The 68,892-nt window shown below is 60.5% G+C and overlaps 3 protein-coding genes across 3 annotated transcripts; 2 read left to right on the top strand and 1 right to left on the bottom strand.

Annotated features, from left to right (window-relative positions):
* Positions 1 to 16,639: 16,639 nt before the first annotated feature.
* On the top strand, positions 16,640 to 22,548 carry TEKT4 (tektin 4). Its single transcript, XM_061209400.1, has 6 exons — positions 16,640 to 17,173; positions 19,203 to 19,273; positions 19,599 to 19,742; positions 20,367 to 20,589; positions 21,349 to 21,503; positions 22,332 to 22,548. Exons 1-6 carry the CDS (start codon positions 16,640 to 16,642, stop codon positions 22,546 to 22,548), a joined length of 1,344 nt encoding a protein of 447 aa, XP_061065383.1.
* A 4,580-nt stretch (positions 22,549 to 27,128) lies between these two features.
* Positions 27,129 to 28,593, top strand: C1QTNF8 (C1q and TNF related 8). The gene is made up of 2 exons (XM_061209699.1): positions 27,129 to 27,333; positions 28,043 to 28,593. The coding sequence occupies exons 1-2, from the start codon at positions 27,129 to 27,131 to the stop codon at positions 28,591 to 28,593; spliced, it is 756 nt and encodes a 251-aa protein (XP_061065682.1).
* A 10,894-nt stretch (positions 28,594 to 39,487) lies between these two features.
* Positions 39,488 to 40,585, bottom strand: SSTR5 (somatostatin receptor 5). Its single transcript, XM_061209099.1, has one exon. It carries the CDS (start codon positions 40,583 to 40,585, stop codon positions 39,488 to 39,490), a length of 1,098 nt encoding a protein of 365 aa, XP_061065082.1.
* Between the last annotated feature and the right edge of the window lie 28,307 nt (positions 40,586 to 68,892).

The following is a 68,892-nucleotide window of genomic DNA, read 5'->3' as shown; positions in this document are numbered from 1 at the left end:
GGTACTCTCCAACATGGACAGTTAATGTCTCATGTAAAATATGAACAATGCATCTTTACATCTTTTGGTGTTCTTCTTGGTTTGTAATATACAAAGGAAACCTTGTATACTCAAGACAGCGCCCCCGGTTCCCCCAGGACTGCAATGCCAGCTCTCGGCGAAGCAGTGATGCTCAGGTGCCTCCAGCCAGGGTCTCCCTCTATCTGTGACGCCGTGCTGGCCTGTCAGCTGGCCACGGGGTGGCCGGGGCTCGGCCAGCTGGGCCAGGCTGGGCTGGTGGCTCGTCCAACCCACTCCAGGGCGCAGCTCGTGCTGGCCAGTGTCCGTCCAGCCAGCGGTGGCCCCTCTGGCAGTGGTCACGATGTCACCTGGAGGAGGGACACCGGCTCAGCCTGGTGGGGTCCCTCCACTTAGTCAGCCCGTATACTCATGGGGCCACTCGCTGTTGGAGGCAGAGGTGTGGGCAGACGCGGAGGCCCAGCTGGAGGCCCAGCTGGATGCCCAGGAGGAGCTGGGGCTGCCTGAGAGCTTCCTGGAGGAGGGGTCCCAAGGCCGGTCCTGAGGATGGAGAGAGATGGGAGGAAGAGCAGCCTGGGGGAGGCCTGGGGGCAGAATGACCTGGGCTCTGAGGACCCACGAGGTCGGCCTGACCAGCAGAGGGGCTGGGGCTGGGGACTGGCAGGGGCCATTGTGGCGGGGGTGCGGGACAGGGACACAAAACCCACCAGGAAGGAACTTTCTGTAAATCAGGAGTAAATGGTGTTTGTGAGGACGAGGCGCCAGCTCCCTTACAGAGGCAGGGTCCCCAGAGCACCCTTCCCGCTCTTCTCAGGAAAGCAAGATTTACAATAATGCAAAGTGCATTAGTGCGGTGGGAGCGGGAGGGGGTCTGGTCCCACCGGCTCGCGGCTGGGCTTCCTCACTGGCCTTTGTGTTGGCAGCGGGGCTGCGGTCGGTCGATGCCTTGGCTGATGGCTCTTTAGAGCTGCCCAGGGTTGTGAGGGAGGGGCGGCGCTAATGGGGTGCTGGGAGCGGGCAGAGGCTGCCCACCACACCCCGTGCCAGTGCGCCCTCCCTCCGTGGGCCTGCCTGGTTGGGGGGGAGGTCTTCCCCCCTCCCCAGAGGCCACATCTGACCTTACCTTACCCACAAAGAAGACCCCAAGTCCCAGGAACCTCCTTACCCTTCTTGGGGGACCCAGAGGGTGGACGTTAGCTGGGTCCATGTTCATCAGGTGCCAAGGTGCAAGGCAGGCAGATATTGGGTCTCTGACGGGCTGGTGGGGTCAGGCCCGTCCAATCCCTCGCTAACTCCCAGAGCTCCAGGCACACCCCGGGTGCTCACAGGGTCTTAGAAAACCAGCATGACACACTGCCATTGGCGGGTGAGCGTCACCAAGTGCAGGGGGAGCCCTACCTGGATTCCATTGCCCACGTACCTCCCAGAGGTGCCCAGGCTGAGCAGACTCGGGCCTGTGGGGAGACCAGAGACGGAGGGCTCCGGCCTTGGCCAGGCCCACTTCAGGGCCTCCCCTTGGCCTCCGACGGGCTCAGGGCCTGGGACGGGGGCCTCCATGTGACCCCCATGGCCCCTGCACTGTGGCCTTCCAGGGTGGTCTCCAGGATGGAGGCCTGAACGGTCACCCCCATCTCTGGGAGCACCTAGAGTTCAGAGGGCAGCAACTGAGCCCCTGCCTCCTGGGGTCCCTGTCACTGTTGGGACACTGTGTCTGCACTGACCTCTGGAGCTCCAGCTGGCCGGCCCAGGCCGGAGATCCGTGTCCCAGCTTGCCTCGGCCTGCCTGCCTGGGAAGGGACAACACCCAGGAGCTAAGTTTACACCTGAGGCCGCTTCCCACAGCCACAGAGATCAGGAATCGAGGAGCTGAAGCAGGGGGTTGCAAATTACCTGGGGACCGTGCCTCCCACCCTGGCCCCCGAGCTTGGAAAATCAGGCAGGGCTGGGGGCCGTCGGTGGAGGGTGCACATGAGCCCAGAGCAGGGCAGCGGGTGCAGCTGTGGGGCTTTGTGGGAAGGATGGGGGTGCCAGTGCGGGGGGGCCAGGGAGGGAGAGGTCGGCGGGATGGGAAGGGCTGCAGCTGACCCCTTGGCCAGGCCCTGTGGTGACCTTGCCCTTCTCCTCCAAGCACTTAACCGGCTGCTTGCTCCCTCTTGGAGACTCTGAGTGGCCCTGGTTCTCAGCTAAGTGGCGCCACACCATGTCCACCGCTCCCGCGAGGGCCTTCGGAGCTTGGTGTGCCGTCCAGCCGATGTCCTCTGTCTATTTTCAAGGCCTCTTTGGGCTAAGTGCTGGGTGGAGCCGGGCCTCCCGCCGCGGCCCTGGAGGGGCTACACTGGGGCTGTTTGCATCCTCTCTGGGGCCGCTGGGCTCCTGGTGCCGCCTCGGGCCTGACATCCCTTCAGATGCACTTGGGATGCCCTTGGCCAAGGACGCTGGGCTGGGGTGGGGGGTGGGGGGCGGGCGCCAGCTCCCCTTTCTTGCTGTAAAGGTGTTGTCTTGGAGAGAAGAGAACCCTTTCTCTCAGGATCTCCCACAGGAAAAGCAATGCCCCTTCCAGGGTAGGGTCTCCCCGCCTCTGTGCAGTGGGGCCCAGGACTGGCTTCTACCCACCGGATGCCAGCGGCACCCCTTCCCCTGGCGTGTGACAACCAAAAATGCTTCTAGACGTTGCCAAGGGTCCCCCGGGGCAGAGTCACCCCCAGCTGAGAGCTGCTGCTTCAGGGGGAGCATGAGGTGGTCCCATGGGGCTTGAACACAGAAAGGTGATGTGAGGGTCCCTTGGGGTCCCCTGTGTGGGGATGTTTGGGGCCTGGGGACCCCCAGTCACACTGTATGTGGGACCCTGACTCCTCTTGTCTGAGGGGGGCATAGTGCAGCCCAGCCCAATAGGCATCGGGCCCAGACCCCACTGCTAGCGCCTGGGGGTTACGGGAGGAGTGTCAGACTTCACCCACCTCCCTAATGGTTCCCAGAATCCCCCAGCACCAAGCCCTGGCCACCGTGGCCTGCAGCCTACCAGGCAGAGGGCTGGACACCTCATTGTAGTCACCCCACACCCAGAGAAGCAGACCATGGCTCCATTTTGCAGACAAGGCACAGAGAACTTAGGAGTTTGCCAGCAGTCACACAGCACTCAGGCGGGATGAGGGCTCACCCGGGAGGCCTGACTTCAGGGCAGCTCCGTGCCCTTGACCGGAGCCTCCAGAGGGGCCGGAGGAGAGGGAGGGGTGGGCGGGAGGCAGGGGTTGGGTGGAGAGTATGCATTCTGCACAGGTCCTCTGTGTCTGCCCTCCAAATGACCCCTGGGCTCTTATCTGGAGCCTGCACACCCCTAATCGGCTCGATTGCCGACAGAGGCATTTGCAGATGATGCTGCTAGAGACTCTTAACATCAGAAGCGGCTCACTCGCCGACACTCCACTGGGACGGCCCAAGGTCGCTGGGGCCACAACTTGAGGGGGTGCGGAGAACTGGGGGTGGGGAGTGTGGCTGCCTCAGGGGGCTGGCCAGGAGGGGCGGGGGGGCCAGGGGCAGGCCAGCCGAGGTCAGAGTCGGGGGGCAGGCATCCCTGCTGCAGCCCGGGCTCCCCCATGCAGTGGGGGAAAGGGGACCCCCCTGACGCCCCTTCCAGGCCCCAGTCCCCCGGATCTCAGGGTCTGCAGCTTAGGGCCGGCCCAGGATGTGTTACTGCTGTGTGGCCCCAGGCTGCCCCCAGGACCCCGTACATCTTTCTTCCTGGGCTGCAGAGGCATAAGATGGGGAGGGGGGTGTGAGCAGCCCCTGAGACCTGCAGAACGTCAGGGCGTCCAGGACAGCCAGCGCCGAGGCCCGAGACACAGGGCTCAGACGGGGTTCGGGCCCAAACACTAACAGTGTCAAAATGGCCCCTCTGTCCCCCAGATGGGGCCTGACCTCACCAATACCCCGAAAGACCTCAGCCCAGCCCCAAGCTGCCTAGACCCCTCCTCGGGCCAGCCCCACTCCCCATCGCCCCGTCCATCCTCGCTCCCAGGAAAAGGCCTGTGAGTCCCGTTATTCCTGTTACAGAGGCAGCAAGAGGCTCCCGCAAAGTCCCCCAGTTGATGGGGGGCTCGGCAGACCCTGAACCTGTACACGACCCAACGTCCAACACCCCCGTTGCCTCCACCATGACGCCGCATCTGCCATCCCAGGACCAGGGCCTCCAGGATGGGGATGTGACCATCGCTGGTCAGTCCAGTCACTTCCACGGGGGTCTGCTGGGCCCAGCCTGGCTAAGGGGTGACCGGGCGAAGGCGTCAGAGCCTGCAGTCCTTCTGAGGCCAGCAGAGCCCGCCGGTGGTGGACACCAGCCTGGGGTTGAGGTGCCTGGACACAGGGCAGACAGTGCAGGCGGTAGGTGGGCAGGCACCACCCCCCAGGCTCCCTGCCTGGCCCACCGGCTTCCACCTGTTCAGCCTGTAGGAGGCTACGAAGTTGGGGACCATCCTAAGACCCTCACTTCTGACCCCACTGCAAGCCCAGAGGTCCCCAAGACCACCCTGATGTTCCGTGATTCTCCAGAAGGGCGCACAGCCCCATGATGCTCACGAGCACGGTTTGCCTTGGGGACAGAGCACTGGTGGACATGGGCCAGGGTGCGGGCCGCGTGGGGCAGGGTCCAGGCAGCAGACACCAGACCCCTTGTTGTCCCCCTGACGGAGCCAGCACACCTTGCCCCCTGGCATGGACTGTGAGGGCACACAGGCAGTGCCAGCCGGGGGTGCTCCTCGAGCCGTGTCCAGGGATTTTACTGGGGATGCGGCGAGGTGGGGGAGCCCCGTGGGTGGGCAGGCAGGAGAGCCCTGCGGGAGTCTCTCCAAAACTGTGCAGCTTGAGTGCTGCATCTGAGGCCACGTCCCAGCACCCCAATGCTGCCTGGGGTCTGAGAGTCAGGAGATGCCCTGACCTCACTAAGCCTCAGTTTCCTCGCCCATAAAAGGGCTGGTTGGGAGGTAGGTTAAATCCTGCCCTGCCCATGGCAGGACCACACGTGTGTCCACTCCAGCTGGGCATTGGGGCCCAGGTGACAGAGCTTCTATGGGTTCTGAAAGGCTCACCAGTAATGATGGGGCAGGGGTGGTGAAGGGGAACGCGGATGCAGGGGGCCTGTGACCCCTGCATGTGCCTTGTGGCCACTGAGCTCCAGGGCCGGTGGGGGCTGGGCTGGGCACCCTCTGCCCACCCTCCCACCCTCAGCCCAGGCATAAGCGGCCTCGAGACGTCAGCCCATTCCTGGCCCTGCAAAATCTCTCCTAAATCCTGTATTTAATTTTGTTCTCTGGGAAATTGTAGGAGGTTTTGGAGATAAAGCTGAGCTGATAAATCAGGGATTTGGCCGTTCTTGCACAAACTCTTGGACTGGGAGGTGGGAGGCAGGCCCAGGATGCCTAAGTCGGCCGGGCCTGGCTTAGGAGTCCCCCCTCAGAGCACCCACAGGGCCCCCCTCACTAGGACTGAAGAGACTCTACAGCTGGGTCAGCAGTCTCCCCAGGGTGATGGGCATGAAGGACACCAGGGTGAGCATGACACACATGGGGGTCAGACCCCAAGGAACACCCCCAAGGCGCTGTTAGAAGGTGGGTCCACGCACTGCAAGAGCTTGAGGGGCTGAATTACGTGGGGGAGGGGGGTTGCTGATATTCAGCCATCCCTTGAGCCCTCTTCTCAAAGTTGTGCTTCCAGGACCTGTGTGGAAGGGGAGTGGCAGCACCTGGAAAGGAGGGCCTCTGGAGTGTGGAGTTCCGGAGTTTGGAGGAAATGTCCCATGTAATTGTGGAGGTCGGCAGGTCCAAAATCTGCAAGGTGACAAAATTCCTAGCTAGAGGATTACATTTGCCAGTATTCCTTATAGTCAGGAGTCAACATTGAAATGCAAGAAGTTATTGGATAGAGTTTCAAGTAAAGCTCCTTACAACTTTATCTGGGAGAGAATTGCTATTCATGATGGCAAAATGCCCTTAAGAATGAAAATATATATCATGGGATGACACATATGACAGTGTTTACGCAGTGTTGAATATCAAGAACAGTGAACATTACCCAAGGCCCTTGCATTCACTTCTGGGGAAAAGGCTGCTGACTTTCAGAGCTGAACTTAGATCATCAGCTCTCCTGGTTCTCAGGCCTCCAGACTCAGACTGAAACTACACATTAGTTCTCCTGGGTCTCCAGCTTGCCAGCTGCAGATCTTGGACTTGTCAGCCTCCATAGCTGCATGTTGAAGCCCTAACCTCCAAGGTGATGTGTTTGGAGGTGGAGGCTTTGGGAGGTGATTAAGTATCGATGAGGTCTTGAGGATGGAGCCTCTGTAATGGGATCAGTGTTTTTTAGAAGAAGAGGAAGAGACTAGAGCTTGCTCTCCATCTTTGCCATGTGAGATACCCAGTGAAAAGGCTGCTTTCTACAACCAGGAAGAGAGACCCCACCAGAAGCCCACTGTGCTGGCAATCTGATCTTGGAGAACTTTGAGAAATATATTTATATTGTGTAAGCCAAAAAAAAAAAAAAAAAGTTGTGCTTCCGAAGACCCTTCCCCCAGGGGGTGTGGTGTCAGTCCCTGCCCTCGCTGGCTGCTCTGCCCTGGGCATGCCCCACTTAGCCAACACTGCCACCCGTGAATAGTCTCTTCCAACCTCCCACACATGTTGTGGCCAATGTAGAGTGGAGTAGTAGGATGATAACCTCCCTCATTTGGGAATATATACCTCTTTTAATGTGACCCTGAATGACATTTGGTTTGTCAGCCTTGAAACCTATTGGCTGATGTCCACCAGGGGCCTCAGAAATCCTGGTGGGTAGGGCAGTTCTTGTCTGGTTTGCTCATTATTATTGGATTTGTCTTTTTAATGGGAGTGGTGTTCAGCCAGCGGGCAGGTGATGGCTCGAACCCAAGAGTGCTCTGTGTTGCGAGCTGCCCACTTGGCCCCCTTGTCCTTCCTTTGCCTCTCACCTCTCCCTTGCGTACACCTCAAGCTGGTTTCTTGCATTTCCTTAGCTGGGTCTGAGTTCCTTTTACTCCAACAAAGGTTTGTGAATGCTGGGATGTGTCCCTGTCTCTGGACTACTGAAGGCAGAGGAAGGAGGAGGCCCGAGCCAGTTCTGAGACTGCAGGAAGCAATCAGGGCAGACTTCCTGGGGGAGGGGTGAATTAGCAGGAAGGGGGTTGGAGAGCATTCCAAGGACAGGTGTGGATGTGGGGAGGGTGGGTGTGCTGAAGCCTGGGATGACCCAGGTCCTGGCTGGGCCAAGTTTTGCAGTAGCGACAGAGGTCTGGTCATCTTGGTGGCTTCCCACAGCAAAGGTATTTTAGGTCCCTGGTGGGCCATCCAGGGCCTGCCCCATGCCATCCTCACTCAGGGACACATCACCAGCCACCTAGCAGGGGCAGGGCAGGTGGAGAATCGGCGCCAGCTCTTTAATGCTCTGCCCATGAGTGACTCGGGTCACTTCTGCTCCCCTGTCATTGACCACAGTGGGGCCCAGGGCTTCACCTAGCTTCAGGGGGCTGCTGGGGGCCCCCTGTGCACAGATGCGGGGCCACAGGCTGCTGCTGAACAGAGGATGCCGGGCACTCGGGGTCTGTCTCCAGCCAGGAGAAGAAAACCCCTGCTGTCCAGGTGGGTGCACTGGGCCCACCCCTAACCTCAGAGCCTACAGGTTCCCCCACTGAGAAGCAGTGCCAGGGGGAGCATGCCCTGGAGGAACAGACATCTGGGGTGGAACCCAGCCTTTGCCCTGAAGTCAGAGAGTGCGAGAAGCCTGGCGGCCCCAGGAGGAAACCTTTCTGGAAAGAGACATGATTTAAAACCTGCCTTGAAATTCCTGCCGTGAACCTTCTCCTAACACTGCCTCTGGAGACAGAAGTGAAGTGACCCACGGCAGCCGAGCATGGACAGCGGCAAGTCTGCTGCCCAGGGGCTGTCCCTGGACCCTCTGCTCTTGAGCAGCTGCAGACGCCCATTCCCAGAAGGCTGAGGAATTAAAAGAAGGGCAGGGGCCGGCTGTCCAGAGAGGCCCCAGCACCTGCCCTGGGAGAAAGTTCCAGAGTTGTCCAGTCCAGATGGATGCCAGCTGCGCGGCCTTGCCAGAGCGACTGCTCCTCTCTGGGCCTTGGTCTCCTCATCTGTAAACGGAATCCGGCGGCAATCAGGGTGACTGTCCAGCAGATGCTGGGGCGGGCCACCGGAGGCCACAGAAGTGGGGGTCAGCAGGAACAGGCGGGCGTAAGCGAGAGTGGGGTGTGCGGCTCTGGACCCCATGGCTCCCCCAAAATTCCACCGGCCAGCATGCTCGAGGGATGTTCCTCAGAGCCCGAGGGTGGGAGTCCCGGGTCTCGGTGGGCCACGTGCTCCTGCAGAGGACGAGGTGGAGTGGACAGACAGGGACAGAGCCCAAGGACTGGGGACACCGGCTGTCCAGAGCCCCCGGGAGAGACACGGAGCCAGTGGGCCCGGCGCTGCTCCTTCCGGCAGCATCTGCCCCAAGGCCTCCCTCAACGGAGCGAGGCGCTGCATCCGAGGCTGGTCTCCTTCTCCCCAGGGGCAAGGCACACGTGCACAGGACAGGGTGCAAGCTGCCCGAGTGTCGCGTGTCGGGAGCGTTGGAAGGAGACACCTGGTGGGGATGGTGACTCTGTGAGCCGCTTGGCGTCCCCCAGCTGTCCCCGATCCCTCTGCCATTCTGCGGGGTGGGCAGACGGAGTCCAGGCCCACTGGACAGTGGATGGAGGACCCCAGGAGCTCATCTCTCGTGGGAGCCCATGGAGACCAGGGCAAGCCCTCCCTTTGTGCCGCCTCCTCCTCGGGATGGCCAGGGCCTTTCCCAGCTGCCTGGCCTCTGTCCAGCTCCTGTGGGCTGACTCCAGCTCCCGCTCCCTTGCCTGCTCTGTGCTGGCATCCTTGCAGTGGGCAGTGTGAACTTTCCCAGGCCTCATGGACAGCCTACCCATTCCGGTTCCAGGCTTCTCCCTTGCAACCTGACACATGGCTGCTTGAACTCCTCCACGGATGGGGAGCTCACTCTCTGTGGGAAGCACAGCCTTGCAGTACCATGCTATGATTAAAGCACCCCACGTCTCAGAGCCCTCTGTTTCATGGACACATCTCAGGCATTGCTCATCTGTGTCCAGATCCCAGACACTCGTGTCCTTGGAATTGAATCTTCCTTGTGGCTCCACGAGACCAATTGTTGGATACACTGCTTCTTTCCACTTTGTTCTGATCATAAATTTCACTGCTGTGCAGCTTGGTACAAGTGACTTTTTTCTTTTTTTTAAAGATTCCCCCTTATTTGCAATTCTTTCCTAGGACTGGATTTCAAGGGCTGAAATTGCCGTGTCGGGTGCAGGAGTGGCTCTCGACATCACCTGCCAAACTGCTCCCAGAAAAGCTGACCCAGCTGGCCGGGCCCACAGGACAGACAAGTATGGGTTTCTCCGCAGCCCAGCCTGCACTGGGTTTCGAACTGCTGCCGTTTCCCCTGGTTCTGGGTAATAAAAACAATAACACACTCCAAAGGATGGAAAGCAGTGTTCAAATAAAAACCTGATGCCCACGTACACAGCAGCACTGTTAACAAAAGCTGAAAGGTGGAAACAACCCAAAGGTCCACCAGCTGAAGATGATAAACACCATGAGATAGAGCCACGTGGTGGAGTATTACTCAGCCATGAAAAGAAGTGAAGCACTGACACAGGCTAAAACCTGGATGCACCTTGAGAACAGCTTGTGCAGCAAAAGGAGCCAGATGCCAAAGGACAAATATCTATGATTCCATTTACCGGAAACATCCAGAACAGGGAAATCCACAGAGACAGACGAAGACTGGGGGTTGCTGGGGGCTGGGGGAAGGGGGCGGGGAGTGAGTGCTAATGGGGACAGGGCTTCCATCTGGGGTGACAAAAAAGTTCTGGAACTGGATGAAGGTGGTGCTTGCACAGCCTTGTGAATGTACTAAATGCTGCCAACTTGTACACTTTAAAATGGTAAACATGGTAAATTTTCTGTTATGTGTGTTGTACACAATAAAGAAGCAGTGACAGTAGTAACAAACGCTCCTTCAGGGCTTGCTCTGTGCCAGGCACGGTTCTTACCTCCAGCGATGGCTCGTTACTGCAATTTACAGATGGGGACAGGCTCTCCCGGGTCACCTCACTGGCGGGCACCCATCCACACCTCGTTCCTTATGTCCCTGCAGCTCTGTCCCGCTCCACTTCCTTGGGCAGAAGTTTCTCTGTAAAGCCACTTCAATAAGTATACGCCTGTCTGTCCTGCGCCCAGTGATTCCTCCTCTTCCGTCAAGAGCCAGACATCCACATGCCTCCTGCAGTTGGGGTCTACACGCTATCTCATCCATTCTGGAGTTTTAAAGCTTCTTCAAAAACCTGTTTAGGAGAACAGGAGACAAGATGGCAGAGTAGAAGGACCTGAGCTCCTCTCATGAGCACACCAAAATCACAACTAACTGCTGAACAACCATCGATCAAAAAGGCTGGAACCTACCAAAAAAGACATTGTACATCCAAAGACAAAGAAGAAACCATAACGAGATGAGACGGCAGTGAAACACGAGGGAAAGGGGCATGGCACAACCCTTTATGAATGACATAGCCATTGTGGGTATGACCATAAACTGGTTAGAACCGATTAGGCCCAAGTTGGCGGAAGATTCGACCTCCAGTAGACCTTGAGCCTCATTATATGCTCATTGTAATACATTAGCTAAATGACACGCCCACAGGTGCCAGGACAATTCTGAGGCTGACCATCAAAGGCCAAAAAGTGGGCAGTGGCCCAATTCCTGGAAATCCCCACCCCTTCCCAGTTGGAATAATCCTCCCAGTCATTAGCCTATGAAACTACCCAGCCCATAAAAGCTAACCACACCATAATTCCGGGCCTCTCGCCTTATGAGATGGCCCACACTGTCTGCGGAGTGTGTTTCTCTCAGGGCCACTCTCAGTTTCCAAGAGGACCCCATGCTCTGGGGCCGCTCTCGCCTTTTGAGATAGACCACATTCTGTCTATGGAATGTGTATCTCTATAAATAAATCCACTTCTTACCTATCACTTTGCCTCTCGCGGAATTCCTTCTGTGCTGAGACATAAAGAACCTGAGCTTCATTAAGTCCTGAGACCAGGTGTGTGTCAATTAAAAGACAGTGGTTTGAGTCCCAGCCTGTGGGTTCAAGTCCCAATCTGGGTTTTGGCTGGGTTCAAATCCCATGTGAGTTGTATGGTTTCAGTAGGAGGGGGCACTCACCATATAATCAAATGCCATACCTGCCAGGTGGGTGACCCACAGACTGGAGAATAATTATATAGCAGAAGTTCTCCCACAGGAGTGAGAGTTCTAAGCTCCCCATCAGGCTCCCCAGCCTGGGGGTCTGGCATCTGGAGAAGGAGCCCCCAGAGCATTTGACTCTGAAGGCCAGTGGGGCTTGATCACAGGAGCTCCACAGGACTGGAGGGCGCACACACTCTTGGAGGGCGCACACACTCTTGGAGGGCGCACACAAGGTCTCCTGCACCAGGACCCAGGCAGTGACTCCACGGGAGCCTTGGATGGACCTACCTGCTGGTCTTGGAGGGTCTCCTGGGGAGATGGGGGGCGGCTGTGGCTCTCTCTGGGGTCATAAAAACTGGTGACGGAAATGTCCAGGAGTGTTAAACTCTCGCTGGAGGCAGATCTCTTGCTTGGGTCATTAGCACCAAGACCTGGCCCCACCCAACAGCCTGTAGGCTCCGGAGCTGGGACACCTCAGGCCAAACACCAACAGGGCGAGAACACAACCCCACCCATCAGCAGACTGGCTGCCTAAGACTTCCTGAGCCCAGAGCCACCCCTAGACACGCCCCTTGACCTGCCCTACCCACCAGCTCCTCCCACCAGTGGGCAGGCACTGGGCCCTCCCCCCAGGAGGCCGGCATAAGCCTCTAGACCAGCCTCACCCACCTGGGGGCAGAATCCAGAAGCAAGAAAGCTAAATCCACAAACACAGCCCAGAACCTACCCTGGGACCAGCTGGCCCCTGGCCCTTGGGTGATGAGAGGGGGCATGCACTGCGGGGGCACACAGGACGTCCCCTACGGAGGGCCAGTTCTCCAAGGTCGAGAGACATAACTAACCTTCCACATACATAAAAATAAAACCTGTTTAGCTCAGACATGTGTGCAGTTAGTTCCGGAGAGCAGGGTTCCCGAGCGGCGGTGAAGGTTGAGGGCATGGTGTCCACCTCCCAGCCCCCTGCTGCTTGACAAACATCAGCTCCTTGCCGGCCCCCCCTGGGTGGGTACCCAGGACCACCTGTTTCTGGGCCCTCCCAGCCTTCTCTTCCACCTGTGGCTACCTCTCCACGCAGACGGCCACAGACCTCACCCAGGAAGGACCTGAGGGTGGGAACAAGGCCAGGGGGTGAGGCCACCCAAACGAGGGGACAGCCGTGCCAGGAGCTGCACACATGCCTCCTTCCATCCTCACATACCACAAGGGAGAGACTGCCCGAACCCCCGTTTCACAGATGGGGAAACAGAGGCATGATCCCATGATGGCTCCCAGCCACGCAGCCTCTGGGTGACCAGGCCCCGGCCACCTGCAGCTGCCACATGCAGCGCCCACCTCCGGGCGGATGAACTGCATCCCGCGTGTGATGTCCTCCCTGGTGAGGCGTGGGCAGGACAGCGCTTGTGGCCCTTAGCCCCCCATCCCCCCACCACCCAGGGCCAGGCCGGGGAGCCGAGCCAAGCGAGTCCTCAGCTTGTCAGACTCCCTCTCGTCCGCCCGGCTGCCTGGTTGAGGGATGTGGCACGGAGCCCACCTCGGCCGGAGGCCAGGCCTCTGGCTGCAGCCTCGCTCCCGCCTGCCTGCCTGCCCACACTCAAGTCCTGTCTGCTTGTCCGATCCTGCAGCACCAGTGCCTCCGCCGGACCTCACACCCCCCAGGGAAGGGGCTCCACAGCCGCCTTGGGGGTCAGACCACCCTCATGCCCCCCCACAGCCTTGGGGGTGCCTGCCCCCATCTGGACTGTGTGCCCTTCAAGCCTCAGCCAAGGGGACTCTTCCTCCAGGAAGCCCTCCTGAGCCCCCTCCCCCTCCCCCTCCCCCTTGGCCTCCTGTCCACACTCTGGGCTGCTGCACCTGGAGGAGTGGGCCTGCTCATCCTCCCCTCCTGCATGTGGGGCCCCTCCCTGCTCCATGGCTTCCCCAGCATCCACTGTGACCGTGGCCAAGGCAGGGCTCAGGGCTGTCTGAACCGCTCCAAATCCTCCCGTTATTAAAATGTTCCGCTGGTCCCAGGAGAGACAGGTGAGGAGGCACCTCTCGCCTGTGCCTGGCAGGTGGTCTGCTGGTGGCCAGAGGCTCCTTGAGCTGTCATTCCAGGTGGGAGAGTGGGGAGGGCGTGGTGGGGGTGTGTGGTCTGAGGAGGCCAGATGGCTGAGTCTCTGCCCCTGGCATCTGAGTGACCTTGGGCCCATCACGGCTACCTGGGCCTGTCAGGGTGAGCTGCAGGCTGTGAAGCTGAGCAGAAGTGACAGGCTCCTGTCTCCCCATCTGGCAACTTCCAGGCTGGACCGCGAGTGAGCAGGGGCCTTGGGCCAGAGGCAAGCTGGGCTGGACCCAGCAGGAGGAGCCCTTCTCACCAGGCTCATCCACTACTGTTGCCCACAGGGGTCCCCAGGGACAGTGACATGGCATGGGTCAGCGCCATTCCAGAGTGACCCTGCTGTAGGCCCTGTGTGGGGACGGGACCCCAGGCCTGGGGCAGGGGTGTGTGTCTCCTGGGCTGCCCTGCGTCCTGGTTATCCTTCTGCACAGCTGGGGTCGGTGCTCTGCAGCCACCTCCGGGCTGTGCTGCAGGATGCCCGCTGGGAGCTCGGGGTGCGGGCCAGGGCAGCCTCTGGACCGTCCTCCAGGTGGGCCCTCTCCCTCCTAATCGTCCTTGTCACAGGGACGCCCGTGATGGAGCTGTAGCTCTGCTCCCCATCCCCTGTCGGAAGGCCCATCTGTGGCCCAGGTGAACTTGGCCCTGCCCTCCCCGTGTTCGGGTCCCGACCCAGGGGCTCAGTTGAGGCAGAGCACCCTCCATGGCCCCCAGCTGACTGAAAACCCACCCCCAGCTGCTAGGGGCTCAGCTGACCCATCCAACTCTGAGTCCATAAAAGGGGGCACTGGGGTCAGAAGGTCCAGCCACGGGGCGCAGAGGGCCCAAATCGGGGACCCTGGGCATGCCCCCTCCCTGCGAGGGGCTTCCCCCAAGATGCTGAGCCGCATCCTCTCTGAGCTGCTCCCCCTGCTGGGTCCTGGGGCAAATGCCGGCAGCCTGTGTGCCAAGTCTGCCTGCTGCCTCCCAGCTGTGCCGCTGCGGCCGTGGCTCAGTGTCCCCTCTGCACAGAAGGAGAGTAGCTGCCGGGCCCCCGAGGATGCTGGTGCAGGCCTGCCGGCAAGCTCTCAGGAAGGGGTGTCATTACCCCGCCATCCTCTCCCTTCTCATCTGCCTCCTCCTGTCTCAGTTTATCCAGAAGGATCAGGCCTAGGCCTGGGAAGGGTTTGTTAAAGGGGCCGACCCCAAGGGAGGAGCACGCTGGGGGGCGCCCTTCAGAGCTGCCCTGGGAGAAGGGGAGTGTCCCATCCCTGGGGGCGTGCAAGCAGTCTGGAGGGGAGCGTTGGGGCCTCAGGGCTTTGTTGACCCCACCGTAGCCTCTGAGCCACTGCCTGAAAGCTGCTGGGGAGAAGGGTGCTGGGCAGTCCCGGCATGTCCCGATACTCAATTTTCCCGCCGCTAATGCAATTTGGAAACAAATTTAATAAATCAATGCACCCGCCTCTGCATCCTGACACGTGGCTGTACCCCCCTGCCTGCACAGACCTTGCTCACCTCAGCCCCTGCAATGGGGGATTCACCCCCAGAGACCCTGCAAGGCTGGGTCGGGGGGGGTGCTGTGTGGGGGTGGGAAGGGGCCAAGGGGGGCGCTTGTCACTCCCAGCACCGGGCACCAGGACAGCCATTTCCTGGCCTCCACTCAGGCCACGCCCACAGCAGCTCCATGCAGAGGCCGGTGTAACTTCACTCCCCGAATGGGGAAACTGAGGCTCGGGGTGCGGGGGGGGGGGCCTCCTGTCCAGCCACGTGGTAAAGCGCAGGGCCTGAGTCGTCCCAGAAGTCTTCATCCCATGAGCGCCACTCGCCTCTGGACTAAAGGCCGGAGGCCGTGGGATCTACTGCTGTCCAGGGTCAGAGCCAGGTTGGTCCAGAGCCCCACTTTGCGGACCATGTCCTGTCACAGGGAGAGTTAGACTGGGACCCCCACATGCGAAGAGGGCCCCCTGCCGGCCCACCCGCCACACCCCAGGGTCATGCAATGTCAGGGAGCTCGGTTCCAGTCCCACGTGTTCTGGCCGGTTCCCTGGGTTGGACCCCGGGCAGGTCCATCCTGTTCTGGCCACAGATGGTGTGTGAAGAGCAGGTTCTAAGTCAAAGGTGGACAGTGGTCCCTCCCGTGGTCCCCCCCCACCAGCAGGCCCTGTGTATCCACTGCCACCTGGGAAACTAAGCACAGAGAGGCTCAAGGTGGTTCCTCAGGCCATCAGCCCCGATGATGGGCTCTGGGTTGGGGGAGGTCTTGGGCTGCCGTCTCCAAAGCCTACATTTTTGAAACACCTACTGTGTGCCAGGTGGTGCAAATGTCATCCGTCAAGTGAGGGGCGCCAGTGCCAAGGGTCAGGGCCCTGGGAGGAGGGCATGGGGGCCCAGGCCAAGGGCAAGCCCAGGCTGGTGCATCTGAGGTGCTCCGGGGGCTTGTGTGGCCCAAGTGGGGGATGGGGCAGCAGTGGGAGAGGTGGAGGGGCAGGGACCACGGGACTGTGCTGGGGGTGGGGTGTGGATGTCCTGTTACAAGCACTGGTGGGTCCATGGGATGGGTTAGAGTGCGAGGTGCCAGAGGTCATCCAGGCCACAGCGTTGCCGGCTGGGTTGACTCAGGAGAACCCCAGGAGCCGCTACCCTGCCAGCTGCACAGTATTTCACGGCCAATGGCGCCCTCTGCTGGCCATGTTGGGGATCGCCCTGACACCTAGGCTCCCAGCCCAGGATGGGGAACTTAGAGATGTTCACCCCTCCCCGCGGACCAGGAGACACACACCAGGCTCTGGGTGGCCTTGGGGACACTGTTCCCAGGACAGGACCTACCTACAGTGTGGGGAAGATTTGGGCATCTGACTCAAGGTACCCACTGGAGGCTGAATTCAACTCCCCATCAGAGACACCTGCGTGCCCAGGGGGACAGCCCCACTGGAACCAGTAAGACACAGGAGACAAGAGCCTGGCCTTGGGTGTGGTCCAGGTGCAGTTCCTCCAGGCAGGTGCCAGATGTGGCCAGGACAGGTGGGGCTGGGGCCTGCCTGGCCCCTTAAGAGGGCCGCGTTGCGGGGCGGGGGGGGGGGGGGGGATCCCTGTTGCCTAGCAACAGGAGGGCTTGGTGTGTACCTGTCTATGAGACCAGAAGCCATGTCCTGCTTGGGGACAGAGTGGCCGGAGCTGCCCTGCTGACCGTACTGAGAGGCCCTCCTCCCTCTCCCCCGCCACCCCGTGCCCGGGCGCACCATGGCGCAGACAGATATACTTCTGACCAAGGAGCCCACCCCGCAAACGGTGCCAGCATGCCAGCTGCCCCGCAAGCTGTATGATGTGGCCCGAAATACGGGCGCCCACATATCCTCGGGCCTGGCCACCGCTGGCTTCCGCACGGCCAAGTACCTGGTGGATGAGTGGTTCCAGAACTGCTATGCCCGCTACCACCAGGCCTTCGCCGACCTCGACCAGTCGGAGAGGCAGCACCACGAGAGCCAGCAGCTGGCGGCCGAGACTGAGGCGCTGGTGCAGCGCACGCAGCAGGACTCCACGAAGAAGGTGGGCGAGCGCCTGCAGGACATGCACTGCTGGAAGTCGGAGCTGCAGCGCCAGGTGGAAGAGCTGGTCGCAGAGACTGACCTGCTGCTGGCCCAGAAGCAGAGGCTGGAGCGCACCCTGGATGCCACGGCCGTGCCCTTCTCCATAGCCACCGACAACCTGCAGTGCCGGGAGCGCCGCCAGCACCCCGACCTTGTGCGTGACTGCGTGGAGATGGAGCTGCTGAAGGTTCGGTCCCTCCCAGCCCCCAGAACTGCAGACCGGGCCGCCCCACCTCTCCCCAGGGAGCATGACCTTCCCTGGGCTGAGAGTGGGCACCCGTGTGCCCCCACGACACGGCTGGCAGAGGCCTTGGTGCCCAAGTACCACGTGGCTGCACACAGGCACAGGGAGCCTTCTCCCCTCAGCACAGGCAGGGACACACAAGCACATGCCCAGGCGCAGAGAAGGTGGCTCTGCTTGTAGGTGGGGGACCAGAACCGACTGGGGCTGCCCCGGCTGGGGGCAGGGGCAGGGCTCAGACTGTCCAGGGGGGAGGTGCCGCCCCTGGCCCCAGGAGGGTGCCAGGTCTGGCCTTCCCACAGTCTGGTCCTTATAGTGGGTGCTGGGCAAGGCCTTGCTCCCTGCAAGGTGGGCCCAGCCAGGACATGCTGGGTTGGGGGCACTGTGGCCTGGGGGCAGGTCCCAGCATGGGGGTTGAGCATGGTTGAGGGCAGGGGCTGGCCTTTGGTGCTTATCCACTCACCCTAGCCCCGGGTCCAGGGTTCCTGCTCTGCCCCCTGCCCCATTATGGCTCCCACGTTGGGGTGAGGCAGGGCCCAGGCCGTGGCAGCATTCATACCTGGAATGTGTATTGGGACGTTTGCCTGAGGCTGAGACAGTCAGAGGCCACTGAGGCAGGGCGGGGCCTGGCCAGTTCCCCATAAGCCCTGATGCCCCTCTACACACCCCCGAAAACCAGGAAGGGCCTGAGCTGAGCCGCAGGAGCGGCTAACTGAGGTTGGGATGTGGTTGGGTCATGGTGGTGCCTGCACCCACTGTGCGGTCCCTCAGTCACCCCTGGGTCCTGGCACCTGCTGAACAGCCCCTTTGGTCACCCTGGGTCATGCAAATTAAGCCTGACCCTGAGTTCCCAGAGGCAGAGCCCCCCATGCCCCGCCCCCCATGCCCGTGTTGGAAATCCAGCCTCAGACCAGTGTGCAGGCGTGGACGGGATAAAGGTGGGGTGGGGGCCACATGCACCCCACAAAGAGCCCTTTCCCCTCCGAACCTGGCAGGACCTGTCCTTGGGGAAGCCCCCAAAGGATCAGGGAGTCACCCAGGCCAGGCCCCTGATGCTGTCAGGGAAGAGTCTCACCTGTGAACAGGCTGCAGGCCACAGGCACTCATGAGATATGGGGGAGACAGCCAGCCAGCCCAGGTGCCTGGTGACCCCCTGCAAACCCCAAGCTCAGGCCAGAACCTTGAGTACCTCCTCCTGGCCCTTCCTCTGTCCCCCCAACACCCCACCCTCACACCCATTCACTCAAGAACCTCCCAAGGCTCTGGGAGTGAACCCTCTGCCCTGAGCCAGGTCCCCCGCCCAGTAGTACATGGACAACAAAGGGGCCAGGACAGGGAGATGGACCCACGGGTCAGAACACAAGGGTTTAGAGCCCAATGGAGGAGAAAATTCAAATCAGGGGGAAAGAGTTTTTCCTGCCCAGAAAATGAAACTGTCAGGGTAGCAGGAGGAAACACAGGGTTTCCCCTTGTGTCCTTTGTCTGGGTAAGGCCTCTCTGAGCCCAAGGCCCCAAGGGGCAGCCCCAGGGGGGCTCCTGGTCCCCAGTGGCCGGGGTCCTCAAAGGCTGTCGTCAGGCTGTCCAGGGGCCAGTGGGTAGGCTGGTGCCCTCAGTGTCTTGGGCAGGCTGCAGGGGTGGCCCCAGAGCCCAGGGGGTGCTAAGTGCCCAGCAAGTGGGAACCACTTCTGGATGATCCTCCCCACAGCCCATAGAAGCCCCCAGAAGAAAAGACCCACTGCACTGCCCCAAACAGCCCAGAATAAATCCGGCGAGAAAGCCGGGCTCATCTCCCATTCCCAGGAAAGAAGCTGGGGCCCAAGGCCACCAGCAGAGGTCAGGTGCTGGCAGAGCCCCCAGTTCCACTGGGGGTCACCCCAAATCTCAGCTCCTCCTAGAGGTTTGAGAGGCTGCCTGTGGGCCCCACCAGCCTGGCTGTCCTCAGACTCTCACCAGGGACGGGGGTCTTCTTCCCCAGGAGGCAGACCTTATCCGGAACATTCAGGAGCTCCTGAAAAGGACCATGATGCAGGCTGTGAACCAGATTCGGTGGGTCTGGGTGGCCTCTAGGGCTTCCCTTGGGATGTACCCCTACCCCTCAGGCTAGCTATGGGCAGGAAGTTGGGGTGACCCGGCCCTGAGGCTCAGAGAAGTGAGGGATTGTCCCCAGTCATAGCCAGGACCAAGGGGCTGGGTGGAGGCACTGGGCAGGTGGGGGTGGCAGATTCCTGCATGGCCGAGGGGCCTGGGCATCCAGAACCCAGGCCAGTATTACAGGGCCCACCCTGCCGCTTGGGGGGGCTTACCCTGTCCTGCGCCCAGGTGGGCCCAGGTCCCCACCCGCAGAGACGCAGGCCCTGCCCGCTCTCCCCAGGATGAATCACGAGCACAAGGAAACGTGCGAGATGGACTGGTCCGACAAAGTGGAGGCCTGCAACATCGACGAGGCCTGCTGCCGCTACCACAACCAGAGCACCGACTTGCAGTTCTACCCTCACTCCGCCAAGTTCGAGGAGAGGTGGGGTCTTCCGCGGGGGCTGTGCACAAACACCCCGCCCCCACCTGAGAGATCCCGCCTGGGCTCCCAGTCCCTCCGCTGGGGGTCCTTTGTGCAGCTCTTCTGCTCCTGGGGATGGGCAGGCGAGCGGGACCTCGGCCCAAGTGCACGGCACACACGGTTCACCACGGGGGCTGGGGTTTGCGAGGGAGGCGGGACCCAGGGTGCCGGGCCGCCTGAGGCAGGGCGGCTGACTGCAGCTCCGCATAAGGCCGGCAGGGGGCGCTCGGCCACCACCGATTGCAACACAGCCCCGGGGTGGCGCAGGGCCCAGGGACGTAGGAGACACTGGGGCGCGGGAACCACCGGGGGGCGCAGGAGGCACGGAAGACACGGAGTGGGGAGCTGGGGACGCGGGGCTAGCAGGGCGGAGCTGGGGGAGCAGGAGGCCCGGGGAGCGCGCGGGGAGGCGCTCCGGGTGGTGCGGGGGGCGGGGCGAGGAGTCGCGCTAGGACTGGGGGTGGTCGTTTATGCTGGGGCGCAGGGGACACCGGGCGCAGCGAGCGCGGGGAGGCCCTGGTGCAAACCGGAGCCATTGGCAGGTGCCCTCACCGACCGCGGTGCCCGCCCACTCCCTGACCGCAGTGCCTCCACGCCCGAGACCTGGGCCAAGTTCACCCAGGAAAACCTGTACCGCGCCGAGCGCGAACGCCTGGCCTCAGTCAACCTGCGGAAGCTCATCGACTGCATCCTGCAGGACACATCCGAGGACCTGCGGCTGCAGTGCGACGCCGTGAACCTGGCCTTCGGGCGGCGCTGTGAGGAGCTGGAGGACGCGCGCCACAAGCTGGAGCACCACCTGCGCAAGGTGGGGCCGCCCCGGCCACGCCCATCCCACGTCACACCACGCCCATCCCGCCGCCAGACCACGCCCACTCCGCAGCCAGGCCACGCCCAGTCCACGACCTGGCCTCGCCCAGGGCAGCCTCTAGGGCTGGACATCCCCTGGTAACCACAGAGAAAGACCAGGCCCAGACCGGGTAACCCAGACCACCCCTCCCCCACTGGCCACTGTGCCTTTGTCACGACCTGGCCTGGCTCCTGCCCCTCCTTGGCCCTGCCCATCCTGAGGGACCCCTGAGGCAGGGCCCCCACTCCTTCCTGGGCCCTCATTAAGCTGATGAGAAACCAAGTGACATTTGGGGGTGGTGGCATTGTCACTGGAGTGACTGACCAGGGGGTGCTGCAAGCAGGAGCAAGGAGGGTGGAAGGAGGTGGGGCCTGGCTGCCTAGTGGGGTGTCCCCGGTGCTGGCCCCTGGCCTGGCAGGGCTCTGACCCTAAGCTCTCAGGGTGACCTTTGTTGCCTTTGTCTCTCCAGCTCCCGACCAGGGTTGGGGGCTGGTGACCACAGGGCTGGGGGCTCTCAGGCCAGAGCTGCTGTGCCACAAGCTTTGCTGTCTGCACCGCCCCCGGGCCTCTGGGTGCCTATGGGAGGGCCGAGGTGGCCGTGCACATCCTCCCTGCCTCCACTCCTCCCCCAGAGCCAGCGGACAGGGCCGCCTGCTTGACGTGGCACAGGGCTTGGGGTGCGGTGGGGGAGACCCACAGGGACTGTCCTGTGTGCAGACACTGCAGGAGATCATGGACCAGGAGCACAATGTCGCAGCGCTGAAGCAGGCCATCAGGGACAAGGAGGCGCCTCTGAAAGTGGCCCAGACCCGCCTATACCAGCGTTCCCACCGGCCCAACGTGGAGCTGTGCCGAGATGCTGTCCAGTTCAGGTGCCTGTCACTGCTGGGGCCGTCCTGGGCTGGGCCTGGTCACCAACCACCATAGGGCGCTGTCCACCCGCCTCCGGGCTTTCCTCAGCCTCTGGGGCCCCCTTGAACCCCTCCCCCCACCCCCACGCACAGCCCTGCAGATGTGAAGAGGCAAGAAATTGGGCCCCACACAGGCACAACACACACACACACACACACACACACAGACACGGTTCCCACGTCCCCAATCCTGCCCCAGCATGACTGGATGCTATGCGTCCCTTGGGGGACACTGTGCCAGGCTCCGAGTGCCAGGGGCGGCCACACTCCCCGCTTCACCCTGGTGAGGAATCTCAGGGTCTGGGAGGCAGAGCTCCCCAGGCCACACAGCCGCCCCTACCATCCTGCTCGTGGCTGTCCACACCTCCAATGTCATGGTAGACACACATCCCCGGCTTGAGGTGTAGGTGGGGTCACATCTTCTGTTTTCTAACTTATCGAGCTTCCAGTCACCTTGTAAGCAGAAGTGCCCCTGCCTTGGGCATCCCTCTTTCCCTGTCCCTCAACTCCTTCAGAAAACTGGGGCCTCACTTGGCTCCAGGGGCACCCATCTCACTTCCAGATGCCAGAAATAGAGGAATAGAAGTTCATGTGGTGTCCTGGCTCGGCCCTCTCCCAGCGCGGCTGCTGGGTTTCCCTCTGGGCCTTTTGGGAGCCCTTCTGTGGCCAAATGTCTTGACCAGGACCCCCAACAAGGGCCCCCAGCCTTTGACCTTGGGCCTCACTCTCATCCAGAAGGCCAGGCGTCCCAGGGCAGCCCCAGCTCACCCCTCCCTCCCACCCCCGCAGGCTGGTGAGCGAGGTAGAGGAGCTGAACCTGTCCCTGGTGGCTCTGAGGGAGAAGCTTCTGGAAGCAGAGCAGTCCCTGCGCAACCTGGAGGACACGCGCATGAGCCTGGAGAAGGACATCGCTGTCAAGACGAACAGCCTCTTCATCGACCGCCAGAAGTGCATGGCCCACCGCACCCGCTACCCCACCGTCCTCCAGCTGGCCGGCTACCAGTGACCGGGCGGGCACCCCGGTGGGCGCAGGGACCCGTCTCCCCCTCAAATAAAGAGCATGTTAGCTTTCTACTCAGAGAGTGTACCTGGACAGGTGGGCTTTGCCTGTGGACCCCATGTTTCAGCCATGGGGGGCCAGGGGTCTCCTGCCTGGGGCACCCCCAGTCACCACCTGGGGGAGGGGTCAGCCAAGAACCGTCGAGGCCCCCCCTCGTTGCTCACTGCTGACCACACGGGGCACAGCCAAGGCATCGACAGTTTTTCTATCCACCTGGACCACCTGCTGGATGCTTCAGAGGGAGCGTCACCTCCTGTCACCACTTGTCACAGGCTCTGGTGGCCGCAGTGATAACTGAAGCCCCGCTCCTTTTCCTCCATGTGCCCTGGACGCTGTCACCGGAGGCCAGCCGGCACTCCCCTCATTAGTGGGGGGTGAGCCTGGAGCAGCGCTGTCAGAACACGCTGCTGGCCCAGCTCTCCCCTGAGGGACTTGGTCCCCGGGCTGTGAGGGGCCACGCAGGGCGGGGCCTGGGGCAGTGACCGCCGGGGGAACTGTGGGACCTCTCCCTGCCACCCCCACCCGGCACAGGGTGGGCACCAGACCCTGAGCTGGGGGGGGAGGGTCAGGGCTGCTGGTCACCTCTGTGGCCAGGCTCCTCGTCCAGCCCCCTCCTTAACCAACAAGTGAGTCAGGCCGGGCTGTGGGCGGATGGGTGAGGGCCACAGAGCCCTGCTGCCCACCTGGCCCCACACCCTGTGTCCATGGCTCTGGGCAGAACTGGGCGCAGCATCAGGGGCTCCCCCCAAGCAGGGCCAGGTGGCCATGAGGCCCTCTCACTGTGCCCCCTGGGGACGAGCTCCAGGCCACTGGCCCTTCGCCCGTGGCAGCTCATCAACAGGACTCGGGAAGTGTCCATTAAGAGGCTGGGAGATAATAACTCGGCCGCATGCACGCCAGCCACTCAGACCCCCATTACTGCCTGAGACCGAGGCAGGCTGGCTGTGCAGCGCAGCGTCCCCATCAGCGGCTACGAGGGCCTCCTTGTCCCCACGCCCCACCCCTGCCGGGTGGCTGCTGATGGGGAGCTAAGTGGAGGTGCTGTGCGAAGGTCATTATCTCCAAAGCTGGGAGGGCGCGGGCACAGCCCCGGGGGGCTGGGCACTCATTGCCTGCAATTGTCTCATGACCACCCATGAGGCTGGAAATTTTGTCCCCTTGTAGAGACAAATGATCAGGCCCTGGAGCTGATGGGTGGCTCTGGGCCACACGGCAAATTCCAGAGGCTGTGGCTGCGTCTCACTGGAGAATTAGCCTCCCTGGGGAGTCTGGAGGGTGGCCACATTCGGCCCCTGCAGGAGTGGGGAGCGGGGAGTCACAGGGGGGGACATCAGGGCCCTGAGGGTGGCCGAAGCCTGCGGTGTTTCCATCCACCACAGAGGACACTCTGGCCACTCTGAGTCCACTGGTGCCCATTTAACAGGTTGGGAAACTGAGGTCAGACGCAGGGAGCAGCAGAGCTCGGGCGTCTGCCCTTCTCTGGGAGCCCCAGCAGCCCCAGAGACAAAAGTGGGGCGGGCAGAGAGGAGCTTCCGCAGGTTGACTGAGGCCAGTCAGCAGCTCCCGCCGGAGCCTGGACTAACCCAGCCCTCGGTGATGCCTACAGAAAGCCCTCCGTCCAGACCATCCACATCCAGATTCCAGCAGTGGTTGCTGACAAGGCGTGGGAGGCCGTCGAGCCCCACTGGAGTGTGAACTGGCACCTCAGGGAGGCCGGGGAATATCTGGGAACCGGCTGCAGCTGGTGTGATCTCCCGACCACAGCCCTCACCAGCTCTGCTCCCCTTCAGCCTGGCACGAGAAGCCCCTCAGTCTTGCCCTCTACCCTCATCCTTGCCCCCTCCCTGGTCATCAGTGAGGAGTGCCAACGTGGGGAGCCTGAGGGGAGAGCCGGATCCTGGGCTGTGCCTGCATCTGCAGAGGCGAGAGAGCCAGCCCTAGCTGCCCACGGCCTGTCTTCCGGCACAGCGGCCACAGCTCCCCAGGCCACATCTGTGCCTCCCTCTGCCAGGCAGCCTGGCTTGGTGGTGGTGGTGAGGCGCTTCCCAGGGAGTCACATGTCCCCGTGCTCAGAGGCTGAGGCACCAGGCCCTGCCCCTGGACCTAGCATCCAGCTGCTCAGGCCCAGAGCAAGCACGAGGCCAGGCCCTGGTGTGGGCGTAGCCCACGCCTGCCACTGCCCGGGGGGCCCTGTGAGTCATTCCTGCCAGGGGGTTGGCATCACAGGGACACAACCCTTATCCACTGAAAGGCTGGGCTAATGCCGAGGGCCCCCAACATGGTGTCACGGCAGGCCTCTTGCCCCGCTGGGCACTGTGACCCTGGGAGGGTGCAGCGGGAGGTGGAGGCAGACACTACGGGCCTGGCCCGACGTTTCTCTCCCGTGCTTCACCCAAAAGGCTCAGCCCTCCTGTCCCAGCCAGAGACAGGAGGGCGTCACCATCACCAGGTGGGCTCAGCACAGGCATGGTGGTCTGTCTCCCCTGACTTTGGCCTCCAGCCTCCTCACCAACCTCCCTGACTCCCCTCTAAGTCACTGCATCCCAGACAGAGGATGGCTGCCAGCTCATAGTTTCACCCCCAACCCCCCAGTCCCAGACACCCCAGGCCCTCAGAGCCACGCTGTGGCCCATGGGCTGTCAGGAGGATACTGGAGCCCCCGTGGCAGGGCTGCACTGACGTTGCGGCAGGTGGCAGGCTGGGCGGTGGGTGGCAGGGCCCCGTGAGCCTCCTGCCCGGGAGCTCTGAAGCTGGCCTGAGGCCTGTTGGTCTTGGATGGCCCAGAGGGAAGCCACGGGCACCTGGGGCGGGCATGAAAGAGCTCTTTCATGGGCCACTGGGCAGAGATGCCGGAGACGCCAGGCAGGCAGCAGCACCCGATCGTGAAATGGTAACAGGGAGGGTGGGGGGGGGGTGGGGGTCTTCACAGCCATTCTGAGCAGGGCCAGGTGGCCAGGATGCCTGGGACCCCAGACCTCTGGGGGAACAAGGTAAGGGCCCCAGCAACACAGGCCTGTCTGTGGAGTGGGCTCCCCAGGAGATACCCACTCCTGTAAGGTTCCTCCACGGGAGGAATTCAGGAGGGTCTTGCAGAGTCCATTGGGGCTAGGGGGGTGGGTGAGGGTCTGCTAGGCTCTGAGGGGGAGAGGAGGGCTCCCACCTGCCAGGGAAGCTCAGCCTGGGAGTGGGTCTCAGACCTACTATGTAAGAAGAAGGACCTCACCCTGGGCTGCAGTCCCCGAGGGCTTCCTGGAAGAGGGAGCCTGAGTCTTTGCTCAGCATGGCCAGGGTACAGGGAAGAGTGAGGACCCCGACCTCACATGCCTGCCCTTGCAGGAGACCAACCCTGGCTGAGCCTCTCATACGTACATGGGGAAACCAGGGCAGGCAGGGCCCACTTGCCAGGGAAACTGAGACCCAAGTGATGTGGGGCTCACCCAGGGCCCCCAGCAGCTGTTGGTTGAGCTGGAAAGTGGAGCCTCCACCTGGCATGGATGAGCCAGGTGTCAGGCAGGGTCTCCCGAAGGAGAGGACGTGGAGGCAAGAGGCCTAGAACTGGTAGGGCTTAAAGACCATCTTACCCACAGATGGGTGGGGGCCACATGGGGTAGCCTCCCAAGTTATCCGCAGGGGCCTGGCCTGGCCCACAGGAGGTCAGGATGAGGGTGCCGCCCTCTGCCAAGTGAGGCAGCCTGGCAGAAACTGCCTCATGTCTGACCCCAACCACCTGGGCCCCGGGCCCAGCCACCGGTGGGTGGGGTGCTGCCGTTCCCTGAAGCAACCTAGCTGTCCCTCCCGGAGGGCTCTGGCCGGCCCAGGTGGGTGGGGGACTTACAGGGCTGATTCAGAGCCTCCACCTCCATACACTTCTCTCTGCATCTACCAGGTGCGGGGTCTCCAGCCATGGGGAGTTTGGGGACCAGGACTCCCCAACTATAGGCAGTTAGGGTGCCTGCCACTGCCTAGAGCTAAGGCCCTAAGGTCCCAAGGAGGGAAGCAGCTATGGGGAGGAGGGAGCAGCCCCGGAGAAGGAATCTGGAAGCACCAGCTCCAGTGGGGTGGGGCTGCCCTGGTCACTCACTGGGGCTCTGGAAGGGCAGGTGTGAATGGTCCCCTGTGCTGGCCCCTCCGATCGATGGTGGTCCCCAGGTGCTGTGTTAGGGAGGATGCTGAGGCCACATCCAGGTCCAGGGGAAAGTGTGTGGGGATCCATTAGTGACGTCTGTCGGGGCAGGGGTCTGAGTGTCCAGGAGGGCTCTGCCAGGCGCCCTGTCTGGTGCAGGATGAGGGTCCGGCCACGCCCACTGCAGCCCCTCCAGGGGTCCCAACTGTCCATCCTCACCCAGGCAGCTCCCTGATCCCACCAGCGCGCTGTCTCCCCCACACAAGGGGGCACGGTTGGGCTGCTGCGGGGGTGGGGGCTCAGCAGGGGTGTCCCCTCTCCACTCCCCGTTTTCCTCCCCCATCCTCTTCCTCCCCCATCCTCTTCCTCCCTTCCTGCCCTCCCGACCCAGGCTCTGGCCCAGATGGCAGCCTCTGCCCTCCTGCTCCTCCTGGTGCTGCCCGCAGGGGCCTGGCCTGGCCTGGGGCTGCCCTGCTGGCTGTGTATGCACTGCAGCTGCCCACCCTGGCGCCCGGCCGCCCCCAGCCCGCATGTCCGCATGAGTGACGGGGATGAGTGGGTGGGGCTGCCCCACGTGCGGCCCACCATCGACATCTCGATCCTCAAAGGTGAGTGTTCCTGGAGAGGCGGCCCCACGGCCCCCGGCCCCACAGGGACACTCCGCAATGAGGGGCATGGGAAGAGAGGCAGGAGAGCAGGGCGACGGCCTAAGGCTAGCTCTGGGAAGGCTGGGCCCCAGGGGGACACACAAGGGCCTGCTCCCTGCTCCCCATAGCCGCCTCCTCCGGTGGGAAGCAGGGTGCCCTGGGGAAGGGGCTGTGGATTGGGGGGGATGGCGGGGGGTGGGGTGGGGTGGCAGGTGGGGCTGAGTTTCCCTTCAATCCTGCTCCCCCCACCCCAAGGGGAGGTGGGAAGGGGGTCTGGGAGCAGCGCCCCCTTTGAGAGGCAAGACAGGCTGAGCTCTAAGAGGGAAGCACCCTGAAGGCTGGACGGAGGCCACACTGAGTTTGGATTTGGTTACCAACTTCCCAGGCCTCTCCTCCTTCAAAACCCAGTTCAGACACTTCCTCTGTCAGCTACTGGACCCCCATCGTCCCTGCCATCCCAGCCATCCCCATGTGACCATCTGCACAGGCCTCAGAACTGCCAGGACCTCAGGGTGTGGCTTCTTTCTCATTGCCCCGTGGAGGGCGGGTTAGCGCCCACCTGACAGATGAGACTGAGGCTCGCAGAGGTGAGGTCACTTGCAAGGCCGTGTGGCCAGAGAATCTGACCCTTGAAACCTTGACCAGGGGCTTCCCCTTACCACCCCCTCAGGTGAAAAGTGTGAAGCGGGGGTCAGAGGTCACTCCAGCAAGAGCAGGAAGGAGGGCCCGCCCGGCTCCCGGGGCCTCCGTGGCCACAAGGGCCAGAAGGGGCAGGTGGGGCCGCCGGGCACCCTGTGCCAGCGTGCCTACGTGGCCTTCTCGGTGGGCCGGCGAGAGGGGCTGCACAGCACCGATGCCCTCCAGGCTGTGCCCTTCGACACGGAGCTGGTGAACCTGGACGGTGCCTTCGACCTGGCCTCCAGCCGCTTCCTCTGTGCCGTGCCTGGCGTCTACTTCCTGAGCCTCAACGTGCACACCTGGAATTACAAGGAGACGTACCTGCACATCATGTGCAACCGGCGGGCCGCAGCCGCGCTGTATGCGCAGCCCAGCGAGCGCAGCGTGTTGCAGACACAGAGCCTGCTGCTGCCACTGGCCGCAGGTGACGCTGTCTGGGTGCGCATGTTCCAGAGGGACGGCGACAACGCCATCTACAGCGAGCGCGGTGACCTCTACATCACCTTCAGCGGCCACCTGGTCAAGCCGGACGCTGAGCTCTAGCAGCCCCCACGCCACATCCAGTCCTCAAGGGCAGTCATTCCCGGAGCCCCGCAGCCCAGGACTGATGCCAGCTGAGATGGAGCATCAACTGCGTGCAGACGCTGAGCTGAGCACAGGGGTGTGGCAGCAGCAGGACAGACCGGGGCCTGCCCTGCTGGAGACGACACAGACCAAGGTTTCACACCAAGACATTCAGGAAGCAGACCCTTGTTCTGGGCGCGTGGTGGGTGGGGGATGGGGGGTGGGCCGGAGCACCTCCACACGCGATGGAGTTTGCTCCCCTGGTCGAGCTACCTATTCTGCATATAAAGGCTGTGCCAGGAACCACTGCCATGGAGAGCTTTACAAAGCACCTATTGGGTGCTGGGCTGGTTGCTAGGGAGGCTGCAGGGTAGGGAGGGAAGGGGGTCAAGTGCAGATGCCGGCCCTCCTGGAGCCAGCTCTAGCAGGAAGCATGATGGATTCCAGGGTGTTCGAGGGCAGCAGAAGCCACAAGACAGGCTGAAATGGAGCAGGTTAGGGTGCTGGCCCGGCGGGGACAGGTCTCGTCCTTGGTGAACACGCCACCAGCCCTGGTGGGCTGATTTTCTGGGGCTCAGCGTCCCCTTGTCTGTCTGGAATGAGCTGGAAGGGGGAGGAAGCTCATACCTGGATGTGGACCTGAGCCCAGGGAGCCCCAGACCCCCACGGTGTCACCTCCTACTTAGGTGTGCTGATGCTGGGCCTGGCAGCAACGGGAAGTGACCAGGCTGGCCTCGTCCTTGTGGACGGGTGTGGGTGGAGTTTGGCCATGCTCACTCCACAGGAAGCCCCTGTCCACCCCACGGTCAGAGCCACCAGGCTGCCCCACCCTCGAGTCCACTCCGAGTCTTTCCCTTCCTGCCACGTGTCCTCTGGCCACTCTGGGACCTTCTGTCCAGCCCCTGTGGCCCCATCGCCCGCCACCTCCCCTCTGGCCCTCCCCTGACATCCCCTCCTGCAGCTGCTCCCTCCCGAATGAGGATTCTGGGCCAGTGAGGCCGCTGGGGCCCTGGCAAGAGCAGCGTCTGGAATCACCAGAGCCCGGCGAGCTGGCTGAGGTCCCAGGCCATGCAGAGGTGGCTGGAGCTGCAGGCTGGCCGGGCTGAGCAGGCCAGGGCCTTCCAGGTGCTAGACAGGCATGGGGGTTTCCACCTCAGGGTCTCGGGCCCACAGAACGCCGGCCTGGCTGATCCTGTCTCCTCACCACGTCCTACCCCGGCCCCCACTCCTTCCCACCAGGAGCCCAAAGCATCCTGAGATGGATCTCTGACTGGTTGGGGGCCCCACATCCACCTGGCCCTGGCAGATCCTCTCCAGATCATCATCGGCTGATGGGGGAGGTGGGGAGGGGGTGGGGGCCCACTCGTCCTTTTCACAAACAGGCACCTCCTTGTCCCCAGGGAGGGGACACAGCTGGGATCACGGTGACCCTCCCCTGCCACCACGGAACTCAGTTATCCCTCAGGAACATCAACCCTGAGTGAGGCTGGAGCCAGGAACGTCCCACACCCACCCGTGAACAGCAGAGCCCACCCTCCCAAACACACAGGCCAGGCCAGGCCAGGCCACGCCCTTGACAGGTGGGGAAACTGAGGCCTGGCAAGGGGGTGTAGACCCCCAAGACTGTGTGGGCTGGGAGCTGGTCCCCTCCATGGACTGGGCTGTCTCCCCTAGTATGGCCTGGGACAGAGGGGGAGGCAGGAGATGGACCCCCACTGGAGAGGGGCTGCTGGGACTCCCTGTCTGCAGGGGGAGGGGGCTTTTTTTTTTAAAACATCTTTATTGGAGTATAATTGCTTTACAATGGTGTGTTAGTTTCTGCTTTATAACAAAGTGAATCAGCTATACATATACATATATCCCCATATCTCCTCCCTCTTGCGTCTCCCTCCCACCCCTCTAGGAGGTCACAAAGCACCGAGCTGATCTTCCTGTGCTATGCGGCTGCTTCCCACTAGCTATCTATTTTACATTTGGCAGTATACATAAGTCCATGCCACTCTCTCACTTTGTCCCAGCTTACCCTTCCCCCTCCCTGTGTCCTCAAGTCCATTCTCTACGTCTGCATCTTTATTCCTGTCCTGCCCCTAGGTTCTTCATAACCTTTTTTTTTTTTTTAGATTCTATATATATGTGTTAGCATACGGTATTTGTTTTTCTCTTTCTGACTTACTTCACTCTGTATGATAGACTCTAGGTCCATCCACCTCACTACAAATAACTCAATTTCGTTTCTTTTTATGGCTGAGTAATATTCCATTGTATATATGTGCCCCATCTTCTTTATCCATTCATCTGTTGATGGACACTTAGGTTGCTTCCATGTCCTGGCTATTGTAAATAGAGCTGCAATGAACATTGTGGTACATGACTGTTTTTGAATTATGGTTTTCTCAGGGTATATGCCCAGTAGTGGGATTGCTGGGTCATATGGTAGTTCTATTTTTAGTTTTTAAAGGAACGTTCATACTGTTTTCCATAGTGGCTGTATCAATTTACATTCCCACCAACAGTGCAAGAGGGTTCCCTTTTCTCCACACCCTCTCCAGCAGTTATTGTTTGTAGATTTTTTGATGATGGCCATTCTGACTGGTGTGAGGTGATACCTCATTGTAGTTTGGATTTGCATTTCTCTAATGATTAGTGATGTTGAGCATCCTTTCATGTGTTTTTGGCAATCTGTATATCTTCTTTGGAGAAATGTCTGTTTAGGTCTTCTACCCATTTTTGGATTGGGTTTTTGTTTCTTTGATATTGAGCTGCATGAGATGCTTGTAAATTTTGGAGATTAATCCTTTGTCAGTTGCTTCATTTGCAAATATTTTCTCCCATTCTGAGGATTGTCTTTTCGTCTTGTTTATGGTTTCCTTTGCTGTGCAAAAGCTTTTAAGTTTCATTAGGTCCCATTTGTTTATTTTTGTTTTTATTTCCATTTCTCTTGGAGGTGGGTCAAAAAGGATCTTGCTGTGATTTATGTCATAGAGTGTTCTGCCTATGTTTTCCTCTAAGAGTTTGATAGTATCTGGCCTTACATTTAGGTCTTTAATCCATTTTGAGTTTATTTCTGTGTATGGTGTTAGGGAGTGTTCTAATTTCATTCTTTTTACATGTAGCTGTCCCGTTTTCCCAGCACCACTTATTGAAGAGGCTTTCTTTTCTCCATTGTATATTCTTGCCTCCTTTATCAAAAATAAGGTGACCATATGTGCGTGGGTTTATCGCTGGGCTTTCTATCCTGTTCCATTGATCTATATTTCTGTTTTTGTGCCAGTACCATACTGTCTTGATTACTGTAGCTTTGTAGTATAGTCTGAAGTCTGGGAGCCTGATTCCTCCAGCTCCGTTTTTCTTTCTCAAGATTGCTTTGGCTATTTGGGGTCTTTTGTGTTTCCATACAAATTGTGAAATTTTTTGTTCTGGTTCTGTGAAAAATGCCATTGGTAGTTTGATAGGGATTGCATTGAATCTGTAGATTGCTTTGGGTAGTATAGTCATTTTCACAATGTTGATTTTTCCAATCCAAGAACATGGTATATCTCTCCATCTGTTTGTATCATCTTTAGTTTCTTTCATCAGAGTCTTATAGTTTTCTGCATACAGGTCTTTTGTCTCCTTAGGTAGGTTTATTCCTAGGTATTTTATTCTTTTTGTTGCAATGGTAAATGGGAGTGTTTCCTTAATTTCTCTTTCAGATTTTTCATCACTAGTGTATAGGAATGCAAGAGATTTCTGTGCATTAATCTTGTATCCTGCTACTTTACCAAATTCACTGATTTTCTCTAGTAGTTTTCTGGTAGCATCTTTAGGATTCTCTATGTATATATCATGTCATCTGCAAACAGTGACAGCTTTACTTCTTATTTTCTGACTTGGATTCCTTTTATTTCTTTTTCTTCTCTAATTGCTGTGGCTAAAACTTCCAAAACTATGTTGAATAATAGTGGTGAGAGTGGGCACCCTTGTCTTGTTCCTGATCTTAGAGGAAATGGTTTCAGTTTTTCACCATTGAGAACGATGTTGGCTGTGGGTTTGTCATATATAGCCTTTATTTTGTTGAGGTAAGTTGGGAGGGGGCTTTCTGTCAGCAGCCCACACCAGGGCCTGGGCCTGCAGCCTCCCTTGAGGGCTGTGACGGTCCCACCAAGGCTGGATCTCGGGCCAGCTCTGGACCAGGAAGATAGGGGCTCCTGGCGTCCCAGGTGTGAGACCCTCGCATGCCACGTGCAGGCCCTACAGCCCCATGAGGAAGCTGAGACTCAGAGGCGTGGGTCCCTGAGCTCAGGCCTGGGCAGGGCAGGCCTGTGACTCCAGACCCCCAGCACAGGCAGGGGTCTGTACCACAAGATGCATAGCATCAGGGTCTCAAAGGGATTCCTGCCCCCAGGAGCCCCAAGGCCCGACTAGGCCCAGCCGTGGCACATGGCAGGTGGCAGCAAGACTCTGGGGGGCTTGTTACAGCCAAGGGGTCGGGGATTGGAGTAGGACATTCTGACTGGTGAGGCCCTGGCCCCACTAGAGACTAGAGGGTGCTGGGTGGGACCTCGGGAAGCCGGAGGGAAGGCTGGGACCCCTCCCCCCATCCACATCCTGGGACCTGGCCCCTCCCGGGATGCTGAGTTGGGCTGAGAAGCCTCAGGCTGCACTTTGGCCCTTTGGCCTGTGTCCTTTTATGGCTGGAATAGCTGGACACGCCCAAGGTGCTTGGCAACCATCAGGGCATCAGGAGCCACTTTGGAGCGCTAATGGGGGCCGTGGTGGCTGGGAAGTTTCCACTGTAGAGATAAAGGTGCCCGAACAGGAGTGTGGGGGGTTAGAAGGACCCCAGCGTCCCTCTCTCCTCCCAGGTCCTGGACTCCCCTGCCACCCTGACAGGGACCCAGACCCACTGCGTGATGCAGGCCAACCTGGCCGGGTGGGGCCAGGAGAGCAGCCCCTGTCCAGCAGCTCCAGACAAAGCCTGGGCTCTTTCTGGCTCCTTGTGTGGCCTCAGCTCCCCTGTCCGGCATCAGGGTGCAGAGCCCTCCATGCTGCACTGGGCCCTGAGGGTGCAGGGCCGGGGTGGGCATTCCCGTGAAGGCTTCAGACCCCATGGCTGCTCGGCCTCCCTCTCACTCACTCTGTCCACGGTGCCTGGAAGGGAGGTGCTGGGGCAGCTTGGCTGAGCCTGCCGGGACAGACCCTGCTCCCAGCTGCTGACCCAGGAGAGCAGAGCAGGTCAGGCCAGAGGGTGTCTGACCAACTCCAAATCCAAGGGCACCTCCATGCTCAGAGAACCAGGGGCGGGGTGGGGGCTCCCCTTAGTGTGGCCGAGAACCCCTCGGAGGCAGCCAGCCAGAGCCTCAGAGCACAGGGATGTGCCAGGGGACACTGTGGGTGGGTCCAGGGCAAGGCGGCAGTGCCTGCATCCCCCCAGCCCAGGTTTATTTAAAAACAGTGACTGAGAACAGGGTGGGATGAGGTGAAGTCATTATCTCTGCAAAGTGATGAGCGGCCCGAGACTCAGAAATCCACGTGCCAGGCTGCTGCCCTGACCGCTTAGGAGATGAGAAGGGAAATGGCCCCAATCAGAGCAGCAGCCTCCAGGCACCCTCTGCGGGGCCTCGGTGGAATCAGGACTGGCCTGCTGCGGGAGAAGAAAGCTGGAAAAGACTAGAATACAGGGCAGCCTGAGAGATGGATCCTGCGGGAGCCAGTTTCCCATATCAGTTTATCTATTTGGTGGAATTCCAACAAAACACCCATTTTTAAAACTTGGGTGAAATTCATATACCATAAAATTTACCATTTTAAAGTGAACAATACAGTGGCATTTAGTACATTCACAACGTCGTGCAACCCACATCTCTATCTGGTTCCAGAACGTTTTCATCACCCCAAAGAAATCCCGAACCCATGAGCTGGCACTCCCACCCCTGCCCCCAGCCCCTGCTTTCTGTCTATGGATTTGCTGCTTCTGGACATTTTGTGTAAGTGGAATCACAAACTCTGTGGCCTCTTGTGTCCGTCCGTGTTGTAGTGTGTGCTGGCACCTCACCCCTTGCCACGGCTGAAGGGTACCCCACTGTGCGGACGGACCACGGTTTGCCTGTTCACCTGTTGATAAACATTCAGGTTGTTCCCACCGTTTGGCTATTGTGGGCACTGCTATGGTGAACATCTGTGTATAAAACCCATTTTCTAACTTTGTAAAATAGTGTTGAAGGGCGCTTGGAGGAATGGGTAGGCAGGAACCAGCTCAGTTCTGTGTGCTCTCTTGGACATGAAAACAGATTTGGAAGATATGCTGATGAGTGCAGTGACCACCAGGCAGACAACAGGAACCCCCAGAGGCCGGTCACCCAGGGGACAAGAGCCCGAGGTACCAGCGGGGTTGGGATGAGGGGGCGTTTGCGTTCAAGGGTCACCTCATGGACTAAAGCAGGTATCAGTGAAGTAAAGAGTTGTCAGCAATACAACCATTAAAAATATGTGGGACACACACAACGCACAACAGCCAAAAAGTGGGAACATCCAGGTTATCTATTGATGATGAACCGATAAAGTGTTGTTGGTCCCTCCATACACATTTTACGGAGTGTGTATTGTACCAAAACTAAAAAATACATGGGAATATTTAGCTAATTTCTGGATGGGAAAGACATCTCATTTTTTTTTTTTTTTTTTAAAAAGGAGGAATTTCCCAAGCAGAAGAGGGATAGGTTTGATTTTGTAAAAATAGAAAATATTGTTCTACATCAGTCCTGAAGCCAAAACTCACGACGCTAGGAAGTGCTCCTGCCTTGGGGAGAGCGAGGGTGGGGTTCCTGCCTTCTAACGAGCCCCCAGATGGATGGAGAAATCTTGAGAGGAGAGAGGAGATTCATCCGTGAAGGAAGGAGTGCTCCTTCTATACCGACCACCAAGGGCATCGCGTCCAGATATTGTTTCCAAGCTGCCTGGTCACCACCATCATCTGTGTCCCTCAGGGAACCCGTGGGCAAGGCCTCGTGGGCCCCAGCAGGGTGGCTCCAGAGGACACATGGGCAGACAGGTCCACTGTCCAGAGGGCTGAGAAGGCCACAGCCATGGGTCAGGAGGAGACCCCAGCAGCGCAGCTCATGGAAGCCTTGGTCCCCTCCCCTTTGCATCAGCAGCTACTAGATCCTGCCTGGTCCCAGGCACCCTTCAGCATGGCCCCTGGGGGCTCAGCTAGGAGGGAGGGTGGGATCCGGGCTCCAGTGTGGGGAGAGGTCGGGGGACTCTGGAAGCTGACCCTCAGCCTAGGGCCACCCTCTCAGGCCTGATGACCACAAGAACACGGACCCCTACGAACCAGGCCACCTTTCAGGTGCCCAGCAATGGGAGCCTGGCAGCGTGTGGGAAGGGGGAGGGGAGAGGGTGGGCACTCTGTCCCCAGAACGGGTGCTGCCTTCGGCTGCAGGAGGGCCGTGGGTCTCCTTGTCCTGATAGCCCCATCCCCCACCCGCCAGGGGGTAAGACTACCCACCCACCACTCTGCAAAACGTCCTTTAATTAAACCCTCCTCAAACTGCCCAAGTGGAGGGGACACCTGTTTCCTGGGGGGCGGGGGGGAGGGTGGGACAAGTGGGGGGTGCGGGGAGCCACTCGGGGTGGGAGCAGAAGGGAATCATGGCCAATCCCCACTGCCCAGCGGTCAGGTTCCTCCATCTGGAGAGCCGGCCCCTGTGGATGGCACCAGGAGGACCATGCCCCTCCCCCTCCTGGGGCGCCCCGGCCCCTACACCCACAGGCCCGGCGCCCTACACCCCGCAGCCACGGTCAGCCATCTGTGCAGATGTCACGGAAGAGAGTGGCTGAGAAAGGGCCTCAACCCCCCTCCACAGAGGCAGGGGCCAGGGGAGGGAGGTTTGCTCGGGCGGAGACCCTGCCGGCCCCAGTGTGGGGCCCCACGCAGATGGACCCCCCAGACCCCCATCAGTGCGGATACGACAAATGCATAGCTGTCACCACCACGTCCAGATATGCAGCCTGAGGGAGTGGGGAGGGGGTGGGCCTGGGACAGGGAGGAGCAAGGGCCCTGGAGACGGGTGAGAGCTCGGGGAGGGAAGGACAGAGATGGGGACCCCAATCAGGTTCCTGGATAGTCACTGGACCTTCAAGGTAAGGACCCCAACTGGACAGAGCCGCCATCACTCAATTATCAATCAATTATCACATCAATCACTCAGTTATTCATTCAGCAAACACAATTCAGGTTCATGGTGGCCAGACCAGCCCTCAGGAGCCAGGATGGCATGGGCCAGTCTGTACAGGACAGCAGCGGAGGGGAGGCAGCACAGTAGGGCTGGGATCCCCCATCAGCCAGGATGGAGGGGGGTCATGGACCCAGCAGTCTCTCCAGGTCCTCAGCCCACCCAGTCCTTGAAGTCCAGGGTTCTGCTGGGGCCATGACAGGTGACCAGCCAAGACCCTATTCTCAACATCGATCACCTCCCTGACACCCCCAAAGGGTATCTCAGCTCTCAGCCCCCAGATTCCTGTGGGAAGTTCTTCCTGGTGTCTACCCATGGTCTGCCCTCCTTCTGTCCCAAAATACCCAAGAGGGTGGACCCTTCCTGACCCTTCCTCGGGGCCCTACCCAGGGCACCCCTCGCTCAGCCCTCAGGGTGGGCCAGCCTTGGTCTCCCTCACTGTGGGGCTACAATACCAGCTCTGCCTGTGGGGGCTGTGCCTCCATCACCCGCCCCTCCCACCCTGCAACCCCCTGCCTGGAAAACAGCCCCCCCATCCCGATCCCAGAGGAGGCCTCACCCTGCCCCGCGGGCCGGATTTCCTGAGTAAGGTCACTCTGGGAGCCACTGGAGCCCAGTGGCCAATAAAACCCATCGATGCGGAGAGAGAGACAGTAAAGCAGGTCAACCCCAGAGGGCATTTGCTCTCTCCGCCCCCCGCCCCACTCAGGGCCTGTGGACCCGGGACCTGCAAGCAGTGTGGTGGCTCTGTGGCCCCCGCAGCTGTGCCAAGCCTGTGCTGGGTGCGGAGGGCAGTGGCGAGGCCAGGCTGCATCCCCAGGCCCACCGTGCCATGTCCATGGCCCCCTGGGCTCACGTTTCTCCTGGAACACTCCTGTCCCGGCTTCCCTACAGGCTCTCAGGGGTGCCTAGTCCTCACTTCCTCCCATTTGGTGTCCCACCCTGGCCTAGGGCTTCAGGGACTGTCCACCCTGGCCAGTCCTGGTCACCAGATCCCACCCAGACCCAGGGTCCATGGGCTGCCTGGAATCAGTTCCTCCACCCACTGGGTCCATCAGGCTCTGGGCACACACACAGGCACACACATGTCTACACATGCACTCACACACAGGCACACACTCACAAGCAGACACATGCACACGCATACACACCCACACGTTCACACATATATACACACAGGCACATGCACGCACAGAAGCACATACACACACACACTCACACACAGGCACACATGCACACACACTCACACCCCTCACAGGCAGGACTGGTCAGGTTGCTGCTGGTGTCTGCAGTCCCCACACGGGCACTCTTGGCTGGCACTACCCTGGGGAGGGAGCTCAAGATGCCAAATCAATTGGGAGAAATTGACCTGGGCAGATATTTCTGAGCCATCTGCTTGCTCCCCAAAATTATTCTGAGTGGATGCACTTTGCATCCAAACCCAGGGGTGGTGGGGAGTGGTTGGTTGAACGAACCTGTTTCTCCCAGGCACCCACCCTTCCCTGGGATGCTGGTCCCCCTAGGGCCGGGCGGGGGTGGCTTTAGTCACCAGCTCCCTGTGACTCCAATGCCAGGCTTTGTGGCCCCCACCCCCGAGATGGAGCCCAGGAGTGGCGGAGACTCAGCCTGGGGCTCAGGAGGCAGCTGCGTTCCCACTTGACCAGGGACGGGGGGCAGGGGCCGCAAACGAGCCACCCACTCCCCGCACCCACCAGCCATGGAAGAATCAGATGCATCCTCTGCATCCTCCAGGGCCAAATCCTAACCCTGCCACCCCCAGGAGGCAAGCCGGGGCAGGCCCAGCCCTGTCGCTCCTTTTAGCCGGCTTGTGTACACTTTTCCCTGCCTTATCATCTAAGTGTCCCGCTGCCCACTTCCAGCTGGGTGTTTGCCTACCCCCATCCCAGCCGAGTATGATCCACTTGCTCTGATTTGCACTGGCTTCAATCGGCTCCAGGGACAATATTTGCTCTGGGAAAGAGTCAAACATTTATTCTCTAATTTATTCAGGGAGCGGTTGTCAAACACAAGCGCCCTCATTATGTGATCTCGTTTCCAGGGCTTGGCCTCTGTCTGGGGTCCGTGCCGAGGCCCAGGTAGCGCTGACCCAGGCTTTCCCCTGCCCAGCACGGCTCTGCCTGCTCCCCGCTCCCTCCTGGGGTCGGCATCCTGCTCTGGGCCAACTGAGGACAACCGAGTTGGGGGCGGCACTGGGCAGGGCTGTCTCAGATGGGGGCCTGCGGGTGAATGACCCCCACATTCTGATTCTTCTCCTTCCACCCTCGCAAAGAGGCCCAGGCACCAGGGAGCCCAAGGCCTTTCTGAGCGAGGCTGCCAGGGCATCTTCTCTGGGACCCGTTTTCGCGCCTGGGGGGTGGGAGGAGCGCATTTCTTGGGGGTGGAGAGGACAGGAAGCCGAATTCCTCCAGGGCCTGGCATCTGCATACGCCCCACTGGGCCTGGGCTCTCCAGTCTGCTATTTGCCTTGGGAGGCCGCTCCCCCCACTGCTGTCTGGCTATTTCTCCTCTTCTGCTCCAGTCCCCCCCCTTCTCCGGGAAGGAAAGCAGAAGAGGTGGCAGTGGGTTCCTGTACCCTCACCTGCCCCCCACCTCCCACCCAGAACGGCCTCTCCCAGGGTCCCCTCCTGCGGCCTCCACGCTCACAGCTTGCTGGTCTGCATGAGCCCGTTGGCCTTGCAGCTGCGTGTGGGCAGCATGGCCTCCTGCAGCCGGCTGCTCTGGCCCGGCCGCGGCTCCGTGGCATCCGCATCCTCAGTGCCGTAGCTCTTGCGGAGGCACAGAACCTTCCGGAAGCTCTGGCGGAAGTTGTCAGAGAGGAAGCCGTAGAGCAAGGGGTTGGCGCAGCTGTTGGCATAGGACAGCACGACCACAAAGAAGTAGGCGCCGGCGGAGGCGGGCTCCTCGGGCAGCACAAAGGCCAGGTTGACGATGTTGACGATGAAGAAGGGCAGCCAGCAGCCCACGAACACCAGCACCACCACCACCACCATGCGGGTCACCTTGCGCTCTGAGCGCCGCCGCGTGGAGCCCACGCGCATGCCCGACGCCTTCAGCTTCACCACGATGAGCAGGTAGCACAGGCAGATGACCAGCAGCGGCCCAAAGAAGCCTAGCACGGACGTGTAGATGATGAAGATGGCGCCCCACAGGCCCACAGGCTCCGGCCAGCTGAGGTTGCAGGTGTTCCACCCCTCCTGGATGTCCGCAAACACCACCAGTGGCAGTGACATGACCAGAGAGAAGGCCCAGACCGCGGCGCTGGCCAGCTTGGCCACCCGAGGGCGGCGCCAGCGGGCGGAGCGGATGGGGTGGACCACGGCCAGGTAGCGGTCCACGCTCATGACGGTCAGGCAGAAGATGCTGGTGAACTGGTTGATGCCGTCCAGCGTCATGACCAGGCGGCAGAGCACGGGGCCGAAGGGCCAATAGGAGATGGCGTTCTGCGTGGCCACGAAGGGCAGCCCCAGCATGAGGAGCACGTCGGCCACAGCCAGGTTGAGGATGTAGATGTTGGTGACCGTCTTCATCTTGGCGTGGCGCAGCACCACGTAGATGACCAGCGCATTGCCGCCCAGCCCCACTGTGCACACCAGCAGGTAGAGCACGGGCACCACCACCGCCCGGGCGCCCGGTGAGGGCACCAGCCCCGCCAGCGTCCCATTCTCGCCGCCGCTGCCTGTGGCTGCCGAGGAGGCATTCCAGCTGGTCAGTGGGGAGGCCGGGAACAGAGGCTCCATCGTGGCCGCCGCGGGCAGGGCAGGGTGAGCGGGAGCGCCAGGCGCATCCACTGCAAGAGAATGAAGGACACGGAGCGACTGACCAGGAGGGTGTCTCCCCTGCGCCCAGCCCCACTGGCCCGGGAGGCGCAGGATTACCCCACAGCGCCGGGTAAACACGATTACTCATGTTCAACTGGGCTGGGAATCACATTAAGCAAATTGTTTGGAAAACAAGCCCAGAGAGGAAGGAGTAGCAGGACAGCTGCCGTGGGGGCAACGGGCAGGCGGCCCTGTGAGCCCAGACGCCGTCTGTCGATACCACGATGGCTCCCAGAGACCTGACCGTCCCTCTCCACCCCAATGCCCCCCTTCCCGGCTCACCCATGGCCAGTCTCGAGTCTGTGGCTGGCACCGTCTCACTGAGGCCTCGTGGAGTCCTGGGGGTGGCACTGATACACCCAACTCGCAGATAAGGGACTAAGGACGGTGGGAGTCACCTCCCTGGGGACTCGCAGGACAGGTGGAGAGGGGTGGGGGAGGGATAAGGAGGCTGAAACATCGGCTGGGCACCGCAAGCCCAGGCCAGCCCAAAGTGCAGTGACACCGGCCAGGCCCGCTCTCCTAGGTGACCCCAAAGCTGGACTCTGGGTTGCCTCCTGGAACCATCTGAGGGTGCCGGGCCTTCCGTGTGGCTGAAAAACCAGAACTCAGGCTGCAGAGGCTCTGCCAGCGTCCAACTGGTGAGCCACGTCCGTGTCACCCCAGCAGAGCCCCAGCCGCATGGCCAAGAGGAGCTGGTTTCCCTGCCCCCAACAGCTACCCGCCACAGCACGGATGTCACTGGGCCAAGGAGACGACCAGGGACATAGATGTACATGCTCTCGGGCGGGTCCATCACCCCCAGCCCAAGGACAGCAAGTCTGAAGCCCCAGGCAGAGGGCACCGAGCGGGAAGGGGTATATGAGGACCCCACACCATGAACAAGCAAACACACGACAGGCAGAGACGAATTACAGCCTGAGCCACTGGCCAGGAGGAAATGCACGTGTGCGTGTGTGTGGCGGGGGAACAATATGGGGAGGGTGGATGGAGGGAAGGCTTCAGGGGTGATGGGGTTTTGTAGAGAAAGAGCCAAGGCAAAGATGGGGAAATGGCATCTGCAGGTCAAGGTGATGGGCACACGTGTATCCATTATATTGTTTTTGTACTTTTCTGTTTGTTGAATTGTTCATAAAAACGGTGATGCTCAGGAGAAAATAAATACCTCCATTGATGAGAAGGAGAGGAGGAAGGGAAGATGGGGGCTGACACCTCCGGCAGGGGATATGGGGCTAGCAGGGAGTGTAAGTGCCCCCAGGGGACCCAGACAAGGGCCTGAGCGGGGCTGGAAAGGGCCGTAATGACAAGCCAGGGTCAGCTGACCCCCAGTGCCCCCAAGTCACCTCAGCATAGAGGGTATACCCAGCGGCCGCCAGGCCCGGACTGGGGACCCCAGGGTTGGGGGGGCAACTGAAATCTTGTAGACAAGGGGGCAAAATAAACAACTCTGACACAACGACAGGGAAAAACCCTCTGCTCCCGATGGGCGGACACACCCGGATGCTAACAGACACTGGGAAACACGACCCAGAAAATCAACAGTGAGAAGGTGGATCAGTGGATTTGTTTCAGGTGAAATAAAAGTAAATGACCAAACAAGTGTGCTTAAGATATGTTTAAAAATGTTTAGAATCCTCTAGGTATGGATAAAAATATTCTGAAATGAATTTGGCTTCTGTCTAAGGAGTAAAATGAACAAGTGTCTATTTTTGAAAATTACAACTCTTGGGTGTGAAAAAAATCATCATTTGGACAAAAAAAAGCCCCACAAAAGTCTGGACACAGATGAAGAGAGAATGGGGGAAACGGAAGAGGGGCTGAAGGACTCCCTCGGAGCAGGTGCAGAGGTGGGGGTGCAGAGGCATCTGCAGAACTGACTCAGGGCAAGAGTCCTGCTCAAAAGGGAAACCCTGTCCCGAACAGGATAAAGAAAAAATGCAGCAGCGTCAGAGTCAACCTACAGAGCGTCGGGGACGAAGAGAAAACCCTGAAGAACGCAGACGGGCTGGCTGGACGGAAACCCAGAGCAGTGCGGGTTAGGACAACAGGTTCCGTAAGCGGGGGGACCTGGGGGAGCCGGGGGAGAGAGAAACACTGTCACCCCTGGAATCCCCACCCGGAGGAGGCTTCCGGCTGGCCTGAAGGGGAAAGAGACCTTTCTCTGTGCGTTGCTGGATTTGCTGGTCCAGGTGCTGAGCACACCTACTGTATATCATGACCTGATATGAGGTGTGTGACAAAAATTCTGTTAAAAAAAAAGGCCAAGGTAGGCTGCCAAGGGATGACGCATTTCAAGACAAAGCTGGCGGCGGGTGGGGGTGGGGGGGACTTGCCCGGTGGTCCAGTGGTTAAGACTCTGCACTTCCACTGCAGGGGGTGCAGGTTCGATCCCTGGTTGGGGAACTAAGATCCCACATGCTGCGAGACGTGGCCAAAATAAATAAATAAATAATAAAAAGATTTTTAAAAATACAAAGCTTGGGGGTCCCTTGGGCTGTGCTCTGGGTTGGGGGCAGGGGCAGGTGGGGCTGGTGCCCAGTTGGCAGGAGGGACACCCCGGACACTCCGAGACTGGACACCTGCAGGCTTGCTCTGGTGGGTGGGAATTGACCTGTTGACCTCTGTTCCCCAGGGCCTGGCACAGAGGGGCCCCCTCACATTTTCAAAAGAAATTAAATGTAAAATAATGTTTAAAGCTCCCTTGAGGTGCTAATGGGGAATGAATTCTAGAAGGACGCTGGTCTGGAGACAGCCATGTGGATCGTGTGGGCATCACGGTGGAGAGTCCTGGGGGCTACACCCTCTCCCCAAAGATACCCAAGGCGGAGGCTTTCCAGGGGCTGGGTGGAGAAGACGGAGCTCGGACGCACCTGAACGTGAGTTTGATTCTAAATCAGATGAGCACCTTGTCTTCAGGAAGCGGCCAGGTGCCCCTGCTGCCCCGAACCCAGAGGGTGCCGAGCACACTGCCAGGTCCCTGCATCCCCCCAGATACCCCAGCGCCTGAGTTAAACTTCAGAGCAGTGAAGAACAAAATTAGGTTGATCTTGCCGCGCCTGCCTCTTGGAATGTAATTCTGCAAGAGCCATCATTCAGAGAGAGCAATCTTCTTAGTCACAGAAATCACACGCTCGTGGGGAACTTATTCCTCCAGCCCTTCCCCTCTGCGGGTAAGGGTGGGGGGTAGCTGTGGAATGACCACGGGCCAACACTGGGGCTTTCTGACCCAGAGGCCCCCACCAGGAAGGGACCACCTGCCCACTGCTGTGGCACAGGGAATAGAGCCCACCCCCTGCCCCAGCCCATCCCCACACACTGGCCAAGGGGTCTTAGGTAAGTCACACCACTTCTCTGAGCCCTGGCTCCCCATAATAGGTGACACCTACAAAGCCACTGAGCAGAGGAAATGAGTCCAGGCACACAGTGGCGCTCAATAGCTGCTGAGATGCCCGACACATAGTAGTGCTTAATAGCCGCTCCCGCTCACATGCCCCAAACAGCCCAGCACCAGGAGCCCTGGGCTCTGTGGAGAATGTGCCAGAGCCTCCCCAGGGGGCCTGGGAGGGGACCTCAGTGCTCAAGTGTTCCATGCCCTGGGGGAGGATCAGCGTGGTCCAATCCCTTCTAGGCTCACCCAGTGTGAGGTCAGCAGGAAGGAGCCGGCCCTGCAGCACAGGGGCAGCTGTGGAAGCCACCGAGATCGAGGCTTGCTGGTCCTGGGGCCTCACCTGTGCAGAGTGGGGGCAAATGGGCGGGGGATATCGTGGCTAAGAGGACAGGCCTCAGCACCACCCAAGGGCCCCCACCCAGGCCTGCCTCCCCTAGGACGGCCTGGATCATGGGTGCAGCCGATGGCAACCCCCACTCCTGTCCCTCCCCTGAAACACGCTCCATCTGTCCTTAAGGCAGCCTTGGTCTGGGGTATCCCTTCCCCATGAGGGGGAAACTGAGGTGAGTGAGGGTGGGCTCCGTGCAGCAACAGGGAGGCCAGGCTGGTAGAGCCCCCTCCTCAGGGTCTCTGCAGGGTCTGCATGCCCTGCAAGAAGTTTCCAAAGCCACATTCTGCCCCCAGCGCACTTTCTCAGAACTCCCGGTCACTATTTCACTGGGAACCAATGGTGGGTCATTGTCATCAGTGCCAGCGACCACGTCTGCCCGGGAGGCTCCCCGTCCTCCCCTCGAGTGGCTGCTGTCCCCAGGAACCTGTTCTCTTCAAAAGAGGCTCAGACTTTCAAAAGGTCTCACACTTTGGGTAGCAGGGGCTCTCCCACTCGCTTTCTCCCCAGAACCCCAGGCTGGCAGGAGGGGCAGGGACAAGGCAAGTGGGCAGGTGAGGGTCCCACCTGGACCCTGGGTGGGGAGATAGCACACAGGTGAACTTCCAGGCCGCGTGCTCCCTTCTGGAGAGGGTGGCCCCCAGAGCACAGGTGCCAAGCCCTGGACATGCCAGGGTTCCATCCCCAGCCGCCAGGGCCCCAACCCCTCTACTCCCCAGTGCAGGGTGAAGCACTCCGGGAACCCCAGGACCAGGCCCCCTGTGCTCTGCAAGGCAGGGCCCTGGAGCTGGACGACACTGACTGCACTCTTCCCACAGCTCACAGACCACCGCCTCTCCTCTGCCAGCACCCCCCACCCAGGGGCCCCCGCGGCTCCTGTGCCCTCCGCGGTCTGCTTTTTCCGCACCCACTCCAGCCACAGCCTCCTCGAGAACCCTCCCGGCTGCGCCGCCCACCCTCGCCAGCCCCTGGGCGAGCCCCGCTGCGGCGCCCTCTGTGGGGAGGTCGGGCCGGGAGAGGCGCGGTGGGCAGAGCCAGAGCGGGTCGACCCAGTCTCCCTGAGGTTTCTGCCCTGACTCTGGCACATCGGGTCCAGAGGCGGGAGGATGGCGAGGGTGGGGAGCGAGGGAGTGGGAGAGGATGGCGGCCGAGACTGGGGAGCAGATGGAAGGGGAGGGGAGGGACTCAGGACGGCGGCAGGAGAGCTCCAGGAGTGCCAGGGCGGCGCAGGGCTGCGCGCAGGGTGGTGAGACCCATGGAGAGGGTAACGGAGATCTGTGAGGGACCCTGGCGAGAGCGGAGGGAAGGGGCGCGGGCGGGGATGCGGGGGGCAGGGGCGCGCAGCACTCACCTGGGCGGGGCAGCCCCTTCGGCCCTCGGGGAGCCAAGTGCCCACGCTCCGCTGGCTCAGTACTCTGGGCTCCGCTCTGGGGCTCGGGGTGCTGACGGGGAGGCGGGGCGCGGCGAGCGTCGGAGGGAGGTGGGGGTGCCTGGGGCGGGGCTGGGGGCGGGCACTCGGCTCCCCGCGGGGCCCCACGCCCAGTCCATCCTCAGTCCCTTGCTCTTCCCCGGGCCTCCGCAGTTCACCCGCAACCCTTGTCCCGTAGGCGGCGACTCCGATGACAGCGGCACTCCCACCTCATTCTCTTCTGTCTGCTCTGGCCGCAGACCCGAGCTTGGGGGGTCCTGCCCCCAGAAGGGGTTGGAGGGGACTCAAAGTGCCCTTCCGAAAGTCTGAGGAGGATTGAGGAGGGGCCCTCACTCGGGGTGAAGCGCTGGAGGCTGACTCTGACGGATAGAGTGGGGCTGTGTCCGAGAGATGGGGGTCAGGACGACGGCCAAGGGGCAGCAGGTGGCCACAGCTGGCTGGGTGGCTCACTCTGGGGTCTCCCCTTAGCAGACATCAGAGTCACCCAAAAGAAGGCATCCAAACGCAGGTGTCTGCCTGTCACGCCCAGGGTGCTGACTCCACAGGTGGGCAGGCCTGAGAATCTTCATTTCTGCCAAGCTCCCAGGTGATGCTGCTGCTGCTGCTGCTTCAAGGGCCGCACCTTATCAGCCAGTGATTTTAACCAGCAGTGTTGAGCACCTGTGCTCCATCAGGCAGGGAGAGCTGGGTGGGGGTCTGGACATTCCCTCACCAGGATGCAGCCCCCAGCACCCTTACCCTGCCCCCATCTGGGGGAGCTCAGCTCTGGTTGAATGAAATGAGCTGCTCTCAGATGATGGCTTGACCCCCAAGACACCAGGACCCTCACCCAAGGGGATGCAGGCAGCCATGGGCTGCATGTGGACAGGTGGGGACAGCGTCACGCTGCCCCTGTATATGGAGGTACTGGCAGGTCCCTCAACAGGGCTGTGTGCCTAGACCCTTTCTTTTCTTCTTCATGGTTTTCTGTGATATTACATTTTCTACAAGGAGCATGGATTATGATTTAATCAAGAAAAAGCACCTAGAGATCTAAGGATCCCAGCCCGGAGGCCAGTGCCTCTCTTCACACAGGCTCCCCTTGGGGAGACTGGGCTGCTCCCTGGAGCACACAGTACCCCCTCCCCAGCCAGACTCAGACCCCCATGCTCAGGAAGTCACCAGCCTCCCTTCCCCCACCCCAGGCTGTCTCCCACGTGTCCCCCAGCTCTCTCTCTGAGGAAGCTACACAGACCCCACCCCCATGGACATGAAGCCAGGAGCCCAGCCGAGGGGAAATGGAGTTGGGGAGTGGAAAACCACCCCCTCGGAGTGCAGCCCTCCCCTGTAGTCCCTGCCAGTCTGTCCGAAGGCTGAGGAGTCCTGCTGGCCATCAGACGGGCAGCTGCCAGCCTGGCCTGCAGATGGAGGCGCAGAGGCCCACAAGGAAGCTGATGTCTCTCCTGATGACCTGCTGGGAACAGCGGCTGCAGCAGGACGGCCCACGCTGAGGTCCAGATGTCCCAGGTGACTGGTGCAGGAGGCCTTCTGGATGGGACGAAGTGGCAAGCCAGGGCCAGGCTGCATGTCCTGCTTGGCTGGCACATGCATGTGGCCTGTCGCATACTCAGCAGATTCACACACACCCTCTGGATGCGTTTAGGTGGGAGACACAGAGTTCCCCGCGTGCCCAGGTGCCATGGCTGCGCAGGATGGTGCAGATGCTGCTACGGACAAAACAGACAAGGCCGTATTCTGTGAGCTCCAAGGCTGGCAGAGAGAGGGGTGATAAACCAAAAATAATTTAATGGATGTACTTTTAGACTGTCATAAGTGGAGAGGATCAGGGTGACGGGAAAGAGAGCAGTGGGGACAGGAGGCCAGGGAGAGCCTTTCCAAGGCTCACTGTCCTGGGTGCAGGGTCATGTGGGGGGGTCAGTGCCTGGCACACAGGGGGGACATGTCCCTGTGAGTGGGCAGGTGCTTGGTCAGTTACAGCCCAGCATCAGGCTGGGACGCCCCTTACACCGTAACATCTGTGGGGTGTCTCACCTGAGCCCCTCTGGGGGCTCCGATTCCAAAAAAGAAAAGATGCCTGGAGAGGTGGTCAGTCCACCCTGAGGCTGCCTTCCCCTCCCCTGTTGCCCCCGCTCCAGGCAGGCACCCCCTGGCCTCTGAGCCCTGGTTCTGAGCCCCAGGAGATCAAGTGAGGTGAAGCCCTGAGACACTCTGCAGAGGTCACGCCAGCACCAGTGAGGAGGGCAAGGATTAGTGGCAGCCGGGAGCCATGGCAACGGGACAATGCCCGAGGGACTCCCCAGGGATGACCCCCAGACCCCTCCCACAGGAAACCCACCTTTGCTGTAGCTCTGCTGTGGCCTGTGATCCCCCTTTCCAGAGGCGGAGGCCAGTGGCTGCTGGATGCAACATCCTCCCAGCCACTCTGCCCCTGCCTGTACTCAGGCACCAGGGCTGAGGCTCCCTGTAATTATTCAAAAGTGACGGAGGCTGACTCCAGTTCACCTGGAAACACCCTGGAGCTGGGGCGGGTCTTGGGGGGCTGTGAAACCCTCTCCATCCTCCCGCCGAGCTGGCCTTCCCTCCGCTCCTTGGATGCTGCATGCTGCCTCCCACCGCGGAGCCTTTGCCCTGGCCACAACCCACCTCCCTTTCCCCACCTGTCAGCTTCAATGCCCCCTCCTCCAAGAAGCCCCCTGGCTGCTCCATGCTGGCTGTTTGTCCCTCAGCCACCAGCACTCCCAGACCACGTCCCCCTGGCAACGTCCTTCCTGGTTGCAGAAGGTGTGAATGCTGGTGAGTGAGCATCTGCAGGCGCCACGGTGGGCTCCCCGGGAGGCATGGGGCCTTCGGTGGGGGCTGAGCCCCTAGGGACCTGGGAGAGGCTGGGCTGACCCTCCTGGCCGTGGGCTCAGGCTTCAGTGGGCGCTTTGTTAAGATGCGGCTTCCCTGCCTTCGGGTTGGGAGGTGGGGTGCGGGGGGCTTCACCCCAGGGCTTAGTGGGCATCATGCTGTGCTGAGCACCCCGGACGTTCAGGGTGCAACGGGGACCAGAGAGCCAGCCCCTGGGAAAGGGGAAGGGAGGACGAGGAATCTAGGTGGAAGACACTCTAGGAGACTTGGCATCCACGCTGGTGAGAAAACCTGCACCCCTGGGGGTCACTGGGACACCCCCACCCCCACCCCTGCCAAGGCTCTTCCCTCACTTGCTGGTTGCACCACCCCAGTGAGGCTGCAGGCCCGCCCTGCGCACTCTGATTGGCTTAGCTGGGAGAGGGGCAGAAACCTGGGGGTGGGGGGAGCCTGGCCCCACCCAGGCCTAGTGAAGGAGGTGGAGCCCTCGGGTCAGTGAGTCCAGAGGGTCAAGATGGCTGAGTGCCGTGGCCAGTCCCCCAGGAGGAGGGCCTATGCCTCCTGGCCTGGCCCCACTGCCTGCACAGGTGGGCCCCTCCCCAGCCTGCCGCTTGGGGGCGGGAGAGCAGAGCTCTGCAGGTCACAGCTCTTCATCTGAAGGTGGGGACACAGGCTTGGAGAGGGTGGCGGCTTGTCTGGGCGCAGAGCAAGCCTGGGCACCCAGACTGGGGCCTGCTCAGGACACCCTGCTGTCCCTCAAATGGAGGGGCTCTGGCAGGGCCTGGGTTATCCTGGAGAGGCCTCTCGGGGCGACTCAGCAGCCCCCTCTTGCCAAAGTCTGCCCATAAGGGGGACTGGTCCTCCCCACCTCCTCAGGCCATTGCTTCTGGGGGCTGCAGGCTCCGCCTGGGCGGGGGTGAGGCAGGGAGCAGCTGAGGCCCGTCCACATAGGCTGCACGGCCATTTCCAGGGCCACCCTGCCCATGTGGTGTCGGGTACAGCTGTCGGCACTGACTCAGTGGCGGGTGTGAAGGCCTCCAGAGGGAGGAGGAAGGCACGAGCTTCCAAAATTAGCAGACATGCAGTGGGGGCTGGCGGTGCCTGTTTACAGATAGTGTCATTGATCAGCAGAGACTCGCCAAGTGCCTGCCCTGAGCCCGGAGTGTTTGGGGGACAAACGTGCAAGCACTGGCCTCCTGAGCACAATGAACAGAGGTTGTCCCTTTTCCTGAGGTCACCGGGAGAAGGTGGCAGAGTGGCATCCAACCCTGCCCGGTGCCAAGGCCGTGGGCTTCCCTTGCTGCCTGGCCAAGGGGGTAGACGGAGGTGCCGGGGGAGACCTGAGGTTTGGAGCCCAGGGATGAGGAGAGAGCAGTGTTGGGACAAGAGATGGATGACACACCCAGACTGGGGATGCTGTGCGCCGGGGGCCTGGGTCCGAATGGGGGAGACACCGGGAGGCGGTGATGCGCCCACAGAGCTACAGCTCCCCCTCCCCACGCAGACTGTAGGCTGCATAGACCAGCCTCCCCTGTGGCCCTGACTGGGTTTGTGGATTTCGGCTGGTTCCACCTGCAACACCCTGAACCCCCAGGGGCAGGGACAGGAAATGCCCAAAGGCCGGGGGTGGGGGTTCCAGACATGGGGAGCTGCTGGTCGGCAGGGCCTCCTTCCAGCGGTCTGGGGTCAGCTCGTTGGGGTTGAGACTGAATGTACAAAAGGACAAGAGCCAGCCACATGTGACAAGACCACAGAGGTGTGGTCTCCTGTGGTCTGGAGGCCAGAAGTCTTCAATCAGGGTGCTGGCAGGGCCACGCTGCCTCCTAAGGCTCTAGGGGAGAATCTGCTTCCTGCCTCTTCCAGCTTCTGGAGGTGGGACAGTCCTTAGCATCCCTTGGCTTGTGGCTGCATCCCTCCAACCCCTGCCTCTGCCTTCACAGGCCCCTCCTCCGGGTCTGTATCTCTCTGCATCCTCTTTTTAGAAGGATGCCCCTAAACCCAGGATGAGTTCATCTTGAGATCCTGAATTACATCTGCAAAGACCTGATTTCCAAATAAGGTCACATGAATTTGGGGGGGATGCTTTTCAATCCAGTACACAGGGTGAGCATGTTATGTCTACAACTGAGTAAGCGGGGTGGGGTGGGGGAGGCAGCTGGCAGCCAAGGGGCCGCCTCTGTTGGAACCAGAACGTGAGTTAAACAGGACAAAGACAGTGGTGTCCTGAGAGCACACGTGGGCAGGGACCCATCCCAGCCTTTCTCACCCGTGTTTCTTCCCACATGAGCCACCACCCAGTTACACCGAAACGATGGTGCAGAAGGAAGAGAAAGCACCGTAGCCCCTTTCCTCTGTGCCACCTTGCTCGCCGAAGCAGAAGGTTGCAGAGTGTGTGAATTCAAGGGTGAAATCAGCTGCCTGAGTCTTGGGCGGCGTTTCCACTAACCTGGTGACAACAAAACACACATGCGCCAACTCACCGTGAAGTAGGAATCATGCAGTTTGGGTGGTTTCACTGAAGAGTGAAACATCTTACAGCTGCGTTTACAACGGACATCACACAATACAGAGATGAATGGTAAAATTCATGTTAATAATTTAAACTTAAAAATTTTCCTCACTTAGAACAATATTAAATCACCAGTGAAAAGACCAGGACAAATCGTCAGAGACTGAAGAAGAAAGGAAAACATTTTCTGTATTAGTACCATTCATGGCACTTTTCTCCTGATTTTTGGTCACGGGCCCCGCCAATCATGTAGCCAGGATACGCGGTCCGTGCCTGGAGCCTCTCGGGGGCCTGGGCTGAAGCTGACCTCCCCACGGTGCCCTCCGCTCCTCCCCTGCCCTTGAGGACACCTTGGAGCCAGCCTGGAGGTGCCCCAATCAAGTGCAATTTAATAATCCAGTGGCCACAATGCCATCCACCCAGCAGATGCCAGAATGACGTGGGGCACTCGGGGCAGTGACGGACTGCAGGTTCTGTATCCAAGATGGGGGTGACGGACACATCACCCTTGGCCTTTGGCCTTTAGGAGGGGCTCCAGGGAGGATGGGGTCTAGGGGGACAGGGTGCTGGACAGAGCCTGGGGATGGGGGCTCCCACTGACACTTCCATGCCCTGCCTGCTGTGGCCTGGCTGCAGCCGGAAACCCAGGAACTGGCTCCTTGTCATCTTTTTTTTTTAATTAATAGACTTTACATTTTAGGGCAATTTTAGGTTTACAGAAAACAAAGCAAATAGTACAGAGTTCCAATATTCCCCCTCTCCCTCTACACAGGATTCCCTCTACTATCTTGCATTTGTGATACGGTTGTTAATATTAATGTTACAATGATTGATAATATTGATACATTATTATTAACTAATGTGTGTAGCTTCTGTTAGGGTTGGTTCTCTGCCTTATACATTCTTTGAGTTTAGACAAATGTGTAATGACATGTATCTATCATTATAGTATCATACAGGGTAGTTTCACTGCCCTAAAAATCTGTGCTCTGCCTGTTCATCCTTTCCAATTCCCAACTCTTAACAACCACTGATCCTTTTTTTTTTTTTTTAATTTTTTTAATGCTATTCTTGTCTGCTTACATTCTTTTTTTTTTTTAATGTATGTATGTATGTACGGCTGTGTTGGGTCTTTGTTTCTGTGCGAGGGCTTTCTCTAGTTGTGGCAAGCGGGGGCCACTCTTCATCGCGGTGCGCGGGCCTCTCACTATCGCGGCCTCTCGTTGCCGAGCACAGGCTCCAGACGCGCAGGCTCAGTAGTTGTGGCACACGGGCTCAGTAGTTGTGGCTCGCGGGCCGAGTTGCTCCGCGGCATGTGGGATCTTCCCAGACCAGGGCTCGAACCCGCGTCCCCTGCATTGGCAGGCAGATTCTCAACCACTGCGCCACCAGGGAAGCCCTCCACCACTGATCCTTTTACTGTCTCCATAGTTTTGCCTTTTCCAGAATGTCATGTAGTTGGAAGTATACAGTATGTAGCCTTTTCAAACTGGCTTCTTTCATTTAGTAATATGCTTTTAAGGAATTCCCAACGCAGGGGGCCCGGGTTTGATCCCTGGCCAGGGAACTAGATCTCACGTGCTGCAACGAAGATCCTGCGTGCCGCAACTAAGAGATCCTGCATGCTGCAACTAAGACCCGGCACACCTGAATAAATAAATATATATATTTTAAATGAGCCATTAAAAAAAAAGTTTCCTCAGTGTCTTTTCATGGCTCGATAGCTCATTTCTTTTTAGCCCTGAATAATATTCCACCATCTGGATGGACCACAGTTTACTTATCCATTCACCTGCTGATCGCTCCCAGCCCTCTGTCCTTTTAGGGACAGAACAGGTAATACTCAAATTCCCAACCAGTGCCTTCCCGCTGCACACACATCCTGTTCCCCACCTGGATGTCGAGGAGCTGTCCCGGGCCCATCTCACCCTTGCCCCAGGCCTGGTACAGAGCTGGGCAAACACCAGGGTCTCAGCTAGTGTTGGATGATCTTGCCCAAAGAACACTGGTCCCTGAACCCAAGGGAGAGATATGTCAGCTCTCTGGGCAGCAGAGCCCTGCCACCTCCTCCAGGAAGCCCTCCTCCTTGGAGCTCTGTGGCCACTGTCGGTTTGTGAGTGTTAAAGGGCCCATACTGGGCTGAAGAGTGTCTCCCCAAAATTCATGTTCACCCAGAACCCCAGAATGTGACCTTATTTGGAAACAGGGTCTTTGCAGATGTAATTAAGTGAAAGATCTTGAGATGAAGTCCTCCTGGATCAGGGTGGTCCTAAATCCAATGACAGTGTCCTTACAAGAGACAGAAGAAGAGAGACACAGAGGAGAAGGCACATGAAGATGGAGGCAGAGACTGGAGTGACGTGGCCACAGCCAAGGGACACCTGGAGCCCCAGAAGCTGGAAGAGGCAGGAAGGATCCTCCCCTAGAGCCTCAGAGGGGAGCGTGACCCTGCCTACACCTTGATCTTGGACTTCCGGCCTCCAGACTATGAGAGAATGAAATTCTGTTGCTGTAAGTCACCAGGTTTGTGATAATTTGTCCTGGTGGCCCCAGGACACTGGACAGGCTCAACCCTTACAGGCTCCCTCCCTCCCTTTCTCACTGGTAACCCCCTGCAGCCCCTCGTCCTGGGCTAACCCTGTGTGCCTTCCGGAACTCTGGTCTCCCTTCGGAGACCCCGCTCATTGTGGCCAGATGTCCAGATGGCCCGGCCGGGTCCTCTGTGGCCCCAGCTCCCCCAGGGAAGGAAGGGCTGCATCCCCAGAGCAGGGAGAGGCACACCTTCCCCACTCTCCCCCCAAACACAAGAGCTCTGCGGGACTTCTGCGTTTGCGTTTCCACATTTAGTGTGTTCTGGTGTCAGTGCATTCAAAGTCCATTTGAGGGACTTCCCGGGTGGCGCAGTGGTTAAGAATCCGCCTGTCAATGCAGGGGACGCAGGTTTGACCCCTGGTCCGGGAAGATCCCACATGCCGTGGAGCAACTAAGCCTGTGTGCCACAACTACTGAGCCTCACTCTAGCGACCGTGAGCCACAACTACTGAGCCCATGCACCACAGCTACTGAAGCCTGCATGCCTAGAGCCCGTGTTCCGCAACAGGAGATGTCACTGCAATGAGAAGCCTGTGTACCGCAATGAAGAGGAACCCCCGCTCGCTGCAACTAGAGAAAGCCCGCGCGCAGCAAAGAAGACCCAATGCAGCCAAAAATAAATAAAAAATAAATTAAAACAAACAAACAAAAAAAACAAAGTCCACTTGAGTCACTTAATTTCCCACTCGGAGGCAAATCAAAAGGAGCACATTTGTCTTGATTTGTTCACATCAACCAACTTTGACATCAATTAAGAAGTCCATTTTGCTCACCAGATGCCAAAGGAGTGCTCTTTTCTAATATGTTAGCATTTAGTGATCATCAATTTATTTCATTCCATTTACATCTGAGAGTCAAATGGCATTTGGAGGCAGAATTCCCCATTAGAGAAAAAGTTGTCAATAAGTCAGCACGAAAACGCAAAGCCCGCACTGCTCTGTCTCAGCAGCAAATCGTGGTGCTGGGACTTAGGGGATGGGTGCCCCGCCCCCATCTCGTCTCAGCATCTGAACCCCCAGCCAGGAGTGACTGCCAGGCTCCCAAACACCTCAGCCTCCGGCTGGTGGGAACTTAAATGAGGGATGGCACCTCTGTGTCAGGGGTGGGACTGGGCCACCTGCCATCCTCAGGCTAAGCAGGGGTCCCTCTCAGCTCCAGCCAACGGCTGCCCTTCGAGAACAGAGGCCCGGCATTGCCAGAACTTCTGACTTTTTCAAGAGAAAAATTGTTATGTTCATTGTCCCAATCCACATGTGCCGTCAGCAAACTCCACCCACAATATCCACCAAGCCTCCCAGCACATCCGGGGCCTCGTCCTCGCAGCTGCCCTGACACTAGGGTGCCGGCCACCCTTTCTCTGAGTGAGCCAGCTGGCCCGCGGGGAGGTGCCACACAGGTGCCCCGATACCTGGCGCGGCAGCCCGGTCTCCTTGGGGCAGCCCAAGTAGGGGTGCAGCTGGGGGACCCTGGCTCTGCCCTGACCAGCTGTGGACCTAGGACAGTCCACAGCTGTCTGCTTCCTCATCTGTAAAAGGGAACAGTAAAAACAACGAAAATGAACCATCACGGTACCAACTGTGATGGGCCGTTTTCTGAGCCCACCTGGCTGCTCAGTCACACGCACGGGCACAGGTGTGGCTGTGAAGGCCTTGGTGCATGTGCTTTACACCTGCCTTCAGGTGGCTTTAAGTAAAGAGGTTGGAGGTCTCAGGAGCAAGAGAGGCTTACCAGGTTGGAATCACTGCGGAATCAAAGGCCACACCACGGGGACGCTGCCCTGTGCACTGAGATTCACATTGCAAGGGGCCGGGGACCCCACGGAGGCCACGAACATGTCCCGCCTTCGAGTCCCTCTCAGGTGCCCTGGAGCCAAGCCCCACATTAGACGGGCTGCAGGAAGCGCCAGCGATGGTGCAGACGCCCTGCAGCCCGCAATTCTGGCGGCACTGGAACCAGCTCTGTGCCCAGCAGGCCTAAACCACCATTTAGCTCCACACGCCGAGGCCACAGCCCCTTAAAGGGTGACTAAGTCTGACCTAATTCAATCAAAGCCAGAGTGGTGACTGGGCCTCAGCGGCAGCGGCCAGAGGCAGAGCATCCAGCTGCCTCGTGATGTCTAGGTGGCTGGAGGCGGGGTACCCAGGTTGGGCGGGACCACCGGGGCTGAAACCAGAAATTCACCAGGTGCCTGGAGGGATCTGGCTCCAAGTGCTATTGCCGAATCTCGAATCTCGGTCACCGCTGTGAGAAAGGGCCAGATGGGGAACTGAGGCCCTGAGGGCAGAGCACCTGTCCGCAGTCCCCTGCGTTAAGTTCCAGGGCAGCTGCAACAAAGGACCACACAATGGGGACTAAAGCAAGGGAAATTTATTCTCACAGTCTGGAGGTCAGAAGTCACAATCAAGGTACGGGCAGGGCCGCACTCCCTCCGCAGGCTCTGGGGGACCTCCTGCCTCCGTCCTGGTGCTGGTATCACCAGCATCCTTGGTGTTCCTTCACCCCAATCTCTGCCTCTGGTCACATGGCCACCTCCCTGCGTGTCTGTGTCCAAGTTTACAAGGACACTAGTCATTGGATGGGGCCCACCCTCATGGCCTTGACTTACCTTGGTCACATCTGTTAAGACCCTGTTTCCATATAAGGTCACGCTCGCAGCTATTGGGGGAGAGGATGTAGACATACCTTTGGGGGGACACGATTCAACAATTCAACCTCCTAGTACCAGGGCTGGATTCAGCCCCAGGTCTTTAGCTGCAGTGACCACTGGTCAGCACTGCTCATTGGCAAACTCCTCCCCAGGCTCAGGGCTGGTCCCTCCACCACCTACGTGAAGGGACCACCTGGAACGCCAGGAGGGCAGGACCAGCCGATCCCAGTGGAGACAGAGTCGGGGGAGGGGCTGTGCCCACCCCACCCCCCGCCTGCTCAAGAGAAAGGGGCACCCCTGAGACACCCTCCCAAGTGCCAGGCCAGCTTTGCTGTCCACTCAGCAAGAGCCAGGCCCTGGACCAATGGCTGAGAGTGACCAGGCATCCACTCTAGGCCGCAGGGGGACACTGGGAGGGCTCCTCTGGGTGGCTGGGCGGCATCCCTGGAGACCGTGGGCCTCTCAGTCTGTTCTAGGACACAGAGACCACCCAGGCCCCAACAAAGGCAAACGTCCACCCCAGGGCGAGGGCTCCATGGAAGAAATGATTCCTGACAAAGATGAGCTCACACCATGAGACACGGCAGCAGACACACTGGCACTTTGAGGACTAAAAATAATAATAGAAGAACAAATCAAAAGAGATCATACAATAAGCATAAAGTGATTAAAGAGGTAAAAGTGGAAGTAAAAACCAATAGTGTGAAAAAAGACAGCAGATTTGGAAAACAACCAAATAAGACCTTCAGTATGAGAAATGTGGTCATTAGTATGAAATCCTGAACTAAGGGTTTGCATAGCAGCTTGTACATGGGCAAAAGAGAACAAAGGAGGTGGGATACAGGCCTGAAGAATTTACCCAGACATTGCTCCCCCCAGCCCCGTCCGAGAGGGCGATGAGGTGCAGAGAGACCCGGGCTTTCTACTGAAGATACAGGCCAAGCCGATGACCTCGACACAAATAGGAGGGCAGGGACACCAGGAAACGTGAAGCTGGGGCTCCCGAAACCCCCGTGCCCTATGCCCACATCTGTGACGACCAGGTGAGATGCGGGCGTAAAGCCCCCAGCCCGGCAGTGCCCCCAGAATGCCAGAGCACCCTGACAGGGACCACCTCTCAGGATGGCGGGGACTCAGGCCTCAGTAGGAAATGTTCAAAGCCACCAAGAACTGGCCAGCCCTGCCTGTGCTTCTACGTGGAGCCTCTCAGCATCAAATTGACATTGTGATAATTGGCTGAAAAGACAAATTAAGGCATTAGGCAAGGACAAATGAGAGGCTCTCAACACCGCTGGGAGGAAATGGGGTGGGGGAGGGGGCCTGGTCTGAGCTGAAGTGGTGCAGTGAAGGGGGAGGGGAGAGAATCTAGACCCAGGGGTCAAGGGCCCCCACCTCCCCTCCCCTCCCAACCCTCAGTTGTTCCGGGGGCCCACTGCCGTCTCCTCTGCCACTGCTCCCGCCGGCGGGTCCTCTTCCTGGGACCCCCATGTCCCCTGCTGTGTTCCCTCCATCGGTCCTGCACCCCACCTAGCTCTCCCCTTCCTCCCAACCCTTCGCTCCCTGCCTGGACCCCCAGTGGGGCGGGGGGCAGCTTGTGTGCAGGGGGAGCAGAAGGGAAGGCAACACAGATGCTGGGACCCACCTCTCCTCCCCCGGTGTTCCTGGGAGGAGGCAGCCCCCCACTCAACCCTCCCTCCGCAAGGGAAAGCTTCGGGGTGCCGGAGCCAGGGCCTGCTCCCTGCGCCACGCGGTCCCCAGGCAGAGGCTGCCGCGCCCTCCCACCCCCCATCCCAAGGCGCATCCCCACCCCTGCGCTGCCGGGCCCTGACCCAGGTACGCGCCGCTGGGAGGGTCACGGTCAGACGCGGGCCTCGCTCATCGGCCGGCCTCTGGCGCCACCTGCTGGGCGCTGCTGTCACTGCGGGCGGGGGCGGGCTCTGCGAGGGGCGTGGCCTGAGCAACGGAGGGGCTGGGCCCAGCTGTGGCGTTTCCTGAGCGGGGCAAGGGCGGAAGCGACCAGAGCCGGGGTTCCCTGCCTGCCTATGGCGCCTTAGCGCCACCCATGGCCACAAACTCCCCTAGTGCCACCCGCGGCCGGGCCGAGTTCCTACCAGGTCATCTGTGTGGCCTCAGCTAGTCACTCAACTTCTCCGAGCCTCAACATCCTCCTCAGAAACAGAGAGGTCATAATTACTGCCCCTCTTGTCCACTCCACTGGAAGTTTCCAGGAGACCCCTGCCCTGAGCCTCTCCCGGGTCTGCCCCAGGCCCGTAGCCTGTACTGGGGTCCCTGGGGCCCCTTGGTTGGATGACACCTCCCCAGTGTTTCCCTAAGCTCCTCTCCCTGGTGGACAGCTCTCCACCAGGAGCCCTTGTCTTGGGGATCAGTGCCATAGGCCTCAGGACGGTGTGGGTGGCATGGACAGAACAGGAGAGGAGACGATGGGGGGTTCCTTGAGCAGGTCACGCCTCTGCCCACTCTTCAGGGACCTGCCTGAAGGTCTGTGTCCACCAGTCCAGGCCTTGGCCAGGCCTCGGCCCCTCCTGCAGGGGGACCACCATTCCTGCACGGGGGACAGCTGGTGCCCAGTCACCTGGGTGCTGGGCATGCCCATTTGATGGGGGGGCCATTAGCACCCCGCACAGCTGCCCCAAGGCCCAAGGGTGCCCCTGGGACTCACTCCTAAGCCGCCCACCCTCTCCAGGCTTCCTGTTGGCACTGAGACTCTGTCTGATTTGAAGATCCCAACTGGAGGCAGCCTCTTTTTGGTCCCCTCCTCTCCCTCAGCCCCCTAAACCTGCCCCCACCAAGAGAGAGTTCAGAACCCCCTCTGATCCTGTGCTCCCAGTGGACCACAGCACAGCACCACCCGGTGGCTCCCAATCACTGGGCCCCCACCAGCCTCTATGAATCACTTGGAACAAAGCCGGCACTGGCCACTGGGGGGTGTGAGCAGCTCACAAATGCTCCAGACACAAAACCAGGGGCCCAGGGGCCCTCCAGCCGAAGCTGAGAGGGAGGACTGGGGGAGGAGGGTGTCCTCGCTGTGCCTCTTCTCTGACTGATGGTGAGGATTTCCCGCATTGGACTGAGAACCTGGGGTTTCAGGCCAAGACCCAGGGCCAGCCAACCGCCCTGGCTGGCCGTAGGGCCCAGAGAAGCTGGGTTGTGGTCTCTGCTCTGGTGGGGCAGTGGTGAACTACGTGGGGTATGGGGGCCTCCTGCCACCCCCAGCCCCATCCACTCTCTGCTGACTTTGCTGCCTGGGCAAGGGCCCAGGCCGGCCGCCCCACACCCTCCAGCAGCTGGCTGGCAACTCTCCCGACGGCCGGCGGACTCTGCTCAGCCGGGCCGACCACACCTGCCACAGCAGCTGGTTCAAAATCCCCAAATCCTGAAAACTGGTCCCACTTGGCCAGTCCAGGGAGTCCTTGGCCCTGACGGTTGGCCTGTCCTTCGCTGAACTGGCTGACAAGGACTGTGGCCAGACAGCCCCAGTGCCCCGAGATGCCAGGGGCTCCAGGCAGGCCAGGCCATACAGACCCCGGGCCTTTGGTGGGGTGGACGTGTCCCCATGGCAGGAGTGGATCTAGGGGGCCTGCAGACTCACTTTTCAGCAGAAAGAGTAATGGAGACGTTTGAGCGAGTCTGACCACCCTGGCCACCTCAGACCAGAAGGTGGGGGTCTGGGACATTGTCCCTCTGTGGCCACGCGGCCAGTGGGGAGGCCATGGTCCATGGTCATGATGGGGACCTCAGGACCCGCGTGGCCAGGAGAGGAGGGGCCAGCGCTGTGGGAGCCCCTTGGCTGGCTCTTGATGTGTGGGCTGCCGCCAGGCCTGGGGTGAGACCCACTGCCCCCTGCTCGGGGCAGGTGCTGCCCTGACCCCAGAATATCAGGCTGTGGGAAGTGAGACAGGCACCCACAGGAGTGACTGACGAGCCTGTGCGGTCAGCGCTTCACCAGGCTGGGGCCACTGATGCCTGGAGCGTTGATGGGCACCTGCCGTGTGCCCGGGCACCCGCACAGGGCAGCCGCCCCTGCAGCCCCTGCGACCTCCCTCAGCAAGGCCACGCAGCCTTCATCTTGCCCCCTGAACTCCCCACCTCTGCTCAGCCCCAGGATGTGGGTCGGTGGTCACCAGTCTCGGGAAGGGGGTAGGGGCAGCTTCTGGGTGTCACTGTGTGCTGCCTGGAGTGTTAATGGGAGGGTGTTTGCCTACATCTGGGGCTGGGGACGGCCAGGGGGGCCAGGGGAGGCTCACAGTTTCTAGTGAGCAATAGGACCCCTGGGCTGTGGGAGGAGGTGGACAGCCACGTCCATGCCCGCCCCGCCACCCAGGGGAGAGCTGGTGCCACACCTGGGGGATGGGGGGATGGGCAGGGGTCAGCCCTGTGCTCCCCCCCATCCACCACCCCTCCCTCCACGCCCCCCCCCGTAGTCCCCGCCGCTGTAACTGATCCCCGGGTGGGGGCAGCCTGGGCTCTGGCCTCTCCTGGCTCTCGAGCCTCCGGCCCAGCTGTTGCTGGGGAGGCCATGTCTGTCCCGGGGACTAACAGCTGCGGGCCCGGAAGCCCCCCACCCTCCCCAGAGCAGGTGTGCCCCCCATGGCCCAGCCTAGCCTGCCAAGGGCCGGTCCCAGGGGTACCGGGGGCCCCTCACCCTCATCTGCTTGGCCCTGGAGGGGCCCTGGGCTGGGACTGACATTCAGGGTGCTCAGGCCTCCTGCAGCCGGCCTGTGGGCTGTGACCAGCGCCAAGAATGGGCCCTGCCACGCGCTTCCACCCACCAACACTGCAGGGCCGGCCAGACAAACACACACAGGTGCCTTGTCCAAGGTCCCCGGGGCAGAGAGCGGGAGGTCAGCTTCCCCCGAGGACCACAGAGTATTCTCACTCCAGGCGCCCTGGGTGGGCAGAAGTGAGCACCCCAGGAGCCCACCCCCCCACCCCTGCCCAGACTCGGCCAGGGCCCGACCCCATGATGCTCCACTCCCTCAGGACCCCAGCACCGCAGTGTTCTCCCTGACCTGTGAGCCTGCCCCCACTGTCCACTCCAGGTCCAGAACAGGGGGCCCCTGAGCCATGGAAGCCACTTGTGAACACTTGTCAAGGGGTCTACCCCCACCTGGGGGTGCTTCTAGCAGACTCTGCCCTGCTCCACCCAGCATGGCTGCCTATTTCCTGGGCTGTCCGTGGCCACAGTGGAAGGAGCCTGAGGCTTCAAACCAGGGGCCAACTTGGACCCCCTTTCCCCCCGCCCCTCACCAGCTCTGGGCACTGACTCCCTGCCCCCAACACCCCACCTCTGCCCGGTGCTTCATCTCTGACCCTTGGACCCCCCCCCAGCGCACCTTCCCAGGACAGGGAGAGGCCCCCAGTTAGGACACAGAGCCTGGGACAGTCAAGGGCAGGTGGCCCCACTTTACAGAGGAGAGGCTGGGGCTCCAAGAGGGGTTTTGCCCCAAGGGCAGACGTGAGCCAGGCCGGGCTGCCCCACACGCTGCCCCTTGTACACTTGGTGTCTTTACTGGGTTGAATGGTGTCCCCCCAAATTCATGTCCACCTGGACCCTCAGCTGTGATCCTATTTGCAGGTATGATTAAATCACGGTGAGGCCAGGCAGGGCAGAGTGAACACTAATGTCACTAATGTCACGAGCACTGATGTCTCCTCCTTAGAGAGAAGGAGGCGGCTCAGGAAGAGGCCAAGTGATGACCGGGCAGAGGCTGGAGGGAAGTGGCCACCAGCCAAGGGGCGCCGGGGGCCACCAGGAGCTGGAGTGGCAGGAAGGAGCCTCCCCTGGAGCCTCCGGAGGGAGCGGAGCCGGCCCACACCTTCACTACCTCCTCTGGCCTCCGGACTGAGAGAGGGCACCTTCCTGCTGTTTTTAAGCCCCTCATTTGTGAACATCTGCACAGCGGCCCCAGGACACTAGCACAGGCCCCATCCCTGGACATGGCGAGTGGGGGCAGGGAACTTGCTCAGTGCCTGGCACCCGGGCGCCCAGCAGGCCCGCCGCTGGGCACTCCACCAGCCCTCCTGTCTCTGCCTTGTCCCCGAGACCCCCACCCGGGCACGGCCTGTGGCTGTGGCTCCTGACCCAGGTGGGGGGTTCCTGGCACCGCTCAGGGGGCTCCACGGGCCTCGTTCGTGGGCGGCGTCACCTGACCTGTGCATTGGGTTTAAATTTACACTGTCAACTAAACTGCTCGTCCTGGGGGCAGCGACCCTGGATCAGGAGCAGCCCTGCCGTAGGAGGTGGCCCTCAGGACGTCTTGGGGCTCTGAGGTCAGAAGCTCACCTCTGTGGCCTGTAACCACACCTGGTGGGGCTGCCACGTGTGCGCAGAGGGATGTATTTCCAATCAGCCCAAGTCCCCGGAGGCCTCTCTTGCATGTGGGGGTAAATCGTCATCTCCATCAAGCCCTGGGGCAGTGGGGGGACGTAGAATGGGTGGACCACACACGGGACCTGAGGACGATGGACAGGGCTAGGGACCCAGAGAGATGGCTCTGTAGGGCTACAAGGAGGGCTGGGCAGCGTGGCCCCGAGGTGTCCGGCCCTGGTCATGTTCCCTCACCCCACAGTGGGAGAGGCTGTGACACCCCTGACATCCACCTCTCCTCCACAGGACTGTCCCCTCCCGGACAGGACTGACCCCCAGGCACAGAGCAGGAGCTCCCCAGGAAGGGAGCACATGGTAGGCTCAGGGGTGCCAGGGCTTCCAGGACTGAGGAGGGTGGCATCAGCCCTGAGGTGGATGAAGGGTTAGGGCTGGGAGTTCTGGGGAGGAAGGAAGACCCCTTGCTTCTCCTGTGGCAGGGACTTCCCTGGGCTGTGGGTGGGCTGACCTCTCAGGCCAGGGCCATCAGACCCCTCATGGCTGCCTGGAGGGATGTGCTGAAAAGGTCAGGAAGCCATTTCTGCAAGAGTGTGTGCAGGGCTTGATTAGTGATGTCTGCCCCGGGCACCACACGAGGAGTGATGCCATGCATGCCAGTGTTTGCCACCTGGCTAGGAGGAAGCAGGATGAACCAGGAAACCTCTAAAGATCCTTCCCAGCCAGCCCCCAGCCTGGGGTTTCTTGGAACAGGGTCCAGGCCGCTCCTGGGAGCAGTCTCTTCCAGACCAACTTCAGGCGTCCAGACTGGAGTGGGCTCTTCAGGACATCGGGTCTCCAGGTGACTCCCTGGGCTGCCTGGCAAGACGAGGAGGGAGTGGGCACACCAGCTACCCCGGGCTGGTCCCCTCCTGACCCCGCAGTAAAGGAGGCCTGGGCCAGACATGTCTGGTCAGGCAGACATGGTCCCTGTGCCCTTCTGGGCCCCCGGCACCTCCAGCATCAGTTACTGCAGCCTCCCCTGATCGGCACCCAATCCATCGGCAGCCTCTCCAGCCCAGGCCCAGCGGTGAGGTGGCTAGCTGGCTTTAAGCAGGTGATTTATCTGGGCTTTGTTTCTCCCCAGCATTTTCAAACCAACATCTGATGGTTTTATTTCTATGGAGCGGCTCTCTGCGTGGTCTGAATTTCCCATCTCCGGGAACCTTTCACTTCTGAGAGAGACTAAAGCGGTGGAGGTTTTATTTTACTGCTTCTCCCCACGCAGGAGTTTAATAATTTAGCAGCAGGTTTGAGGCAGCTCTGTGCAGATTTCTCTTCTTTTCCAGACCCCCATATGCATGCGCCGGCTGGTTGCATATCATGTTTTTCCTCGAAAGAAGTGGTTTTGCTATTAAGATCTTTATTTCAGCTAGATTGTTCTACCATCCCTAGTATTTGGCCCAGCTGCCCGGGGCCAACGGCAGCTCCACGGAGCTTGACCTGCACCCCTGGTGGGTTGGCCCCAAAACGCCTGCCCAAGGCTCAGCCCAGACACTCGGGCCACACGTTCGGGTCCTTTGCTGGGGAGCAAAGCTGGGCCTTACATCAGCCCCTCCCTAGGGCATCTTACTGCCCCGGAGGGCAGACCCCAGAGTGGCTGCCACCTCTCGGGGACTCTTGGCTCTGGCTGGGTCTACCAGGAAGCCTCCAAAGAACAAACACTCATTAAGCACCTACTGTGTGCTGCTGGCTTGACTCGCCTTATCTGTAAACTTGACGTTGGTGGCCTTCCCCTCGTGAGAGGGCGTGAGGCTCTGAGAGGTAGTGGTTATTTAACAAACTCTTAGTGCGTTCCTGTGCGCCAGGCGCCATTGGAAGGACTGCACAAAATGTGCTCCATTCTCTACACCACAATCCAACACGTGTACAACTGTTAGCCTCAGACAAGAAAACAGAGGCCCAGAGAGGCTGAGCGCCCGTATAACGGGCCAGAGCTGGCGGGTGGGGAAGCAGGCACCTGGTGCACACTGGCTGTCCCCACTCGCCCCTGCTCCTCGGCTGGACTGGTGTGTGTGCCGGGAGAGGGGGTTTTGATGAAGAGGAGGGGTCCAGGGGTGACTTCAGGAAAACCTGCTGACTGAGGAGGCTTGGGGGGACCTGGGGGTCTAGGTTTGCCCCTCCTGGCCTGGACGTGGAGGGGCATGGGAGGGGGCAGGCCTGGCGTGTGCTGCCTGGATGGGGCAGAAGGGGCTGAGGGGACCATCCCCCTGTGGGTCCCCCTGCAGCGAGCCCCTCCCTGTCTCGTGACCAACTTAGCTAATCACCATCAAAATCGCGTCATAAAGCTCAGAGCAGCAGGCCCTGTACTCCTGGGCTCACCGGGCCCTTCTCAGGAGGGCTCTTTAATTTAAACAACCTTGTGGTGACCATGTTCCCCGGCCCCACCCTGCCCAGCTCCCAGGCCCCACTGAACAGAACTGATCGGCTTGGGACCAGGCCCGGCCTCCCCTCCCCACCTGCGTCCTGAGGCTGGCAGAATGGATGGCTGTCCTCGTAGGAGCTGGGCCCCTAGGACATGGAGACCCAGGAGCTGCGGGGTCAGGCATGGGCGCTCAGCAGCCAGGGTTATAGGGGTGCCATGATGGGGATGACCCTTCGGCCCTGTTGAGACAGCAGCTGCTGCAGCCTGTCTGTAGCACCTGACAGCACCAGGCACCATGCTGCACTGATGCCGGGGAGTGGCCCCAGGGAGGAGCCTGCGGAGGCTGCAGCCACCCCAGGACCCTGTGCCACTGGTGGGAGTGCCTCCTGCCCCCCGACCCCCATATCCTGACCGAATGCAGATCTGGACGCCCAGTGCAAAGTGAAACGTGCGCAGATGGTGAGGAACCTCAGGAGGCGGCCGTGGAGCGGCACCCAGCACAGGGCCCTCGGTCAGTGCCCGGCCAGGTCCCCCAGATGGCCAGTGCCAGCCTCCGCCTCAGATGCGGGCACCACAGCCCCTCAGCCCACAGATACAGGCTCTGGGACTGAGTCAGCCCCAGCCCGCCTCCCTCACCCAGGCCCCCCAAGCTGCCCGTCCGGGAGGGGCTCCAGCGAGCGCCCCCCTGCAGCCCCCTCTCGCTCCTCATCTCCTCCCACACGTGTGAATGCAGCTGTGGGCCCCTGGCCGGAGGAAATCCTCAGCTTTGCCCAGGCCCTGGGGGACACAGACCTCGTCTAGAACAGCTGGGAGGGAGCGCTGCTGATGGGGGGCTGGGCTGGGGGCACCATTTCTGAAGAGGGAGGCAGGGCAGGGGCTGTTCTCTGAGGACCCTCTGGCAGGGAACATGCACCCTTGAGTTCAGGGATCTGCCCCCACCCATTGAGGAGACCTGGGTGATAGGGCCTGTGGCTGTGACTGTCCAACCTCTCCTTGCCAGGAAAGAACCCTGAAATTCGTGTCACTGACTTACCTCTGAGACACCCCGGGTTCTGGGCACAGCCAGGGACTGAGGGAAGAAGAGGGGGACAGGAGGGGACACTATAGGGCCCTGAGCCTAAGGAGAGGTGTGGCCCCCTCTCCCAGCTGCCCCAGAGCAGTTCTGGAGGGGCCACAAGGCCGTGGTCTGGTGTGACCCGAAGACAAAAGATAACGCCCCAGGGCGGTACTGGCCTTGGGTCAGGCGTAGGAGTCAGTGACCGTGAGCAGGCTGGAGGTGGAGCCGGCGCTGCTCAGAGACCCCCGACAGGCCCAGCTGAATGGAGGCATCTTCGCAGAGCCTGCCACAGCTGCAGCATCTCCCTGCCCGGTGCGTGCTGCCCTGAGGAGCAAGGAGGAGGGGGCTGCTTGGTGACCCCAAGGGGGCGTGGGCCTGCCGTGTCCGCCAGGCCAGAGGTGGGCAGTGATGCTCCTCAGGGCCACACGTGGGTATGGGCACAGGCAGCTGAAGCCTTGGTCACCAGGAGAAGGGAAGGGGACGGAGCTCACTTGTCACAGGTCCTGAGCTCGTCCCAGTGCTCCTCCCCCAACACAGGATCCATCCAATGTCCTGAAGGCCTGTGAAGCAAATAACGGAAACATCAGTCTCACGGACTTCAGTGAAAAGCACAAGTTTCTGGATCATGAAGTTGGGGGTCGTAGCTTCAGGCATGACTAGATCCAGGCACTCAGCTCTCCTGCCTGCTCAGCTCAGCTTCCCTGTGCCTTCACTCTCCCAGGGAAGACAGCCTCCTCCATGTACTGAGCTGCTAGGTATGAGAGGCCCTGTGGTCACACGTCACATCCATGGTGGAGAAGAAGAATCTGTGATAAAGCCCTTTGCCCACCCCACAGAGCAAAGGTGAGGGGAAGAAAGATCTCTGTCCCCTCAGAGGACCTGTGGCCCTGAGCTTCCAATGTCGCAAGGCTGGTACTCGAGGCTGTTGGCCTCCAGCCTACAGACTGGGCATCTCTGTGCCCAGCAAGACCCTTGGCCTTTTGGGTGACCACCCTGTTCGGCAGGATTCCAGGACAAGCTCCCTACAGGCCCTGGGGCTGCAACAAGAAGCAACTCAGCTCTGAACCCCAAACCCCATGTCCTGAGCGGTCTGCACCTAGGTGTCCCAACGGCCCCACACGGGGACACTGCCAGCCCTCAGTCTGGTGGCTGTCCCCAGAGCAGCACCTGGCAGGCTCTTTGGGGACCCCTCCCCGGGAGGATGTGTCCATGGGCCACCCCAGGCCCCTGGGAGCAGCAGGACAACTCCTGGGGCAGCTTTAGCATCCACCAAGCATGTCCAGCCACCTCCTGCCCTGCCCTGGCCTTGAGGAGGTGAGGTCTGGGGGCCGAGGTGAAGCCAGGAGTGGATGGCGGCACACAGTGGGTGCTCAGCTCCAGGCCACCCCAGACTCCCCAGGAAGGGGCCCTGGCACGGAGCCCTCAGTCTGGATAAGCCTGCCTCAGGACAGCAGCCCGCTTCACCCTAACGGGGTTCGGGGACAGGAACCGCACCGGGCCGGGGGCACAGGGCCCAGCATCTGTGGCCCGGGGCAGTGGGGCCCGCCCATCCGGCTCCGTGCTGCCCAGCCAGGACGGCCGCCTCACACAACAGGGCTCTGAGCCTGGGGTGGGCTGGGAGGCACTGCCCGCCGCCCGCCGGCCGCAGGCTCACAAGGGCCCCATTGTGCGGCTGCGGCTGTGGGCAGCAGGTGGCTGCCCGGTCCCACACGGGGAGGCCCTGCCGCCAGCCGCGAGAGCGGAGGAGGGCACCGCGGGCACCAGCGGCAGCGGGGGGGCGCGGTGCGGGTGGGCCGGGCTGGGCCGGGGCGCAGCACACACGGAGCCGGGGCTGCAGCATGAAGGCGCCTATTCTCCCAGCCCTGGCCCCGCCTGCTCAGCCTGGACAGCATGTGGTGAGGCGGCCCCCACCCCACCCCAGGCCCCAGGCCAGTGCCCGGCCGTGCCCGGGACGTGGATGCCCGCACTGTGGCCTGCCAGTGGCTGGGGCTGGGAACACAGGGCCAGTTCTGAGCAGAGCAGTCCAGGCGGCTTCCTGGAGGTGGTGAGAGGCAAGAGGGGCAGGAAGTGGGCAGTAGGAGGGCCCAGCATGACAGGGAGGCCCCCCGGAGTCAGGGCAGCCCCTACACACTTTAAGGCAGTAGGACGGCCCCTTGGAGAGAGCTGAGCCCAGACACCCCCTCTCTGCAGCCTACGGCCTCGGACAGTGGATGTCCCCTCTCTGTGCCTCAGTCTCCCCGTCCGTGGAAGGCAGAGAGCCCCAGAATCACCCTGGAGGTGGCGGAGAGTGTGACATGAGCTAACCCGTGGACAGGCCAGGTGGGGGTAAGCACCACGCCAGGGCTGGTCATCCCTCCTCTCAGAGCCAACGTACAAGGAACGTTAGCTAAACAACGTACAAGAAAGCTCTCCCGTCCGCAGGCCCTCCCTGGGAAGCCCCCTCCCCACCTAGCTGGGCCTGTCTTCCAGCAGCTGGCAGGGAGGGACACCAGGAGGGGCTCGGCCTGCCGCCTTCCTTGGCCCCCGACTCCTCCCAGCCCTGCCCCCCCGCCCCCGGGGCCTGTCATGCAGGCAGCGAGCCGGCGCCTGGCTGCCCCGGTTTGGACACTGGGCAGGCAG

The sequence above is a fragment of the Eubalaena glacialis genome, chromosome 13 (assembly GCF_028564815.1).
Source record: "Eubalaena glacialis isolate mEubGla1 chromosome 13, mEubGla1.1.hap2.+ XY, whole genome shotgun sequence".
Classification (NCBI taxonomy): Eukaryota; Metazoa; Chordata; class Mammalia; order Artiodactyla; family Balaenidae; genus Eubalaena; species Eubalaena glacialis.
This window is presented reverse-complemented; position numbering and strand designations above follow the sequence as displayed.

Coding starts and splice junctions, on each gene's coding strand:
- C1QTNF8 (XM_061209699.1), top strand. CDS start 27,129: ATGGCAGCCTCTGCCCTCCTGCTCCTCCTGGTGCTGCCCGCAGGGGCC. Junction 27,334..28,042: donor CGACATCTCGATCCTCAAAG/GTGAGTGTTCCT, acceptor CCACCCCCTCAG/GTGAAAAGTGTGAAGCGGGG.
- TEKT4 (XM_061209400.1), top strand. CDS start 16,640: ATGGCGCAGACAGATATACTTCTGACCAAGGAGCCCACCCCGCAAACG. Junction 20,590..21,348: donor TGGAGCACCACCTGCGCAAG/GTGGGGCCGCCC, acceptor TCCTGTGTGCAG/ACACTGCAGGAGATCATGGA. Junction 21,504..22,331: donor CGAGATGCTGTCCAGTTCAG/GTGCCTGTCACT, acceptor CCACCCCCGCAG/GCTGGTGAGCGAGGTAGAGG.
- SSTR5 (XM_061209099.1), bottom strand. CDS start 40,585: ATGGAGCCTCTGTTCCCGGCCTCCCCACTGACCAGCTGGAATGCCTCC.